This window comes from Cupressus sempervirens, chromosome 4 (genome assembly GCF_028749045.1).
Source record: "Cupressus sempervirens isolate cs-2001-9-10 chromosome 4, ASM2874904v1, whole genome shotgun sequence".
In the NCBI taxonomy this organism is placed as follows: domain Eukaryota; kingdom Viridiplantae; phylum Streptophyta; class Pinopsida; order Cupressales; family Cupressaceae; genus Cupressus; species Cupressus sempervirens.
The window spans coordinates 135,100,019-135,172,107 of NC_143121.1; the positions used below are offsets into that span (position 1 = coordinate 135,100,019).

The following is a 72,089-nucleotide window of genomic DNA, read 5'->3' on the forward strand; positions in this document are numbered from 1 at the left end:
CTCCTTGCTCATTCATCTTGTTTCTGAATACCCTTTTGGTTTCTATCACATTCTTATCTTTAGGTTTAGGAACTAACTCCCATGTTTCATTCTTCACAATCTGATCTAATTCATCCTTTATTGCTTGAATCCAATGATCATCCTTACATGCTTCATCTATACTCTTAGGTTCAACTTGAGAAATCAAATATATATCTTCATTAACTTTGTTTCTTGTCATCACACCTTTGTCTTTTCTTTCAATTATCTTCTCTAGAGAGTGATTCTTTATCAAATTCCTATTAGGGGTAGGAGCTGACATGTCAACTCTTATCTCATCTCTAGGTCAGCTCTTATTTCTCCTCTTTGCTCAATAGTTAGCACATCAATCCGCAAATCATTGTTAATCTCAATAAAAACTTTTGTATTTTGTCTAAAAACTCTAGAATTATCTTCCTCATCATCTAAATTATAATCTAGGATCTTTTCCTTAGTTCCAAACTTTTCATCAATCTTTACATTTGCACACTCAAATATTGACTTAGTCTATGATTAAAATATTTTTATGCCTTTCCTTTCAATGAATAGTCAAGAAAAATACCTTCATCAATTCTTGGATCAAACTTGACAACATCATCATATCTCTTAATATAACACTTGCTACCAAATATTCTAAAATACTTAACTGATGGTGAATGATCAAACCATAGTTCATAAGGTGTCTTTCTCATACCCTTTCTGATATGGTCTCTATTCATAGTTTACACTATTGTATTGGCTACTTCTCTCAAAAGTTTCTTGGATACATGATTCTCAAAACATCGCTCTTTTTGCCTCTACTACTAATCTATTTCTTTTTTCTATAATCTCATTCTGTTTAGTTGTCCTAGGTGAAGACAACTACATTTTGATTTTATTGTCTTCACAAAATATGTTAAACTCTTTAAAGGTGAATTCTCCTCCTTTATCAAATCTCAAACATTTTATGTTAACATGAAATTCATTCTCAACTCTATTCTTAAATATCTTAAACATCAGACTTCTCTTTAAGAAATGCTACACATTTCGTTCTAGTGAAATCATCACAAAAATCATGAAATACCTTTCACCACAGAATCCTCTTGTTCTTGAGGGATCACTCAAATCTATGTGAACAATTTCCAACTTCTTTGTGGTAGTGAACTTCTTCCTGGGAAAAGATACCTTCTTTTGGTTAGCCAAAACACATTCTTTGCAAACCACATTAGTAATCCTAATTATCTTATGTAGATCTCTAACTACAAACATGCTAGTAACCTTTATAATATTATCAAAGTCTATATGACAGAATCTCATATGCCATAAACAACTTTTATCCACTTTAGCAACCAAACAAGTCATTTTAGTTGGAATCAACTAAAATACGTTACCTCTGGACCTAGTACTAGTTCCAATCATCTTAAAAATCCATATCCTTGATAATCCAAGTCTTTTCTATGAATTGCAATTGGCACTCATTGTACACCAACTGTCCTGGAACACTCAACCAATTATGCTTCAATCCATCAAAAAAATAAACATCATCAATGTTAGTTCTTCTATCTAAAGTAATGGATCAAATCCTTGTAATATGATAGGTTGCATTATTACTAGCTCTAACAATACCTCCATCATAGTTCCTAAATTTAACAAAAAAAATTCATATCACTAGTCATGTGATGTGAACAACCACTATCTATTATTCAATCATATTTGTTTTCAACTTGGCAAACTAGAGTCATTTCTAATTTCTTTATCAAGATCTTCTTCTTTAATAGCTGAAAATCCTAACCCATAATCACTTTCACTTTGATTTCTTTCATCAGATTCCTCATCTTCATTAGCATTCAAACAATTTATATCTCTTCTAGGATTAAAATTTCCCTTATAATTTTTCTCTCTTTTAGGACATTTAGATGCATAATGACCAAACTCATTACATGTCCAACATCTAAAGATATTCTTACCATCTTTTTTTCTTCTCACAAGAAGTGATATGCCTTCCTCAATCTTCTTGTCTTCAATAGATCTAGTTTTTCTGCTACTAGAAAAATCTCCATTTGTGCTTGTGCTTCTAGAAAGGCTTAATTGAACATTCAAGGCACTAAAAGTTGTCTCAACTCTTGTTAGTTCTCTAGATTGTCTCAGATTTACTTCTTCTACTTCCAATATTGCAAGAAGTGTTTCCATGGTAAACTCCTTAGTGTAGGGTATTAGTATCTGAATCATTTGAGCAACTTGCTTGAATGGTAGTGTCAAAGTTTAAAAGATCTTCCACACAACCTCATCTTCTTCCTTGGTTGAACCATGTGACTTGATTCCTTCAATAATCTATGATATACTACTAATATAGTTTCTTACAAATTCATCTTCCATCATTTTAGCATCTTGAAATGCACATATCCAATTTTGCAATCTTACTCTCTTTGTATATCTATCACCTTCAAAAGTAGATTCTAATGCTTTCCAAATTTCATGAGATGTTTGAAGTCACTTTACTTGACTATATTCATTCTTTGGAAAAGCTGATAGTAGAGCCTCTCTATCTCTCATGTTGCACATAAAGAGATCTCTCTCTACTTCACTGCATTCTTCAAGTTTCCCTACTTCGACAATTGTCTCCTCACTCTTTGTCAAGATCCAATAAATTCGACCCATGCACAACATATGAGTCTTCATCTCCAACTATCATAGTTGGCCCCATCAAATCTAGGACTATCCCTTCTAAAATTATTTTCCATCAATCTTGCAAAGCTATTAAGCTTATCCTTCAAGTACTTGATGCTCTAATAGCAATTGTTAGAATATATAGTCCACCAATATAGCTGAGAGGGGGGCAGGGAGGGTGAATCAGTTATCTAACTAATATTACAATTATCAACTTTAAACAAACTTAACCATATGAATAATATAATTAGAAACCACAACAAGATAATCATACATAATAACACCAGATATATTAACTAGGGAAACCATTGATCAGAGCAAAAACCCCAGTGGGGATGGTACCCACAAAATGATGTACTAATATAAATATTCCTTGTTAGAAGATGGACCCTTTTAGGAGTCCATAACAACATTCAATACATATCAATCCTTGTTAGGAGACTTTGAATCTTTTTTAGGAGATTGCAACCCCTATTAGGAGTTATCGAAGACAACTGAACCCACTACCCAAAAAACTTCAAGGTTAAGATGAATGAACCCACTGTCCAAATGATATCTATATTACTTCTTACAGAATAATATAAATGAATAGTACTTCCTTCCTTTGCCATATCAAACAAACCTTTGCTCCTTCTGATCTTGTAGCCAAATCACAAATCTCTCATCCAATAATCCCTTGAATCACTTACTCACATTTACCAAACACTCTACTCCTTTTCACACTTCATATTTCATATGATACTTCATATTTCTTACAAACAAGGAAAACATCTTTCCTTTATACAATATCTTCAAAATAATTCCTTGAGTTGCCCTTGAGGATTTCCCAATTAATTATAATAAGGTGATTAATTAATTACAATTACAATAGAACTATCGACTCACATTCTATACAAAACTTCATGCATGTGATACTAGGTTTTGCACATCCAACTGTCCTCTATCACTATCTAACCATGCATCCCTTTATTACATCTCAGATGAAAGATATAATACAAGCATCAAAAACTTATTTCCAAGTACTTTGTCTATATATTGCTCTCAGTAAATTAGGTACAACTTTTGTACATCTTTGACTTACATGCTACACATTGAACCACATCATCATGACATTGTATTGAATATGTCCATGGCTGCACATCACCAAACAAGAAAAACTTTGTTCGTACAACTATGATATCTCTATGTTACTCTGCTAGTCTTCACAGACTTACTACTATGTTGACACTAATGACAAACATAATCATGAATGCAACATGTCAATACTCTTCAATTCTTATAATACTTCCCAAAGTAGTATCATCAACATTCATGCTAACATGAACACACCATAATATGTCAAAACTCTAAACACATATCAAGAGTATACCATGACATACTAATGAAACCATCTTAACACTAATGATAGCATATCAAATGAAAGCATAACCACACCTTTACCAATAACCTCATGAGTCCTCAAGATGAAACCATCTCCACACACCATGAAGAACCAAATGCATCATGTGAAAGTCAAACACGCTTCTACAAAAATGAGATCTAGGATAAATCTCCAAATTTTGCAAACACTCAATAAATATATCAATGCCAAAAACTCTCACTCAACTGTGGTACCAAGTTACCCATGGCATCACAAAATTCATCTCCTACATGAAGATTATCTAGGTCCACACAAACATAACTCAAGTGTCAATACCAAGTGAAACCAAGATCTCTAAACCAAGAAGATACAAACCAAACTAAGAACTAATCCTACACTGCCACCTCATCATTGTCAAAAGCTCTCACCAAATCATGTATCCAAGCTATTCATGACACCATGATGAAAAACTATGAGAACCAACCAAGACATTAAACCATCAAAGAAATCAAAGTGCACATCATGAGCTCCTCAAAAGAAATCAAATAATCATGATCATCAACTAAGAAGATATACCATCATACCCAAATCAGGAATCTAAACCAATGAAAAACAAGGATGTGCCTTTATACCCAATCATATGATGCCAACATCCATGACACCATGATCACATCCATGAATTGAGCAACTAACTCTCAATGTACCCAACATGTTAGTATAAAATAGTCAACCACAATCTTCTACCATGATTGTACCTAGTGACAAAATCTCATTCCTTCTACATGTAGAAAAAACAATAAACCATATGGTTCAAGGCATAGACAACCCAAATCCAAGCCACCAATCTAAATATGCATCAATAATGAAATATCAATGAGAAAACAAAACCCATAACCAAGCCATAAATGCAACCTTTAAGTATAGGTTGCTTACAACACTGCACAACTTGTAGACCCAACAAGTCATCATACATATCCAAACCAAACACTGATAATCATATCATCATGAGACCAATCTAGAATATGAATTGAGTATATAATGACATCAAATTCAAACCTCCAAAATATACAATATCATAAACTCACAATGTTACCATAGTCAATCTATATCATAAACCATTTAGATCAATATATCAAAAAATAAATCATAAGAAACTTGCACCAAATTTGAACTAGCATAAAGAGTTGTCCAAGATCTTTTTGTTGACTACTCGAAGCCTAAAATCTAACTCCATATGCCTAAGCTATTCCCAAATGTGTGCTCAAAATAAACATCTAATCTTTGGGCTCTTAAAACCTAACAAAATATCAAAATTCCAAAGACTATGAGAAGTCCAAAATATGATATCCTGAGTGAAAGTTATGGATGTTTTACCAAGAAAATCTTTTTACCATTTTCACTATGATTTTTCTTTTTAAAAAATCAATGACACAAATTCTGACAAGATTAAGTTTGATGGTTGTCACGGGATGAAATTAAAACCTCTTTCATTTTCTCTTAACATGGTCAAACTAGGGCATATTATATATCCAAATCTATGAAAAAACTAACTCATTTATGCAAGCTCCCCCCCTAAAACCTTATTTAAATGAACCATTAAAAAAAATCCATTTGTCCAACAATTTCACATGCCCAAAATCTACCAACTTCCTATTATAACAAAAAATTCAAAACCCTTAGATCTACAATAAACAACCTACAAAACTCATATATCTTTCCCTTTCTTTTATGCTCTCATGCATTCCCATTGATTCAATCTAGGGTTACAACAAAAAAACCATAGCTCTAATATCACTTGTAAGAAAACTTGCAATAAAGATTATAATTGTTTTAACATAACCCATAATAGATCTAAAATAAATATGCAATTTAAATCTGTATGCAAAAGAATAGACAACATACTCACAAAAATGTCACACAAGATATACCCTAGGAAACCCTCATTGAGGAAAAAACCCAACCTCCAAAAGAAATGCATTATTCAGCAAAAACACAATTATAATACAATCATGGAAGCCTTCAAATCAATATCCAAAACCAAGAAATCCATGAGAACAAGTATGAATCCACACATCCTATCCCATGCTTCCAACCTTCACAAATGCTACCTTGGCTAATCTATCAAGCCTTGTCTTGCTTGATTTTCCCTTTTTCACCTTTTGTCCTTCTATTTGGTCTCTACAACTACCCCTAGGGCTTCTTATATAATATCAAGTCTCACAAAACCACCAAGTGGGATTACATAAATCATTTTCTAAAGCCATGTGCTACCTAACCCATTCACCCCACATTTAATTATTTTCCCCAATATTAAATAATTACAACAAATATTATCACAATGTTACAATACAACTCATTAAGTACATCCCATGGGAATCTTTACATGTTGCACATTCATCTAGGTGCAAAATTACATAACAAAATAATATAATATAATATAATAATATTATGCAATGTGTGGAACACTCATTATCTCAAAATAATGGTGCAAGAAAACCAAAATGTGTTCTCAAAAATTCTTGAATGGTTGGATAGAAATACTTTGGACAAGGAAATAAGGGTTCTATAATTTTCATTCTAAGATGATTTTTTGTATTTTTTTCTCCAAAACCCCTAATAGCCAAAAGAAATTACTTAATCCCAAAGTTGTGGGACTCATTGGTACTATAGCTAGGATGGATGAATCAACTTTGATTCTTCCTTATATGGATGCAAACCTATTAATTTCCATTAACTTAGGTTGCAACATTATAAAAAATTAAATATTCAATTTGATAAGGAGGTCATAGAGTTAACCTATAATAGTGGGTTGCACATTTATGGAGGAAGAAATTCCTCCAAAAATTAAATAGTCAAAATTTTGTTCATGAGGCTTCAATAGAAACCCCTAAGGAATTTTGACAGAAGTCATTTACTTTCAATAGAAACTTCCCTTTTCAAGTACTTTTAATCGAAATTACTTTCTTTTGATAAGAGAAAATGTATGAAATAGTTCGATTAAAAGTAATTTTGATATAAAGAACTTTTAATAAAATTTAATTTTAGTACAAACCCCCTGATTAGGCGTGGTCCACAAAGGCCAAACAAATTATGAATTAATCATAGCTTGGGTACTTAACTAGAGAGCATAGATGGAAAATTGAAGACAAGCTCATTTGTACAACATAATTACTCCAAATGGGCTTTCTAATGATTATAGACTTGATTAATATTAAGTCAATTATGTACACATCTTTTGACATAAATCAAATGTAGGTTTACTACCTAAAATAAACCTTTGAATTGGATGTTCATGCAAAAATAGAAAACAAGAGAACATAAATTCTATAAAAAAAAAAATTAAAAAAACCAAAATCTCCATATCAAAGTTTACATTCAATCACAAAAATAAATTTTGAAATATGAGAAATATCCAAAATTTACATGTGTCAAAAATAAAAGATGTCAAAATTAGAGTTAGATCAAGTTCAGATGTTAATAAAGTATAAAATAATAAGGATAAAGACATGAAACCAATTCCATTATTTGGATATGGATTTTGAAATACTAAATTCAAAAGATTTGCATTGATATGTACTTAAGGAAAAAAAAAAAAAAGTGATACATTTCAAAACTAGTGTCACTATAAAAAACCTGGGTTTTCAACAACATACCATTTTCATAGGAGAAAAGATAATTGAATCAAATCATTTTAAAAGAATAAATAAAATATATATTTAGAATTCAAACATAAAATTTTACAAGACTCTACTTGACTTAATCTTTAAATTTGTAACTCTTTAGTGGTAGTATTCATCCAAACATGGATTTTTTTAAAAACAAATCACAATTTATTATCACCTTAGGTAAAAAAGTGTAACCCCATTAAGTTTCTAGGTGCACTAATTACATTTTTTCTATATAAAATAGAGGGTTGTGAAAGGAAAGTTCTCCCTTTTGAAAAATAAGAATAGTTCAACAAACCTTACTACTAGTTGTAAAACTCCTCCTAACCTAAACAAGAAGAACTAAGCTAACCCTTGATTAGTTGAACCTAGTACTACACCTTAGCATAACCCTAATATGTGTGAGTAATCTAGATATAATATGGATATTAAACCTCATAGGTATGTATTAATTAAAAATGTGGATGCCTTATAGGATTCCTTTAGAAATGATAGTCATCTCCATAGTGTGGATGACAACAAAGTCCCAACTTATTCTAGCCTTAATAGTCAATGTGCCCCTTACAAACATCTTGAACACACAATATGGAATGCCACAAATTTATTATTGAGAAACTTATAAATGATCCTAGGAACTAGAAACATGATTCAAAATCACTACTCTTTATTATTTTTGAGAAGATCAAAGTAGAATGAGCACACATGACACAATTGATACCTTGGTGATTTCACCATTTAAGATGATGGATAGGACTTTTTTGACTAAACTTACTCAGACCCTGATGATTTATCAACTAATTACTCTCTAGTACTTTTTCCTTCTAGAACCCCCATTTAGGCCCTATCAAGAGTCTACTACTTTAGGTCAATATTGTTACTCTTCACCCTTGTTTGAACCTTACATTGGTTCTTCTCTTGTCTTTTTGTCTTTGGATTTCCTTTCCTTAACAAAATGTGCACCATTTATTGCTCACTACCTTCCAAAATCTTCATCATACTCAACATCTATATTAGAACTCCATATACCCACATCATGGAAAAATTCACTTCTATCTTAATGTCCTCATATTCAATCCCCATCTTTGGATAATAGGAAAACTCTATGGTCTTCTCATGACCAAGAATCAACACTATTTATCCCTAGTCTCCAATGGTGAGACCATTTCTTCTAACAACATGTCCATTACCTTGTGTTTTTCCTCTTGGAATTCCAAACTTATCATTTAATGTCAATGGAACAACATTAACCTCCAAATTCATTATCATAGGGGTACCCTTTTGTATTGTACCCTTCTCCTCACTCAAGGGACATACTATTGTCCACATCTTAACAAACTCATCACAATCAAGCCCTCCGAGACTTTTTTCCTTGTTAGGTTCACCAACATCAATGTCTTCTATCTTTGTTTCAACATCTAGAACCACTTAATCATCTTATTCACCATCTACCACTATTTCAACATATTGAACATGTTCACTATTAGGTTCTTCATCCTATTTTTGTCTCTTTTTTAATCTTCTCTCAAGATCCAACCTCGCCTATCTTGCTCTATTCTTTCTACAAGCTTCCTCATTCTTTCCCCATTCTCCTCTAGCATTCTTTTCAAGCTCCTCATCTCCTCTTGCCTCTTCTTTTCTTCTTCTTTTAAGCTCCTTATTTCTTCCTTCCTTTTCTTCATAACATTCCTCAACAATCTCTTCAATTCTTTATATGCCTCAAGTGTTTCCTTTTGTGACTTTGTCAAACCCATCTTTGTCATTCCTAGACTCCTCTCAATACTCACCAGCATGGAAGGATCTATTGTCTTTCTCTTATACCTATATGATAAAAAGAATAGTGGTTCAACACCTTTATCCTATGTAATAAGACTAATTGTTAAATTGCAAGAATTTTCTACCATGGAAGGTTGAAACTCTATGATTTGCGAAATACTGAAGCTTTTTTTGTTTTGTAAGTCTACCGAATTGTAGTTAGAAAAAAAATGAAGCATAATATATATATTTTTAAATAGTGTTTTGTCAAAATTGTGACATCTGCCAGGGTTGTGGGGTCTGGCACACTTGGCCCAACTTTCGAGCTGGCCCAGATCGCATTTTAAAACGTCTTGATCGTGCCATGATCTCTGCACAATCTTTTTTCTCTTTTTCTAAGGATCGAGATTTGCCTGTCATTCCTCTGTCAGATGTCACATTATCTGACCACTATGCCATTTATTTTAGCATCACTTGGCATACATCTATCCCGAAGGTGGCCAAATCTTAGTTTTTTCTCAACACGTTTGTGTTGATGCATGCTTCCACTATCTCACATATCCTACATGTCTGGAACTTGGCGCCACGTCCGCATTCTCAGACGGGTTGGATCCATTGGTGGTCTGATGCCATTGCCAGAACTGTGCATTTAATGCGCATCTATGGGTGTCAAGTTGCCATTTTTAGGAAATGAGCGTATGAGGCTAATACTCTGGCCCTCAGAAAAGCTTCTGAGGTGCTCACCCTCAATCCCTTTGATGCGGATTTGCAAGTCTAGCTTGCCAAGCTTCGTCATGATAAGCAAGTTGCTAACAACTATGCTGCCCATGGAGCTCAACTCAAAGCCCATCTCCACTTGTTGGAGGTTAGCGACAAAGCCTCCAAGGAGTTTTTTCATGCTCTCCAAGATCGTCATACCAATGTTGGGATTAAAAAGCTCAAGCAGGGCACGAATGTTACTCAGGGAAAATCAGCTGCGCATGAAGAAGCTCTCAACCAGTGCATCGCTATTACTCCTAACTACCTTGCAGTGGACCAGTGTGCTTTCTGTGAGCAACTTCTCTCCCTCACTGATCTCAAAGAGGCTACCTTCTCCATGGTAGATGACAAATCCCCTGGGTGTGATGGATTTCCCTGTGAATTCTACAAACACCTTTGGGAGCAAATCGACCCTGACCTGAACAAAGTCTATCTTGAAGCATTTCATTCTAAAAGCTTAGGAGTCATTATCAATAAAGGAAATATCAAATTCATACCTAAAGCTGGTGATCTTGAGGATATTTGCAATTGGAGGCCCATCACCCTTCTAAATGTGTCTTATAAGATTATTGCCAAGGCTCTCTCCCTCAAAATCAAGCATATGTTGCCGCTCATTGTGCGGCCTAAGCAAACTGGTTTCATCAAATCCAGATACATTCTTGACAACATCATTCCTGTCTGGGAGGGGATGGAATGGGCTTGCAAGTCCAAGCAAAAAGCTATCTTTCTAAAGATAGATTTTGCCAAAGCCTATGATCGTATTGAATTGGCCTTCATCCTTGCTATGCTTCAGGCTCTGGGATTTGGTCCCAATTTCATTCAATCCGTGGAGATACTTTTTGGTGATGCCAATGCTTGTATCACCATTAATAATTCGCAGTCTGAGGCTTTCAGGCTCTTCTGCTCCATTAGGCAGGGCTGCCTTCTAGCTCTAGCTCTTTATATTCTGGTGGCTGAAGGGTTTGGTTACCTTCTCGCTCATTTTGTTTCCTCAGGTTTGGTTTGTGGTATTTCCTTGCCTGAATCTTCAACTCAGCTAGTTAATGGTCATTTTGCTGATGATTCCTTTCTTACTCTTCTTGAAGAGGAGGAAAACATCAAATCTGCCTTATCTTGTTTGGACACCTCTTTCCAGGCTTTTGGCTCTGCCATTTAGTGGCATAAGACGCTTTGTTATTGCTAGTCTTTTTCACCAGCTCCGCTCTGGCTCAGCCAGTATGAATGGAAATAGGTCACTCATGGTGAAACTTTCTGATTTCTTGGCATTCATTTTGCCTTCCAGGCATCGCCTCTGGAGCTTTGGAATGCTGTGCTGGCCAAGATCACCAAAAAGCTTGACTATTGGATTACCAAGCCACTTTCGCTTGCTGGTAAATTTTAGATTTATTCTAAGATTTTGGCAGCCACTCGTGTTTATTACTCTTCGTGCTGGGCTCCCTCCAAAGTGTCTTATCTTAAATTAGAACGTTTGCTCAGAGATTTTCTCTAGGCTTCTGGTTCTGATCATCAGGGGTTCCACCGTGTCACATGGGACTATTGTTGCCTCCCTAAGGAGTCTGGCAGCCTCAGCCTACTTTCCACTCACAAGCAGGGCACTGCTCTTTGTGCCAAGTGGATCATTCATGCTATTTTTGGAGATGAAGCTTGGAAGATCTTGGTTCATCACTGCATTTCCTCTGGCTTTCCTATTAACAAGCCTGCTTGGAAGAGGATTGGCTTTCATACCCTTCTCATCATGCGCAAGCCTATTGTCATCCAGGGATCTTTTGTTATCAAAAGCATCTGGAAGGCCTAGGAGGCAATTAAGCCTTGGCTTCATTGGGCTGGCGATGAGTTTCGTAATGGCCTCTCATTGAATCAACAGAATATTTGATGGTCCCCCCTGTTTGCCTCTCAGGGTACCCCTCTTGCCAAAACCTAGGGTGCCTGTGCTCTTCATTTTTTCAAACATGGCATCAGGACTACCAAAGATCTCTTCGCCAGAGTCACCATGAGTTTCAGGACTTGGGAAGACGTGCAATTTCAATACCGCCTTGTCCGATCAGATTGACAGACTTTTGACCTTCTGCTTTCCTCCATCCCTGTGTATTTGGTGCACAAGGTGGGGATACAGTCTGGTCGTTCTTGGTGGAAGGACTGGAAGTGGTATCCTGACACTCCCTTTGCCAACTACAAGCCCAATATGGGATACCGATGGCTTTCACCCCATCTTCCAATGGTTGATATGCTCAACAAACATTGACATTTATAGTCTTCACTTTCTCAGTGGCGCAAACCCTTTGACACCATCTGGAGTGCTATTACTGAACCCAAGATCACCCATTTTTCTTGGTGCCTTTCTTTCCAAGGTCTTCCCCTAGGGCATCGGCTCAAGCACATTGGGGTTCCTGATCCCAGGTGCCCTTTTTGTGGTCAACCTGAGTCTTTTCTCCACATATTATAGTTTTGTAAACATGCTCAAAACTACTGGTATTGGATTCATGATTTTTTCAAGCCCTTTCGGCCTGAACCATTTTCATGGCACATGATCCTGTTGGGTGATTCCCCCAGAATTCCCAGAAAGTTCTCTCAGATCTGGCATACTTTCAGAATGGAAATTTTTTTTTCTCTGTGGAAAGATAGAAATGTTGTTATATTCACACATATCTTTTTAGATGTTAATATTGCTATGTACACCAAAGCTTGTATTTTTAACAATGTTATTATGTAGATTCAGGTGCAAGCTAATAAAGTTGCGCTTGAGGTGGCTCACCTGCAGGAGCTTCCTAACCACTGGGGCAATGCCCCTTGCACTGTGGCTAGAGTTCCTCCTAATGCCTCGGTCGAGACCTCCACACCTCATGGCCGCCATCAGCGGTGCCACTCCGCAAGCCGTCACTCACATACTCTGCGCTCGCAGGCTTCCCGCCACCACTCTCCCAGTGGTGGTGCCCATGGCTGGAGACGTCGCTTTGCCTCACCACCCCGTGGTGGTTCTGGCTGCTCCCCGCCTCCTCCTCCTACTGCTTGCCGGCATGATGCTAGGAAATGGCCTCGCCTGGCGCTGGTGATTTCTCCTCCGCGGCTTGAGGTGGAGGCTACCACTGATCCCCCTGCTGCTGTTGTTACAGATGACAGTTGGACTGTGCCCAGCCCACCCCCCAATCCCACTAATGATTGGGGATTTAATGACAAAGATGATCCTGCTCCCTCGGCTGCCACTACTTTTGCAGCCTGAGGTTTCTTTATTAGTTTTTTTTTATGAATAGTTGTTATCTCTGGCTATTGCCGTGTTTTTAGCTCCGGCCTGTACCGTTTGGACTTTCGCGGGGTGATCTTGTATCCCCCGGCCCCTTTTTGTTGTAATCTGAATATATTTTATTAATAAAAAAGGCCACTATTCATCAAAAAAATTGTGACATCTTGTTCATCATAATTGCAATGTCATGTTCATAGCATCCGAACAGGATGATAAAATTGTGATAGTCTTAACCATCACAGATTTAGAAACCTCATTGTTTCTATGAAAATGGCTCTTCAGAATTCCAATGAACAATCATCGCTTTATCCATGAGTTTCCCAAACCTATGACAGTTTATTTTGTTGCAGGTTTGGCAACCTCATCATTGTTCAAATGGATCATTTTGTCAATTTTTTGATTATATATCAATGACGAAAACAATTCTTATTCTTAATAAATTTTGATGTGGCCATCATCAAAAGTACGATGTCTACGTGTTTGTTTGAACTTCTAACAAAAAAATAGGAATGAGATACTTTTCCCTTGTTCATTGGAAGTTCAGAAATTTTTTGTCTTAATTTTGATGAAATCTTAACATAAATTGGCCTCGAATGTATTAGTGTTTGTAGTCAAGCACTACGGAGTATTTCGTTAAGAATTTTATAGTCACAAAAGCTTATATAGTTGCATTGTTTATCATATTGCTAATATATGCCTCAATGTCATGTACATAAGTCCTTAAGAAAAGGTTGTTTTCCGAGTTTAAAGTGGCCAACTAGAGTTTATGGTGACTACCAAATAGATAATTACAATGCAAATAATAGTACACAGAATGATACAGATTTTAAACTATACATAGAATCAAGCAACTATCTTATCCTCATTACATAATAGTTTATTGTCCAGCCTATAATAGGGTTTGGATTGAATTAAATCTGATTATGAAATAAGAGTAAAATATTTAGTTTGTGTGAGTTTCTTTTAATTATCATATTGAAGCTAAAATGAGATAAAAATTTATATTTAAAAATGTGTTTAAATTAAGATTGATTATTAATATTTTTTTTTGTCTATAATTATCATATTATATGTTAAAATTTCTTAATATGTTGTTGAACTGAAAATTAGATTCTAAAAACTTACAAGTAATAAAAACTATTGATTAAAATATACTATTTGTACACTAAAATTAGGACCAAGATATATAAAACAATATTACCCGTAGTAAGATGAGTATACCCATATCTCATATGTGCATAAAACAGATCTGGGGTAACATTTTATCTACATTTAGGATATTAACAATTCATTAATTTTGTATTCTACTTGATGTAAAAACATTAAAGTCTTTGTTTATGTGATGGACTCTTTAGGGCATAGATCAAATTTTAATGGGCTTACTATAGTTCCCTTTTACTTTTGTGCTTGTTGAAAACTTATGATGTATTGTTTAGTCTATTAAAGATGGTTAGTAAAACATCAACCTAGGTAGGTTAGGATAGTTGACCCAAGATAAATAAGTATATAAGGATATCAGGATATAAATTGATCAATTGATGAGCTTAAGGGGCTTTCTAATGAATGGTTCATAAGGCACAACACTTGGTGAAGGTTTTGCAAATGGGGTTGCAAGCTTTGGGTTTAATTGTGGAGGAAACTCCGTAGTTAAGCGCGCTCAGGCTGGAGTAGTACTGGGATGGGTGACCTCCCGGGAAGTCCCGGTGCTTCACCCCTGTGAGCATCACCTAGATCCAATGAGTGCTAAGTGTTCCATTTATTCTCATGAGAGATGGATTCATGTTGAATCACTACTCATGAAACATGGGTCATCGAGTTTGACTCAAAATCACACAGTTAAATCCTGATATTCACATCACAATTTGACTAGCTGTGGAAATCATCTCCTACTTATCAATTAATGAGCTTAAGGGGCTTTCTAATGAATGGTTCATAAGGCACAACACTTGGTGAAGGTTTTGCAAATGGGGTTGCAAGCTTTGGGTTTAATTGTGGAGGAAACTCCGTAGTTAAGCGCGCTCAGGCTGGAGTAGTACTGGGATGGGTGACCTCCCGGGAAGTCCCGGTGCTTCACCCCTGTGAGCATCACCTAGATCCAATGAGTGCTAAGTGTTCCATTTATTCTCATGAGAGATGGATTCATGTTGAATCACTACTCATGAAACATGGGTCATCGAGTTTGACTCAAAATCACACAGTTAAATCCTGATATTCACATCACAATTTGACTAGCTGTGGAAATCATCTCCTACTTATCAAGCAAAAGATTGCTAACTATGTTGCTCTACTTTAACTTTATATACAATAGGAAGGAATTGATACTCCACACCATTTTTAGACTTTTGAACCATATATGATAGTTTGAAATTTTACTAAACTACATGCATTGACATGCTAAATTTTTATAAAACCATGAATCTGACATATTATTTTATTTATAGACTGTCAAAATTGTTATAAGTAATAAATTATTTTCTTTAATAATATAAATAATAAAAAATCTATTTATTTACAATATTTTCAAATGATAAATATTTATAAATTTTCACATATATAAATCAAAATTTAGAAACTTAGTAATAATGGTTAGGTTGTCTGTATATATTTCTATTTTGTTTACTATGTGTTCACATTAATTTAAAATTTTTTAAAATAAAATATAATGATTTGTGTATATAAAGTTAATTTATAATATTAATATACAACGTGTGTGTCTATACACACACACAAACATACAATTTTATATTTATATTTGTTTAGAATGTTTTAAAAATAAAATATAGAAATATAGAAATTTAATTAGTTTGAAGTTGTTGTATTCTTTTACAAATATATAATTATTTGTTAATTATATACATATACATACATGTGTGTGTGTACACACACGCACACACATGCACGTTCACACACACACACACACACACACACACACACATATATATATCATAGATTTAAAATATTTATATAATTCATTTATATCATTATTAGTTATTATGAATTTTGATAATTAATATTTTATTAAAATGTAAAATGAAAGGCATATAGATGACACTATCATAAAAAAAATATCATATGACAGGTAGGAGTGACCATCAAATTCGAGGACTGCACACAGCTCTTGTTAAATATCAAATCCATTGATCAATCATATGTAGTTAACACATATGAATGGAATAGGCATATGTAAATTCTTAAAATTTTGAATTCTCTGTTTGGGTGCACCAAATCAGATTTGTGAATAGGAATATAATAGGAATACATATTCCAATTTTAGCGGAAAATGAGCATTTATAATACGTATTCCTCTTCAATTTTATTTATTTTTGAAAACATGAATTTTTAGATCTGTGAATTCCCCATTCTTAGTGATCCAAAGACAGAATAGGAATATGTATCCTTATTTTCTATTCTAGAATAACAATTTTTATTCCCATATTTCTATTCTAAGAAATGAACTGGCTTCCTATTCCCATATTTCTTTTCAGGCAAATGGGCCAATACTTTGTAGTGTCATTTCTGAGTAATAGAATTTTAGCTTCTATCAAATGAAACAGATGCATTTAATATGCCGGAGTTGTGAGATTTATATCAAAACCCCAGTGCCGGAAGTTGTGAAACATGCATGAGAACGTGCTGATATTATAATACCTACGTTTGAAGTCGCCAAGCATGCAAAAACGTAAACCCACACCAAAAGTCTGCGTATTGCATGCCCTTAATTATGTTTGTTTATAAAACTAGCTTATATATACCTCTATATATATTATGCCAAGAGTAATCGTTCTTGAGGCACCTATTTTCATTTAATCCCAAGGTTATTTTAATCACAGTTGGGATTTATGAAAATGAAAATAGGCGCCTCCGAGAACGATTACTTTTGGCGTAATATATATAGAGGTATATATAAGCTAGTGGCAATCACAGTGCAATAGGAAAAGTATTTTTAAATTTTTTCTATTTTTTCAAGTTTAGTGTTGAATTATTTATTTCTTTTTAAATACAATTTTATAAACTTACTATAAAAATGTAATAGTGTAAATTTACTATAAAATTATTCTTGAATATTTTTTTTTTAAATTCTATATATGGTGTTTATTTGCATCACTTTAAATCAATTTTATTTTAAGCATATTGTTACGTAAAATGTTATATTGAAGAGTAGAGTTATAGTTAGGGTTAGGGTTAGTGTTAGGGTTGGGGCTATTGTTAGGGTCTGAGTTATGGATAGGGTTGGAGTTACGGTTAGGAATAGAGTTACAATTAGAGTCAAGATTAGCATTAGGGTTAGGGCTAGGGTTATTTTTAGGATTATGAATCTTGTTAGGGTTATAGTTATGGTTAGGTTTAGAAATAGAGTTAGAGTTAATGTTAGGATTATGGTTAGAATTTGGATTACAAATATAGTTAGGGTTAGAATTAGAGTTAGGGTTAGGGTTAAGGAAAGGGCGAGGGCAAGAATAAGGGTTTAGGTTAAGCATATAGTTAGGGTTAGGATTAGAATTAGAGTTAGAGTTTGAGTTAGAGGTAGAGTTAGAATTGGAGCTCGAATAAGGGCTAGAGTTAGAGTTTAAATTAGGGTTATAATTAGGGTTAAAATTAGGCTTAGGGTTAGGGTTAAAATTAGATTTACAGTTAGAGTTGGAGAAAGGGGTAGAGAAAGGGTTAGTTTTAGGGTGATGGTTAAGGTCAAGTTTATATTTAGAGTTAGGGTTGTCTATAGAGTTACATCAGGGTTAAGGTTAGGATAAGGGTTTGAGTTGGGGTTAAGGTTAGGGTTAGGGCTATGGTTTTCATCTAGTTTAAAGTAAGGGTTAAGGTTAGAGTTAGAGTTTTGAGTCAGGGTTAAGGTTAGAGTTAGGGTTAGGTTACGATTTTAGTGAAGGTTAAACTAAGGATTAGGGTTAGGATTAGAGGCTAATTATGGTAGAGTTAGATTTACAATTAGGGTTATATTTAGGGTTAGAGTTAGGGGTAGGATTATGGTTTAAAAAAAGTAATTTTCTTTTTGGCATATTGTAATGTAAAATGTTATAGTCAAACATAGATATATGGTTAGGGACAAAGTTACCATTACAGTTAATGTTAACCTTAGGGATAGAATAAGTGTTAGGGTTAGCATTAGGGTTAGGGTTGGAGTTAGGGTTAGGGTTTGAGTTATGGTTAAGGTTAGGGTTAGAGTTATGGTTATGGTTATTGTTAGAGTTATGGTTAAGGTTTGGGTTAGAGTTATGTTTATGGTTAAGGTTAGGGTTAGAGTTATGGTTATGGTTAAGGTTTGGATTAGAGTTATGTTTATGGTTAAGGTTAGGGTTAGAGTTATGGTCAAAGTTAAGGTTAGGGTTAGAGTTATGGTTATGGTTAGGGTTAGTGTTATAGTAAGGCTAGGGTTAGGGTTTGAGTCAAGGTTAAGGTTAGAGTGAAGGTTAGGGTTTGAGTCAAGATTAAAGTAAGGGTTAGGGTTAGGGTTAGAGTCCAATTATGGTAGTGTTAGATTTAGGGTTAGAGTTATGCTCATGGTTAAGGTTAGGGTTAGGGTTAGGGTTATTATAGAGCTCGAGTTAGGGTTATTGTAGGGATAGGGTTAGGGTTTGAGTCAGGGTTAAGGTTAGGTTTAGGATTAGGGTTAGGGTTTTAGTTAGGATTAAAGTTAGGGTTAGGGTTAGGGTTAGGGTTAGAGTCTAGTTATGGTAGAGTTAGATTTAGGGTTAGAGTTAGGGATAGATTTATGTTTATGGTTAAGTTTAGGGTTAGAGTTATGCTCATGGTTAAGGTTAGGGTTAGACTTATGGTTATGGTTAGGGTTAGGGTTAGTGTTACAGCTTGAGTAAGGGTTAAGGTTCTAGAGTTATGGTTAGGGAAAAGCTTTGAGCCAAGATTAAAGTTAGGGTTAGGGTTATGGTTAGAGTCCAATTATGGTAGAGTTAGATTTAGGGTTAGAGTTAGGGACAAATAAATGTTTATGGTTAAGGTTAGTGTTAAAGTTAGGGTTAGGTTTAGTGTTAGAGTTAAGGTTAGGGTTAAGGTTAGAATTAAGGTTAGGGCTAGTGTTAAGGTTAGGGTTAGGGTTAGAGTTAAAGTTAGGGTTAGCATTAGGATGAAAATTAGGGTAAGGGATAGGGTTTGAATTAGAATTAGGGTTCTTGTTAGGGTTAGAGTTACAGTTAGGGTTAGAGTTAGAGTTAGGGTTAGGGTTAGGTTTAAAATTAGAGTTAGAGTTGCGATTAGGGTTAGGGTTAGAATTAGGGTTAGAAATATAGTTAGGATTAGAGATAGAGTTAGGGTTAGGGTAAGGGTAAGAATTAGGGTGAGGGTTAGAATTAGGGTTACAAATATAGTTAGGGTTAGTGTTAGGGTTAGAATAAGAGTTAGGGTTAGGGTTAGAGATAGAATTAGAATTAGAGTTCGAATAAGGGTTGGAGTTAGAGTTAGAGTTAGAGTTAGAGTTAGGTTTATATTTAGGGTTAGAATTAAGGTTAGGATTAGAATTAGTGTTAGAGTTAAGGTTACAATTAGTGTTAGGGTTATGGTTAGGGTTAGCATTAGGGTTAGGGTTAGCATTAGTGTTAGGGTTATGGTTAGGATTAGCATTAGGGTTAGGGTTACAATTAGAGTTAGAGTTAAAATTAGAGGTAGTGTTAGTGTTAGTGTTCATATAAGAGTTAGAGTTAGAATTAGAGTTAGAGTTAGGGTTCAAGTTAGAGTTAGAGTTAAAGTTAGAGATAGAGTCATGATCAGGGTTAGATTAGGGTTAAGGTTAAAGTTACTTGTTTAGATTTAGGGTTAGGGTAAGAGTTAGGGCTAGGATTAGGATTAGAATTAGGGTTAGGGTTAGAATTAGCATTAGATTCAGGATTATAAATGTTTAAGGTTAGGGTTAGGGGGAGAATTAAAGTTAGATATAGAGTTAGAGTTAGAGTTAGGGTTAGGGTTAGGGTTAGGGTTAAAATTAGAATTATCTAGTTAGAGTTAGAGTTAGAGTTAGAGTTAGTGTTATTATTGTTATTAAGATAATTTTTGGGTTACTAATCATATTATAGCTAATAAAATTATAATTAATAAATATTATTACTCTAAATTATAATTATAATTTAGAGTTAGAGTTAGGGTTAGGATTAATTGTAATCACACTCTCTCTCACATGTCCCATTCTATAATTACCCCCCCTCCCCCCCCCCCCCTCCCCCAATAATGTATACCCTCCCCACTCCCCCTACGTTGTTCTCTTTGTCCATCTCTTTCTCTACAAATATACATCTCTCCCTCCATAATTATCTCCCCATCATTGTCTACATCTCTTTTGGGCCTTATATATTCTTTTTATTATTTAGCTTATCTCTCCCTACTCCCCTTCTATTTATCTACATCTCCTGGCCCCTCTAATCATCTCTCTCTCTCTCTCTCTCTCTCTCTCTCTCTCTCTCTCTCTCTCTCTCTCTCTCCACCTTGCTCTTTCTCCCTCCTTATTTTTCACTACATCTATCTATGTCTACCTCATGTTTCTCACTCTCTCCCCCTTGTCTCACTCTTTCTCTCTACCACATCACCTCATGTGATCTCTCTCTCTCTCTCTCTCTCTCTCTCTCTCTCTCTCCATCTCCATCTATTTTGGACCATTCTTATGCTTTTTCTCTCCATGGCTCATCTCTCCCCCTCTCCCATTTTCCTTCTACCCCCTCTAAGATTATCCTCTCTCTCTCTCTCTCTCTCTCTCTCTCTCTCTCTCTCTCTCTCTCTCTATCTCTCTCTCTCTCTCTCTCTCTCTCACACACACACACATTGCATCATGTTATTTATCTCACTCTTTCTCTGTATCACGTCGCCTCATGGTAATTCTCCCTCTCTCTCTCTCTCTCTCTCTCTCTCTCTCTCTCTCTCTCTCTCTCTCTCTCTCACACACACACACACACACACACACACACACACACATCACCTCATGTTATTTGTCTCTCTTTAAAATTGACATCATTTCTAAAGTTTATCCCAATTTATAATTTTTCTTTGTATTTCTATAATTTAAAATCAAGTACATTTAATATAACTTAATTATCTTTAATAGTTTTTTATACAATTAATAAATTTAGGTAAAATTTTATAATTTTTATATTTGATTTAATTAACAATTTTATTATCTTTTCTTTCTTTAATATAAATATTATGTTAAAATTCATTTGTAAAATCTAAAATAATTTCTAAACTTCAATATTTTACAACCTCCAAAATCTTATTATTTTAATAATAAAATAAAATTACATATATAAAAATCTTTATTTTTAAGATTTGAAAAAATAATAAACTTTCATATAAAATGAAAATTGCAAGTGAAACAATAACCAAAAAAGATTTACAGAAAGTTATTCCTTTCTACTTTACAATTCATTACCAAAATAATAGCAGATTTTCAAAAGAAAGAGAATATTTGTGAAAATAAAAACTTTCTACAGTTATCTCAAACTATTATTACTAAGTTTTTCTAGATTTAGTACTATTCTTTGGATGAACTCAGAGATATTAATAATCAATATTTGTAATAATAAAATTAAAAACAACATCAAGACTAACAATAATTATAAAAATTAAAATTAAAAATAGCAGCAACAAGAATAATAAGAAAAGAGAAATTTCTTTCAATGTTTTGTCTCTTCTATGCACCGTTTAATCTAATAGTCATGCACCAATTCACCGAATAAGGAAGAGAATGTAACATGTAGTTTGAACTTTGAGTTTTTAGAATCATGAATTTACGCATGAAATATGAAGAATCAAGCAGTTATACATTATTAATCACAAGTTCTACAGCTGTCTATGTTTGTTATAAAAACAGTTATATAGGAATCTTGGGCCAGTCTCATTCGATAAAATTAGATTAAGTACAAAGTTAGTCTTGATTGTAGTGTAGTTAAATAAGCATGTGAAAGTCCATATGAGGCATTTCTCAATATAAAATATGGCAATTGTAATCTATTTTAAGCAAACGAATTAATTCAAAAATTGAAGTTTTTTCTCCATTCTCGTTTTGCTGTAGCAATTGTGTTTTTGATATTTTTGATAAGTGTTGTAGCATGTTATATTTAACATTAAATTAATCTTTATTATTATATTTAACAATACTTTCAAACATTACTAAAGACTCTAAATACAACCAAATCACATAATCTAAGAACTAAAACATAAGTACCCATCACAGGAACAGTTAGAATGCCCAAAATTGCTAAAATAATTGCACCTGCAACTGCCGTTACAGAAGCAATTTGTTCCTCCAATTTGTTACCTTTCTTAGACTAAAGGAGCACAAGAAAAAGTGAGATTGATATTATGAGTTACAAAATAAATTTGAATGTACTTATAAGCATTTCTGCTCAGAGATTTCCTTTAACATTGTGTTAATATGAGATTTCCCTTTTTTTTCAATTGTATTGCTAAGAAAATCACCATGGTCGCATCTATATCCAGACCAATTATCACATTGGACAAGTCATTTAGCATTGACATAATTATCCGTACTACTTTCCAATGAAGAATCCCATCAGAATGCCACATGCTAGACATTGTGACAAAATTACAAACCGGTGGGAATGAGCCAGAACCTCTCAATCCGCACTTAACTAGATTAAACCATCGAAAGAATAGGTAGCAAGAAGGAACCTATAAATTGGAGCCACAACATAGCCAATTCCAAATGCATATCCAGATCTAGAGTCAGTCATTTACCTTTAATCCATTCCCATTCAGTCCTAGCAACGCACTAATAGCGTCAGGAAGCTCCATGCATGAATCAGAAGAAAATGGATAGATTTGGTTAGGAAAGTACATATTGGACCAAAATATTTTAGAAATAGAAAAGAAGACACCCCTAAAACACTCCCATCAAGCACCATTAACAATGAAAAGTATTATAAAATATATGAATCAAATAGATTTTGAATACAAATCTAAACCTAAATCAAACATGCAAGACTAAACTATTAAATGCAAGCCTAAATAGTTATGAACATAATTCTAAATCTAAATGAAATTAATTAAAATTGAAATCTAAATCAAAGTAAAATATTATAACTAATTTTGAATTTCAATTTACATCTACATCTAAATCTAAATGAAAATGTAAATAAAAAATAGAAATCTCACCTGCAAAAATGTTACTCCAAAACTTCAATCTGCTCCTATTCAAAAACTCCAATCTAATCCTCCAATAACCTCCACCTCTTCCTTCCTGCAAAAACATAAAATGAAAATGAATTGAGGAGCCTTGGTTTTATAACTTTTGAGAGGCTCCTCATATCCCCCAACAGGCATCTCTTCACATTCCACGAATTTGTTTCAAATTCCCCCACTCCCTGCAAAAAATAACCATGAATGTGCATGCAAAATTATTTTGCCCCTATTTTTCGAGCCCTGCTTTTTCGGGCCCTATTATTTTGGGCCTATTATTTCGGCCAGCTATTATTTTGGGAATTCTTTTTTAATATTTAATTTGAAATTTTATAACTGCTCCCAATTTTTTTTTATTGACAAAGAATCTTGGCATATTCCCGTGCTGGGCATTTGTGCTGTGATTGAATAGAATGCCTCTCGGCATAACTAGATCAAACCATCGAAAGAATAGGCAGTAGGAAGGAACCTATAAATTGGAGCCACAGCAAAGCCAATTCCAAATGCATATCCACATCCAGAGTCAGTTGTTTACCTTTAATCCATTCCCATTCAGTCCCAGCAACACGCTAATAGCGTCAGGAAGCTCCATGCATGAATCAGAAGAAAATGGATAGATCTAGTTAGGAAAGTACATATTGGACCAAAATATTTTAGAAATAGAAAAGAAGACACCCCTAAAACACTCCCATCAAGCACCATTAACAATGAAAAGTATTATAAAATATATAAATCATATACATTTTGAATACAAATCTAAACCTAAATCAAACATGCAAGACTAAACTATTAAATGCAAGCCTAAATAGTTATGAATAGAATTCTAAATCTAAATGAAATTAATTAAAATTGAAATCTAAATCAAAGTAAAATATTATAACTAATTTTGAATTTCAATTTACATCTAAATCTAAATGAAAATGTAAATAAAAAATAGAAATCTCACCTGCAAAAATGTTACTCCAAAACTTCAATCTACTCCTATTCAAAAACTCCAATCTAATCCTCCAATAACCTCCACCTCTTCCTTCCTGCAAAAACATAAAATGAAAATGAAATGAGGAGCCTTGGTTTTATAACTTCTGAGAGGCTCCTCATATCCCCCAACGGACGTCTCTTCACATTCCGCGAATTTGTTTCAAATTCCCCCACTCCCCGCAAAAAATAAGCATGAATGTGCATGCAAAATTATTTCACCCCTATTTTTTCGGGCCCTATTTTTTTTGGGTCCTACTTTTTCGGGCCCTACTTTTTCGGGCCCTATTATTTCGGGCCTATTATTTCAGCCTCCATTTGGATTCCTATTATTTCAGCCAGCTATTATTTTGGGAATTCTTTTTTAATATTTAATTTGGAAGTTTGTAACTGCTCCCAATTCTTTTTTATTGACAAAGAATCTTGGCATATTCCCGTGCTGGGCATTTGTGCTGTGATTGTATAGAACACCTCTCAGCATAAAAATATCTTCATTGACTGTAAACCAAGACTAAGATGAATCAATGCTCGTATTTCATGGCATGAAGTTGGGCAGTACAGCTCAACACAACTAGATAGGAAACATGGCACAACCCTTGAATCGAAATAAAATAGATCGAATTGACTTCATTATTATATTGGGATAGAGTCCTCCTTTTCTTATAAATTTAGAGAGTTGTAAGAGTTTATACCACATTAATCTCCCTTCTTATGAATTTAGAGAGTTGTATGGGTTTATACTCATATTCAATCATATTTGAATTGCATTGCTATTCAATTATAAGAGTTTTTGTATCAAATCAAAGATGGCTAAAGGACTTGTTCTGTATGTTGCCAAAGCCGTTGTCAAAAAGCTCGGCGAGATTGTAATGAATGAAGCAATGCTGGTGCTTAACTTCAGAGAAGACTTTGAATGGTTGCAGATGAGGGTCACAGATATATCTGATTATCTACGATCTGTAGATGACCAGAGTGAGCTCAATGCTTCTACAAAGAGATGGCTGTCAGAAGTGAGCAATATTGCTCTTGATGCTAAGGATATTATCGATGAGTGCACTGTTGAGCACTTGTATGCAATGCCCATTCAATTGTGTTTCTGCTGCTGCAATCAATCAATCTTCTGTTGGCAGTATTAGTTTCTCCCACCATCCATGGCCACATAGCTATCCATCATAGACAAACGGTTGTCCACAGCCGCAGAGAAATAGACCACACATTTTCCATGTGCAGTCATCCAAGCACCGGCCAACACACCAGCCTCACCATCTAGCATTAATTATATTATCAACTGTTTCCTGTAGCATTAAATATGCATTTGCTTATAAATAGAATAAGTTGGGCTTGTAATCAGTAGAGCCCATTTTGCATTTCTCATTGTGGATCATGAGTGGATAGAATGCTTTAGCATTCTAAGGACTTGTAATAGATTTTAGTTATGTATGAAGTGTTGTAGCACATTGTGACAAGTCTTTGTATTTTACATACTGAACTGAATGCTTATCTTTTAGTTGATGTTTGTCTTTGATCCACTCTATCCACCTCCTTCAAGGCTCTCTACAATCTCTAGAATCATATGATACCAATTTGAAGGCAAAGAGAGACAAATACATAGAAATAAAACTAGTTTTATTGCCTTTGTTGCCTTGCAAAATGCATTACATAAGGCCTCTATTTATAGAGGTTTCAGAACTTTCTTGAATACAAAATACATTATAGTCTGTCATCCTAGCTGCCCATGTTTTAACATATGTAATATTATAATAAATTATAGCATGTGCAATATGTTTGGCTGTAGTCTAGAGAGTTCTCATATCCTCTATAAATAGAGGCCTTATGTAATGCATTTTGGCAAGGCGGTAAGGCAATGAAATTAGTTTTATTTCTGTTTATTTGTCTCTCTTTGCAATTCAATATGTAAAATACAAAAACTTGTCACAATGTGCTACAACACTTCATACTCATTAACATAACTGAAATCCATTACAAGTCCTTAGAATGCTACAACATTCTATCCACTCATGATCCATGAATGCAATTGATCATGAGTGGATCAAAGACAAACATGAATGCAATGATAAACAAGAGGAGCACCAATGCAAGACATCAAGTTGTGCTACAGCACTTCATACTCATTAACATAACTGAAATCTATTACAAATCCTTAGAATGCTATAGCATTCCATCCACTCATGATCCACAATGAGAAACCCAAAATAGGCTTTGCTAATCACAAGCCCAACTTATTCTATTTATAAGAAAATGTATATTTAATGCTATAGGAAAGAGTTGGTAATATAATTAAAACTGGACGGTGAGGCTAGTGTGTTGGTCGGTGCTTGGACGGCTGCACATGGAAATGTGTGGTCTATTTCTCTGCGGTTGTGGATGGTTGTTTGTCTATGATAGACGGCTGGTAGGTGGGTAATCAGCAAAGCCCATTTTGGGTTTCTCATTGTGAATCATGAGTGAATGGAATGTTGTAGCATTCTAAGGACTTGTAATAGATTTTATTTATGTATTAAATGTTGTAGCACAGTTTGATGGATTTGTATTTTTCTTATTGATACCACTTGAAGGAGATGGATAAATATTCAAATCAATATGTAAAATACAGATTCATAAGACCACACATGTGTGGATAAGATAGCATTCTAAGGATTTAATGGATTAAACATTACATAGTAAATGTTATCTTGACTATGATTATGTTAATGACTTATTTGTTTTATGCATTAAGTCATGAAAATATTTGTCTTTGTATGAAGTGTTGTAGCACAGCTTGATGTCTTTGTGTTTTACTTATTGATTTAAATGTTTATCATTGCATTCATGTTTGTCTTTGATCCACAGCTTGATGTCTTTGTGTTTTACTTATTGATTTGAATGTTTATCATTCCATTCGTGTTTGTCTTTGATCCACAGCTTGATGACTTTGTGTTTTACTTATTGATTTGAATGTTTATCATTGCAGTCATGTTTGTCTTTGATCCACTCTATCCACCTCATGTTTCCTATAGCATTAAATATGCAATTGTTATAAATAGAATAAGTTGGGCTTGTAATCAGTAGAGCTCATTTTGGGTTTCTCATGGTGGATCATGAGTAGATAGAATGTTGTAGAATTCTAAGGATTTGTAATAGATTTTGGTTATGTATGAAGTGTCATAGCACATTGTGACAAGTCTTTTTATTTTACATATTGAATTGAATGCTTATCTTTTAATTTGTGTTTGTCTTTGATCCACCCTATCCACCTCCTTCAAGTGGTATCAAAGCTAATGGGAGATGATCCTAGAGATCAAGAGCTTGAGAAGTTTAGAATTGGTGAAGAGTGTTGTGGCAACATAGCCCAACAAGTAATGACATTTGAAGTTATCTTTTGCAAAAATAGAGAGAAGAACAAATCAAAAGACTACTATGAGAAACAGAGCAGAGCCCATTTTGGGTTTCTCATTGTGGATCATGAGTGAATGGAATGCTATAGTATTCTAAGGAGTTGTAATGGATTTTATTTATGTATTAAGTGTTGTAGCATAGTTTGATGAATCTCTATTTTTCTTATTTTATTGGTATAAATCATCAAGTTGTGCTACAACACTTAATACATAAATAAAATCTATTACAAGTCCTTAGAATGCTACAACATTCCATTCACTCATGATCCACAATGAGAAACCCAAAATGGGCTCTACTGATTACCCACCTACCGGCCATCCATCATAGACAAACAACCATTCACAGTTGCAGAGAAATAGATCACACATTTTCCATGTGCAACCATCCAAGCACCAGCCAACACACCAACCTCACCATCTAGCATTAATTATATTATCAACATTAAATATGCATTTTCTTATAAATATCATGGATTGGGCATGTGATCAGTAGAGCCCATTTTGAATTTCTCATGGTGGATCATGAGTGGATAGAATGATGTAGCATTTTAAGGATTTGTAATAGATTTTATTTATGTATTAAGTGTTGTAGCACAGTTTGATGAATCTGTATTTTGCTTATTAATTTGAATGTTTATCATTGCATTCATGTTTGTCTTTGATCCACTCTATCCACCTCTTTCAAGTGGTATCAGAGCTAATGGGATATGATCCTAGAGATCATGGAGAGCTCAAGAAGTTTAGAATTGGTGAAGAGTGTTGTGGCATCGTAGCCCAACAGGCAATGGCATTTGAAGTTATCCTCTACAAGAATAAAGAGAAGAACAAATCAAGAGATTGAAGGCTTGCTATAAAAATTAGAGAAGCTAAGAAAATAAGGAAGTCAAAGTTGGTGTGTTTGAGTTAGCATTGTGTGACGCTATCATTCATAGATTCAAAGCATATGGAGCATCTTTGTGTAAGCAAGAGTGCCAGAGAATGCATACACATGGCATGGGAGATATTGATCATGGAAATTTTTATTATGTTTGTGTTTGAAATATGTGTGCAAGTTGTTATGCATTAGTTGTTAAAGTTAAGTTGGTTATCTTAGGCGTAACATATTGAATAAAAGGTGAGATGGTGTGCTAAAGCTCATTGTCATAGTGCAAAGGTCTCTGTGTGTGTTGATTTGGAGTTTAAGTGTTGGAATCTGGATGAGAAAATGTTTAAGGCTTTGTCATATCAAATGTAGTCATGCAATAGTAGATTGCTGAATTGATATCCCCCAATCAAGTGATGGAGATTGAATGAGAATTGTTTGTTAATAAGCTATTGTAAGGGGTGCATTATCAATTGTGCCTGACACCCTAAAGATTTTTGGTTTGACATATTGATGAACCATGTATGCAAAAAGGATTCCTATAGAATTGGCGAGTATAGCGGCTGGGCACCCATGTGTCTCGGTAGATGGATTTCTTTTTATATGGACTCAATAATTAGTTTGATACAGGTACAAAAGAGAAAGGCCTAGAGTGATGATAGTTTTCCCCGTAGTGATGATTCGTGGTCATTAGAACCAATGAATGCTTGGTTTGTAAACAATTTGATTTCAAAGTTTATGGTTATCTTGAAACTATTTGTAGGATGTTTGAGAAGTTTGTGGTGAACTTAAAACCACTTTGATATTGCATCAGTTAGGGGTAAGCCATAAAACCAGAAGTAATTATGACAAGGGAAAACAATATAAATGCAGTAGCATTAGTGGAAGAAATTAGGGGGGAGTGTTAGCAGTATTAATTTCTCCCACCGTCCATAGCCACACAGCCGTTCATCACAGACAAATAGCCGTCCACAGCCGCAGAGAAATAGACCACACATTTTTCATGTGCATCTGTCCAAGCACTGGCCAACACACCAGCCTCACCGTCCAGCATTAATTAGATTGACTACTCCTTTCTACAGCATTAAATATGCATTTGCTTATAAATATCATGGATTGGGCCTGTGATCAGCAGAGCCCATTTTGGGTTTCTCATGGTGGATCATGAGTGGATAGAATGCTGTAGCATTCTAAAGATTTGTAATAGATTTTATTTATGTATTAAGTGTTGTAGCACAGTTTGATGAATCTATATTTTGTTTATTAATTTGAATATTTATCATTGCATTCATGTTTATCTTTGATCCACTCTATCCACCTCTTTCATCTTCCGGCGCAAGATGGGGAAGAGGATTAAAGATGTCAAAGAGAGGATGAGCTCTGCTATGCAAAAGGCAGGGGAGCTCAATCTTGTTCGTCAGTTATTGAATTCAAATCAGCCATCAACCAGCATTTCCGAAAGAGGGGCGCAGTTCAGAAGAGGGAGCAAGCCCGATTCAGTACAAGCAGTTGCGGTGGAGGAGAAAGTGGAGGACATAGAGGGATTGTTAGATGATCCTGCAATTGGAGTTGTTGTCGTGGTTGGTATGGGCGGCGTGGGGAAAACATTCCTTGTGCAGCATGTCTACAACAGAACAAAATATGGGTATGACATTTCTGCCTGGATTTCTGTTTCACAGACCTGTTCTCTTAGAATATTGCAGTGTGACTTGGCCTCGAACATTAATTTGCAGTTAGATAGTGGTACAAGTGATGTAAGAGCAGCTGAGCTGATTTACGAGCATCTGCAAGGCAGGAGATGCCTGATTGTTCTAGATGACCTGTGAAGAGTAGTGTACAAGGTGACTTGATACAAAGGCTTGGTCTTCCCACCGGCGGTAATAGCCAGTGTAAAATTGTGGTTAGCACCAGAGAATGAGATGTTGGTGCGAAGATGAAAGCTCGTTTTTATGAGATGCAATTACTCTCAAAGGAAGAGAGTTGGGATCTGTTTTGCCTGTTCGCTTTCCCTGATTGTGAGGGAAATATGCCACCGAAGCACTTGGAGACGTTGGCTTATCAGATCGTAGAAGAATGTGGCAGGTTGCCACTGGCAGTTAAAGCGATTGCAGCATCCATGGCTGGCTGTACGGACATAAGGGAGTGGCAGTCAAAACTGAGGCAGTTAAGGGATGTAGTCAGGGGCAGAGGACGCCACAATGCAAATACCCAAGCTGAGTTACCATTTTCTTCCTCTCTATCTCAAAGCTTGCTTTGCTTATTTTGATTTCTTTCCAGAGGACACGCGGATATCTTTTTCTGCAGTAAAACAGGACAAATACATACACCAGGAATATTTAATATATCTGTGGAACGCCGAAGGGTTTCTCCCAGAAGAAGTTGAGATAGAACAGTTTGATATTGGGTTCAATTACTTACAGCAACTTCAAAATCTCTATCTGTTGGAAACAGACAGAATTGACTTTTGTTACACGGTTCATGACTTGTTTCTTGATTAATTATTCACATCAGTAAATAACAAGTCTGAATTTGATCTTCCAGTGAAAAAAACAAGCTGCCGCCGGTTACTGTTGTCTAAAAGGGGTTTAACCAACGATGCAATTTCAGAAAGCTATCTTCATGATCAGCGTTTTCCCCGCACTCTCTCATTCTCTCAGAATCCAGGAATTACAAGTATTCCGGAACATCTGTTTGATCGTCTCAGAGTACTCCGTGTTCTCGACTTGAGCGGCACTGCCATCTCTACACTACCAAAAAGTGTTGGGAAATTGAAGCTTCTCAAGGTTTTGAATTTGTCTCGAACAGAGATCAGGGAAGTGCCTGATTGTGTTAGAAGACTTAAGAGTCTTGAATATCTTGATGTTTCTGTATGCACTTATTTACAACGTGTACCTGACTGGATAGGTGACCTCAGATCTCTTTCCTATCTTGATGTACACCGAACGGCTTAAACATCACACTAATGCTTCATTCCTAGAGTAAAAGTTGATTACAGTTATATACCCCAAAGGATATCGAATCTTGTATGTCTGAAGACACTGAGATCACACATCTTCCTGCTCTCTAGTAAAGAGAATGAGTACTTAAATGTTAAAGACGTCAGCAACTTAATCAATCTGCTAGAAATATGGTTCAGTTTAGAAGATGAACTTGCCTTGAGAAGTGTAGAAGATGGTATCCTTGAGCGTCTGGTGAATATGAGAATTCTTTATTGTCTAAATAAGATTCCTACAGGGGAGGGTACAGATATAGAAGAATTCAGTCTTCCGGTATTTCCAGACAGTATGAAAGTTATGAAAGATCTCCAACAACTTTTGCTCTGTCATTTCTCTTTGCCAAGTTGGATACGTGGTCTGGTAAATCTCACAGAGCTTTCATTGTTTGACTGCAATGGTTACCTGCCGCATCAAAGCATGCCCAACCTCCAATCCTTGATTTTGACCGGGGATTCAAGATGCAGAGAATTGCGAGAGAAGTTTGGCGGGTGTGGGGGATTTCCTAAGCTGGTTACACTCATTATTCAAAGCTTCCCTCTCTTCGAGGAGTTGCCAGTAGTAGAGGAGGGATCAATGCAATGTCTTCAGGTAGTGGGAATCTATGATTGTCCGAAGGTAAAGGAAGTTGCAGAAGGATGGGAGCAGTCGAGGAGTCTAAAGACGATAGGGGTTTCTGAAGCAAGTGGTGAGTTAGAGGAGAGTTTAATGGAAGGTGGAGAAGATTGGGATAAATCTAAAGCTTATAATTCCAACATCAAGATAGAAGTGTTTTGAAGCATTAGGAATAAATCGATGTCTACATGCCAAGAAATTTTTAGAGAGAGTGCGGAGTAGTAATGGAGAATAAAGAGGGAGTGGTTTCTTAGTTAGGAGGTGAGCTAGAGGAAAGGTCAAAGAAGTTAGGGAAGGTTGGTTCAAATTTTGATATTGAAATTTTACTATTATAAGTAGCATATTAATTTTTTCCTCTACAATGTTAAGATATAGAATAAATATATTTCTTTTCAAAATAAATAATATTTATGATCTTCCAATTTTTTAATAAATATTTTTTATTTCTACGTTTGTTTTGTTTGTGATGCAAAAGATCATTATTTTTTCAAAAGTTTTTCACCTATTATTTTTTATTCTTTATATATCTATTTTTTGTTGAATAAATAGTATTATAGAAAGAAATTGTGTAAATTTTTATTATTATTTAAATTGTACTTTTATAAAAATATAATATAAATGTATTTTACTAAACACATAATTTTCAATTTTTTTGTTAATTTAGAAATAATATCTAAATTGAATATAAACAAGGGACACAGGCATCAAAGTTCCTTCCTATTATACTATGACTTTTAGGGTAAGATATGGTGATATGTAATGTGTGCTTCATAAGTAGGCACACAAACTTCTAGAGAAGTTACAAATCCTTGAATAATTTAATAGAAAAATAATGTAGAACACAAAATTAACTTGGAAAATCATGTTGTTCTAAAGAATATGTTTAAACACTAGCGCTATTCAGATTGTGATGCATTTTTTGGTAGGAAATTGTGAAATGGGAATACAACTAAGCAATGTAGATTTATTCATCCAAGAATACTAATTATGATATATATTGAGCCAAATCTAAATCATGAAATTTTTTCTTTTAATACTATTAGAATTTTATTTTGATTCTCTTATGACATCGTCACAAGCATCAATAATGATGTTGCATATAAAATTAAAAATATTGCGAAAAAATTTACACTCAATAGAATTGTTGTTTTTGGAATGTTTTGGTATCTTGTCAAATTGGCAGTAAATGTAATTCCAAGTAATTGAAAATAATGTGAAACATAAGTTAGAAGCATGGGATTAGTAGTATCAAATCTCATCTATGATTTCAATGTGCTTAGAATAGAAGATAGTTTTAATGTGCACTTATAATGAATACCACCAATTTTAACTTAGAAAAACAATTTGGGAAAAATGATTAAAAATACTATTACTATATTAATAGTGTACATGTATTTTAGGATAATTATTTAGGGATATCTATGGGGTTCTACAAGTGAAAATCTTGAAAGAAACATTACATAAGGATGGTTAAGAAGACAATAAGTACAATGAAATAAAAAGTGCTAGTGTGTTGAGGGAAAGACCAACTCCCATGAACAAGTAAGAGGTTGCTTCAAAGTTATTGTGCACATTATTAGCAACATCTTTCCAATGACTATCTACATCACCAAATTTGTTAATCAAAGAGATTATAAGATCAAGTGTTTCCTAGATCAAGAAAAATGATTAAAGGCATAATTACTAAAAGATTGATATTTTGCAAAGAAGAAATTAAAAAAAGGCATATGAATTGCATGATTCAAGTAATTATAACCATGCGCAATGAAGATAAAGATATCTTGAAGTACAATTTGATAGTTTTTAAGTTCGAAATATAGAACATTTAAGAATTGCTAATGCCTTTCCTCTCATTAACATAAAATGAGAAAGGGGCACAAATAGTTATTTAATCTACACATTAAAGAAAATTAAGAAATATTGACATGTTGATGTTGGTTGAAATGTATTATGCCAATTACTTTTTAGGATACTAAATATAATCATATAATTCTACCAATAAAATATTTAGGGTGCAAAAGCTAAGCATTTGATGATATTCAACATTTATCAAATGTTGCCAACAAAATAGTAAAACTATCACACATATTTGCAACTTTGAGGCGTAAGATGTACCATAAGGAATGTGTAACCTACCTCTAATGGGAAATGATCATAAATATTTTATGAAGTTTACTGAACTCTATTGTTGTTTGGGGGATTTGATGATAACCAATCGACAGATCTAGTAAAACACCTACATACAAGAACCTGTCACATAGAAGAAAACGATAAGAGAATGCAAAAGTTTGGCTCTAAAAATATGCAAGAATATATTATTAGACTAAAAGAAAATGAGTAAAAATATACAATGGATCAATCCTTATTAAAAGATATCATAAAACCTAAAAGAGAAACCCTAAAAGGTAAATGTCAATTAATAATTAATATTTAATTATTAAATGGGAATGCATGTGCATAAAGTGAAATCTTAAGTAGGGAGTAAAGATAATTTAATAAATGAAATGAAATTAATCCTTTACTTTAATTCACCACCTTAAGGAGAGCAAAAATGAAGATACAAACAATGTATGAAAAAGAAAACTTGGGTCATGAAAACAAGGTTTGATGAGGTACCCAATCACAACCAAAATCTTTATGAAATGGAGAAATATAGAAAATCAAGTGGGAAGAAAACCTACCCCAAGAAGAGATAGAAAGGAAAGTACAAATGATATGTCTTAAGAGACTCTCTCAAAACCAAAAATACAATGAAACCCCCCATGAGAGAGGCTAGAGACTCAATAGCCCCGCAGAATGGTAGATCTCCTGTGTCAATGATCATGCCAATGTGGTTCCAATATGGGAGAAGCAATGACAGTGGACAAGGAAGATAAAAGCCCTAAATGTAAGGTGAAGCTAAAAGTCCTACCTAATGCTCAAAAGAGAATGCATGAGAATCTTGTAATGAAATTTCCAATGGAGGTGCGATAACAAGTGTGCTAAATCTATCATCTGAGAGATGGGTTTCCTTTGATATATCCTCAACAAATAATCTAAGTGGCTTGATAAATGGAGCTAAAATGTTAGGAAATGTGGAAGAGGAATCCTATGCAATAAATGGAATCTGAATAGGAGATGAAGGTGGATAAGTAACAACACTAGTCTTAGGAACAACACATAAGTTCAAGTGACCTGAGTTCACCTCAACTAGCTCTCATGGAGAGGAAGAGTGGTTCTCCAATGGTGGACCAAAATTAGAGAAAGAGTACAGGTATGAAGAATGATAAAAATTCCTTGTAGGAAAAATATTGCATGTATCTCAATCTCTTATGTGCATTGAATCATGTGTAAACTCAACTATCTTTCCCGTCCCACTATGAGTAATCTAATTGATAGTGAGAAGGTTAGAGGACAAGGATAGAAAAAAATACATCATGGAATGCACCATCATCAATGCCAATAGAATATTTCCTACATATAGTCATAATAGTGTTATTCCCCATCAAAATGTATAGAGTAGGAGAAGCTTTAAAAGAAGAGAAAATATTCTAACATGGTTCCATATGGTTTGAAGACCCTGAATCCAATGACCATCTAGAAGAATGTGAAGTAGTAGTTGCACATAATGCATGAACCTTTCCTATGTCTTTACCATTTCACTAAAATGGTGATGAAGAAGAAGATCTATGAGAAGGAGAAGGAATATGGATGTTTCTCTTTTTGAAGGAGTGCTTTCAAACCTAAATACTATTTGGCATAGCGATTTAACTTCTTCTCATAACATTGTGACTCATCATGATTGGGCTTATTACAATCAGTACACTTTGTTCTATCTTGTTTTGGTTTATCTGGCTTGTAAGGAGGTAGGCTCAAAGAGAGGGTAGGACTAAATTAATCTAAGACTCTGTAGGATGTGACTTTTGTTTATTATCCTTCTATCCACAAAATATTTGAGCTACCAATGCATGATTCTATGAGCCTGTGAGAGAATCCAATTGAGAGATCTTAGCTTTCTCTTGAGTCAAACAATCACAAAAAACCTCAAAAGATGGCATCATAAATATAGTACTTAAAGCATCCATGGTGAAGTACAAGGTAGAAGCAAAAATTTGAAAGTTCCAACAAAGCTTTGAAAGAATAAGGCAATGCACTTAGTGTCAATCTTGATCTTTTGACAACCTTGCAATAAAGATTGCTACTATTTGAACAACATCAAGAAGTCCTCAACGAAAGGAAAATAATCTAATAAAAGAGAGGTAAGCTCTATCTCTACCAAAAGTTCTCTCAACTCATTCATTGTACCAAGCAAGCTATTAAACTTGGTCCACATAGCTAGAGGGTTATTGTACCCATCGAGATGAAACTATAGTCTCTCAAATACCTATAAAGAAATCAACCCTATTCCCTCATCCATCTTTTTCATGTGCTACATGACCTAAAAAGGCCTTTGTAAAACTGGCTACATTGTGTCTAATTAAGACCACACCCCTTTTGACCAAAAAAGTCATGTCATCAGAGATATCCATCTATGATAGTTATGAGAGGTCAGAAGTTCTAAACAAGAAGAAGTCTCGACTATATTTTTTTTAGATGGTGATTATTTTGATATACTTCTAGTTTACTAATGTAAATGATAGAAACAACAATATAGAACAGCCTTCATAATGCCAAAAACTAGACATCAATAGCTAGAAAGAAAGCTTATACAATGAGAAGAGTAAAAAAGATTCAAATGAGGATCAAGTGTACCTTTAAAAAAATTTGACAAAAATAATAGAGGATCTAGAAAGAGATCATGGATACCTTTTCGAAGCCTCTTTGAGATTTAAAACTAGAGCAAAATTGAGCAAGTTATGCTCTCTAGAATGCAAAAAGATCATTTGAATTCAACTATAAAAATAAGTACCATTTTTGAAAATTCACAAGTAAAAATTGCACCAATGTGTCTATCTCAGAATTAAATTTCCAACAGTATCTTGTTTGCCAAAATACACTATAGTATGCTCTAGATAGAGCCAAAAAATTGACAGGTACCCTGTAATGTCAAAAAATGGCCTAAAAAAAGGCTAGGAGCTTAAAATTAGCCCCCTAGGGCATCCATTAGGCTCCTGATTGGGCAAGCTAGCCTAGTGGCCCACTAGTGATATGCGAGTGATGTATCCCAATGGTAGCATCAGTTGATCAGAGCAGTAGTAATAGTGGCTAGGCATGAGTGCAGCATGAGCTGGGCATGGGTTGCATGTGAGTGGTGCAATAGTGGTTTTTTGGCGGGTCGCTAGTTGCACTTTTTGATACAAAGGGTAGCAGTATTTTTAAAATTAAAATTTTAAATTTTTTTAAATAAAAAAAAAACATGTTTTTTCCTCAAGATGTGTGTAGAGTTTGTACAGGCCTAGGAAGCAAAAAAATTGTCTCTCCTGTCAATGACGTTCGAAATTGAAGTGTCTTATATGGAAATAGGGGTTTTGACATGCTCTAATTCCAATGTTATGTGTGTTTGGACTCAAAAGGATCTAACTTGGGGAAAACTCCTTTTTCCCACAAGAAATACTCAAAAATTACTAAATCTGATTCAACAAACCCTTCTTCCTAGTTTCTTCAATCAACCTGAACCAGCTATAGTAGATCTGGCTTTGATACCATGAAGGATTTTATGAGAAAAAATCCACAGATCCAGTAAAATGTCTGCATGAAAGAACCTATCAAAAAGAAGAAAAAGACAAGAGAAGGCAAGACTTTGGCTCTCAAAATATGCAAGAATATATTATTAGACTAAAAGACAATGAGAAAAAATATACAATGAATTAATCCTTATAAAAGGAGATTGTAAAATCTAAAAGGGAAACCCTATGAGGTAACTGACATTTAATAATTAATATTTAATTATTTAATGTAAATGCATGTGCATAAAGTGAAATCTTAATAAATGAAATGAAATTATTCCTTTACTCTAACATTGTCACTCTCCCACTATATATATATATATATATATATATATATATATATATATATATATATATATATATATATGGAAAATATAGAATTAAATGCTCATTGAAATCAAAACCAAAAACCATACAAAATATAAGGTAAAATGCTAGAAAAGTGATATATGATAGATAATAAGATACCCAATCTACTATATTCTTTGGTACTTAAAGGTATTGTTTATGCAACATGAGGATACACATAATGTTGGAGAAAATAAATTATGTACGATAAAATAGTAAAAGTCAATTTTCCACATCTACTATGTACAAATATGACAAGATGACCTGAGTCTTCAAATATATAATTAAGAAAAGAAATATTGACATTTATGTTGATGTCAAGTTTAAGTGATCTAAAACTAGACCTTGTTTTTGTATGCCTTCACATTTTTGGGATAGAGAACAACCTGCATAATATTAAATGATCCTGGTGATATGAGTACTCATCTTCATTAGCACCATATTCTTACCATCTCAATGGATGGTCGAAAAATCAAATAATAGCCCATCAAGGCTTAAGAAAATTTGAGTGAAATATTCTCAATGACTAGGTTTGGCAATTAGCTCTTAGGTCATCTTTTCCATGAGATATCCTAGGCACCTCTTTCAAACAAATAGCACCCTTGTGACCAAGTAGTGCATTTTTTGACCCCAATTTGGGGATCTCCACCATCCTTTTTGTCTCCTTGTGATCCAAAACACCAAGGAAAGCCAATGGGAACACAAGGGATCCCAGAAGAGGACACTTAAGCCCTAGAGCATGGATGGGTTTCAACAATAGCAGATTGAGAAAAAGTGAAAATGCATAGATCTGGGCATACCTACACCAAGTCTGGAGGGGGGCGACCCTCAGAAGTAGCGTTACCATAGACAGGAGTTACAAAGCTAACATAGTTTAACAATATTCATTTGAAGTATCCAAGGAGGTGTTACCATTGATCTTTCTACATTTTTTTCCCTAGACATGCTAAATGCTTTCTGGATGGATGCTTTTGTTCCATTATCCATTCATCATTTTGGGATTTTGGTTTTTAACTCTGAAAAACAAGTGCTTAGCACTGAGATGGGGATGGTAAGTTCCTTTTGTTTAGAGATATAGGGTTTGAGATCGTCTTGCCATAAGACCCTATTGACCTACATGAGTGTTAGGGTTTTTTCTGTGAGAGGGGGAGGTTTTTGAACACTAGAGTATTATTATTACTTTACTTCATTTCCTTTGAAAAAACCTGTATATTGTTTAAGGTTTCTACAAGATTGAGAGAACTAAAACTTAGGTGTGAACATTCCTTCACATATTTTATTTTATTGAAAAAGTCAATCTTCTTTTTAAGTTTGCTATCCTACAATGTCCTATTATTTCTCGTCATAAATAGGTTATTAATTTAAATATCAGCCTGTGACATATTTTATAATGATGTTAATATAAATATAATTCATTGTACAAATAAATACAAGCCTTACCTCAAATACTATTGTAATGAAGAGAAATATACCATTGCGATGTTATAATTTATATATAAAGACTATTATAGAAACATTTATTTACTTACAAATGTTTTAAAAAAAATACACAATATCAAATTGATCCTAATTTAAAATATTGGATAGAGTTTTATCACCCGCGTAAGCACTCATCATTCTTCTCCACAAATATTATTTTCTTTAATTTTTTGTCACTTTTTGTTCCGTCCTATCAGGACATCATGATTGTTACTGTTTTTATCTTCACAATATGTAGTGTCCGGAACTTTGCCTACGTTAAAGAATGTCAAATCTGAAGCGGCCTTTCCACCATGACAAAATATGCAAATTTTTTTGATGAATAGTAATATGCAATTATTTAACTTCAGATTAAGGAATGGAGAAAGGACGTCAAATCTCAACCGGCGGTACCTCGTCCTCAACGACCAAGACACCGAGACAGGTATCGTAAAACTCATTAAATATGAAGGTCCATATCGATCACGTCATTGAAGAGATCAACTAAGATGCCATCGCTTTTCCAAACTGTTAGAGAAGGCTCCTTTTCTTATAAATTTAGACTGGAAAGAGTTACACTCACATTCAATGAAGTTTGACTATCACAAACAAGATACTGCTGTCATATAAGGTCCATCATCAAGACCGGCCTCTGGTGTTTTGGTGTTTGGATAAACTTTACTACTGGTAAGTCTCAAGCTACCCAAAGATAAATCATGAATATTTATATACTTATAGATAGCGGAAGGGTTTATTCCACAAGAAAAATACATAGACCAGAGACCAGTATGATAATGGGTTGATTTACTTATGACAGCTTCAAAATCTATGTTTGTCGGATGTAGATAGAGTTGGAACATGTTACAGCCTTCATGACTTGTTTCTTGATTTGATTATTAATATAAGTACAGAGCACAAGTGTGATTTTGATTTTCCAGTGAAAAAAACAAAGTCTCAGAGGTTATTAATGCCTAAAAAAGGTATTACTAGTAATTTGATTTCAGTTAGCTCTCTTCGTCACGACCGGATTCTTCGCACTCTTTCATTCTCTCAGAATCCAGGAATTACAAGCATTTTGGAACATCTATTTGAACGTACAAATGTACTATATGTTCTTGACTTGAGCAACACTGCAATATCTACATTGCCAAAATGTGTTGGAAATTGAAGCTTCTTAAGACTGTGATCAATTTGTGGAGTACAAAGATCAAGGAGGTGCTAGATTGTCTTAGAAGACTAAAGAGTCTTTAGTATCTTTATTATTCTTATTGCACTAGCATACAATGCAAACATGTACCTGTTTGGATAGGTGAATTCAAATCTCTTTGCCATCTTGATGTAATAGATCGCTCAAAAGAACTTACCAACTATCATATGTCTAAGGGAATCTCAAGTCTCATGAGACTAAGGACACTCAGATCAGAGATTTTCACATTATCTACTCAAGATAATGAATTGATAAATGTTAAACATGCCAGCAATTTGATCAATCTCTAGGAGATAGATTTTTGTTTTGAAGATCCTGGTGTGTCGAGAAGTTTAGAAGATAGCATCCTTGAACCTCTAGTGAAAATGAGAAATCTGGCAGTACAGAATAAGATTCCTGCAAGGAAGGGCGATATAGAACAATCCACTCTTCCAGCATTTCCACAGAAAATGAGCGCTATGAAAGACCTTCGACTACTTGGGCTCGTTTGTTTCTCTGTACTAAGTTGGACTTGTAGTATGGCAAATCTGATAGAACTAACATTGACATGCTCCAAAACATGTCGAACTTATAGACGTTGGTATTCATTAGGGATTTGAGAAGCAAAGAATTACGAAAGAGCTTTGGCAGGAGTGGAGGATTTCCTAAGCTGGTTAGGCTACTTAGTGCTTACTTCCCTATTTTGAAGGAGTTACAGGCATTGGAGGAGGGAGCAATGCAACGTCTTGAAATACTGAGGATAATAAATTATCCGCGGGTGAAAAAAGTTCCATTGGAGCGACTGGGGGGACTAAAGAGAATAGTTGTTCACAAGCCAAGTGGTGAGCTAGAGGAAGGGTTAAAGGAAGGTGGGGAAGATTGGAAGAAAATGAAAGCAGAAAATCTCGATTTAAGAAAAAAAGTTTGATGATTTACATGATGGGTGGAATATTTAATATCTTTGGCTCAGCTATTTTAATTTTTGAAAACCGTGAAAAACAATGTGCATTATTTATTTAAAATAATTGTTTAGTTTAGTTTATTATTATTTTTTAAGGTAAGAGACTAATACTTTTGAATTCTTTTTGATGTATTAAATAGCAGCGAAAAAGGGGGGATTGACCCCGTAATACAAAAGGTTGGAGACCAGCTGATAGTTACTAATCCCTTTTCTAGACATCAAAAACACCTTAACAGTTAACACCATAATAATATACTTTAAAATATTAGTATCAACCATACTTCCCTTAACATAGATACTATGCCAAAAAATAATCCAACAGCGTAAATTACAAGTGATGTTAAAATGATTAATATCCATATTAACCAAAAGTGCCACCAAGGGCATAGAGTTCACAGTTAACCATAACATTATAAAAAGAAAAACAAAAACAAGAATGGGGGCTAGTTCCCCTCCTCCTCTAGGTCCTCCCCCTCCTTTTCATCAAGATCCTCCATGGTTGGTTTCTCCACCTCCTCCTTGACGGATTTCTCTAGGAGAGACTTGAGCCAATCATCTACTAGGAAGCTGTAGAGGGAGTAGGTGGTCTCATTGTCTTTTTCCAAGTCCTTCTCCTCCTTGTTCACCTATAGAAAGTACAGTGTGTTGGTTGTCAAATGCATGAATTTTGTAGAGAACTTGGCAAGGGTTTCAACCTTTCAACATAGGGCTTCCTGATTGTTGTCCAGGTCATGGATTAATTTCTCCAACCTATCCAAACAGGTTTACTTTGATCCTTCCCACGGCTATGACGTCCCTTCTTCCCCCCACCCTTTGCAACATCCTTCATAGGAGAGGTGATATATTCCCCCAAACTTTTATTCAGGGATAGGTTGGCTTCCATGGTGTCCAAAATGTGGGAAAGGCTTAGAACATCCTTATTTTTGGAGCCAGGTTGTATAACCTTCCTCTTCCTCTTGGTGGATCTCCTTTCACTCTCCATGGACTTAGAACTCACCTCCTATATGAGGAGTGTCTTAAATTTTTCCATTTTCAGCCTTTTGTTGGACCTCCTTAGAACTTTATTACTCCACCCAGTATCAATATCAGAGTCAATAATGCTGATTTTTTTCCTATTACTCAGTGGATTTTTGTCCACCTTCTTGAAGGTAGAATCAGCGCTAGGGTCCATGGAGACTTGGGGAGTAATAATGGCAAGAGGATTAACAAGAAGAGGCGAGTTGAGGGTGAGTTGGAACTTATAGAGTTTAAACATGAAGGCATGGTGTAGGATATAAAATAGTCTTCCTTCCTCCCTCTTTCTCCTAACATTAAGCCCATTATCCTCCATCGAATGAAACATAAGGTGTGGAAAGGAAATCAGGTCATGGTTCTTAAAATGGTTTAAAATAGGAAAGTGGTAATAATACAACACCTAAGATCGATCTTTGAGCATGATGTAGCACATAATGGCATAGCATGCTATGTCTTAAGGTTTGGGTAGATCCTTTCTTGAAAATCCACCCCACGTATGAATAGGATCCTACTTAGGGTGGAAGAATTTTGTCAATCTCGTTTCATTGGCAATTCTATCCTTCTTATGCCAACTCTTGCCCTCGAGAGATAACCCACCAACCATCATGACAAGCTCATCCATCATTTTGAAAACCACCACATTAATGTTCACCTTACTATTATTCTAGGTGTTGAAAAATTGTAGGGACACATGCTCATCATACCCTTCAATGGCTTCGTAGATAGACCCATGCCACCTTAATATCCCTAATATAGTCCTCAATCTTATCTAGTTCAATGTAGTTATTGGCACCCAAATCTTCATCATGTTTAATCATCAAATCCTTAGTTTGCATCGGCATCCCCTTGTTGCAAGATAGAACTTGGAAGCTATGATAGTTTAAATATATAATGCTAAAAATGAACCTAAGAAAGCAATTGATTGTCATCATAAAATCACAAGGCTTCATGATTTCCAATCCCCCTCTAGCTTGAGCACATGTGAAAGGTACCTTTCCCATCAAAATTAAAAGTTGTCAACTATGTGTTGAGTAAAGCACAAGCGAATTTTCATTATGATTATTCATAATGACCATCCTTGGTGGTTTTATCATACTGAGAAAATTCGTGCAGATTGTACTCTTGCCATAGTATTAATGCTCGTGGTGAGAGAACCCCAAATGTAAATAATCACAAAATATTTCCAAATATTCTAGACTTTATAGTTTTCAATTCTTGGGTTCTCCCACCCACCTGGATCCACACCAATATGCCACCTGTTGTACTTCATCATATTGCACTACAAAGAGTACATTCACTTTTCACTATCATTTATGTGGATGGTGGGGTTTGGCTGACATCATCCCATTCCTTTATTCCTTCCACGTTATGAAAATTTTTAGCTAGGTCATTAACAACTCTATTGCCTTCTCAATAGATGTGATCCATGTGGACTTCAAGAAGCCCATTCAAAAAGTTGTAGATTTCCTCTATTGTCACTTTTATCTTCCAGCTACACTGGCCTTCACCCTTCACATATTTGATAATTAACATAGAATCTCCCTTAATAATGAGTCTATAAACTCTTCTAGCTCTCACTATCCTCAGTCCCCATAGTAGGGCCAAAGATTCTACTTCATTATTTGATCCCCCTCTATAGCTCCTAGTATAGGAAAATACCAACTTACTAGTATTATCTCAGACAACATCGGAAGCCGCATCCTTTCCAGCAATGGTAGAGCCATCAAAATTGAGTTTCATCTAAGCTTCCATAGAGGGGGGGGGGGAGGTGCTAAACTGTTTCACATCTAGCAACAACTTTTGAGTTGTTGAATCTTCCCACTTGTAAACCTAAGTCCCAAGAAGTAGCCAATCTCATATCTTGGTCACTTGGAGGTTCCAATGCAAAATTCCACTACATTCTTTCATGATCCTGGTCACTTACTAAGCCACCACCGCACTAGGAGAAGCTTTGTCCTCAAATATGTGGTTTTTTTATTCCTTCCAAATTTTTCATGACTGGTATGGGGGGATGACTTTCCAGAAGGTTTTGAGGTATGGGTGATTAGAGGGACCATCCTAGTTAACAAACTAATGGAGGTTCTCATTGAAACACCACTAAATCTCCCACATAGAGAAAATCTCCCTCCAAACCTCCATAGAAAAGGGACAATATATGAGGAGGTGTTGAATGGATTCTGCTATGTTGTAACATAACACACAACAATTGGCCAACTAGAATCATATCCTTTTGTAGATTATTGATGGTGAGGACTTCCCCATGTAAAGTAATCCACCAAAATAAATTTATCCTTAGTATGATCTAGGGGTGCCAAACATGTGTCCATTCCCTCAGGGCTTCACCACCCTAAAGATAGGAAGTATAAGAAGATTTCAACATGAAATCCTCGAAGGGGTTAAGTGTCCATATTAAAGAATCATGCAATGGAATGGAGGGGATACGTCAATTCTGCAACATCTCCTAAAGTTCCATAAGTAGCCTCATCTTAGGATTTTCCTTAGTTTAAAGTCTTTTCCATTTTCTATCAAGGGTAATGTAGTTATGAACCAACGTACCATATTTTCTGGTACATGAACCTCTTAGAGGTTGGAACCCTGTATTCATGAGCGGGCCATCTTGGAGCCATTGATCCTACTAGAATTCTATGTTGTTCCTATTCCCCAAAACCTAGTGAATACCCTTCTTCAGAATTCTATCAGTGTGCACAACATTGTTCCAATTCTTTTATCCTAGGGGGAGTGCATTGGTCCAAAGATGTCGATGTAGTGTGTCACCCCTCAGATACTTAGCCCTAATAATTCTACACCAATTTCTCAAGGAGTTCATCAATCTCCATTCAACCTTAGCCAAGAGGGCCTTATTCAAATGCCCAATTCTTCTAATGTTCATTCACCCCAACGACATAGGTTGAGAGACCTTCTCTCAGCTTACTAAACTTATTATGGTCTTCTCCTCTATTCCATACCATAAAAATTTATTTAAGTTTTCTCAATAATATCTTTACATCTACCTGGGAGTTGTGTGTGTGTGTGAGAGAGAGAGAGAGGTTGAGAGAAGCTAAAATTTCTCTATACTCCTAAGGATTTTACCTTTTCAGCTAGTAAGCATCCTTTGTATGCATTCCACTAGCCCATTCTAGTACTCTAAGGAAACTTCTTTTATTGAGAAAGGGAGGAAAAGATAGGTATTAGGTAAGCTTTCCTCGTGGCATTCCATAATTTTGATAACTTTCCTCGTCAGATCATTGTCTGTATTAAAAAAAACACACTTTATTTTTTTAATAATTTATACATTGTCCTAAAACCTTCTCATAATGGTTAATAAGGGTCTTCCAAGATCAAGATTTGTGGATAGAAGATAGTCCAAATAGGAATGTGTCATTGACAAATTGTTGGATCACCTGCAAAGGCCTCGAGGATGCAAGTCTTATCCCTTTTATCTTATCATTACTTGCAATGGGCTTTAAGTTTGTTCCCAACACCTCTGCCACAATGATGAATAAGTAATGAGAGAGGGGGTCCCCTTGTCTAAGATCTTGAGAGGAGGTAAAAAATCTTCCCTGGCCCCATTCAATAGGACTGAGAACTAGATAGTGTTGACTGCAACCATGGCTGCAACCATGATAATTCTAACAAACTTATGTTTGAATCCTAACTTGGTCAGAATATCAATAAAAATTTCCATCCTTATCTTAGCATAGGCCTTAGAAATGTCAAGTTTTAGAGTCATACCTAGCTTCCCACAGTTCTCCATGGAATATATCACCTCATGGGTTGTAATGACCGCATCCAGAATTGGTCTACCAAGGACAAAAATATTTTGGTATGGACATATAAAATTATTGAATAGGGGCTTAATGCAATTCACCATGACCTTAGAGGAGATCTTATAAAAAAAATTCTAGAGGCTTATAGATCTGAATTCCTTGAGACATCTCGATCACTCTGTCTTTGGTATTAACAAAATGAAGTTTTGGTTAAGTTCCTTCAGCAACTTGCCTATTCTCACAAAGTCACTAGCAGCATGAGAAATATCATACTTGACAATATCCCAAAATTCTTGAAAAAATATAGGAGGAAACCCATTTGGGCCAGGGCTTTAAAATAGTCCATACTAAATATCATTTTTCTCACTTCCTTATCCATAACCTTGTCAATTAGGACATTGTTCATCTGGTCATCAACAACTAGGTTCATGATCCTTAAAATATCATCCTAAGTGTTAATACAAATTTTATTTACTGGGGAGTTGAAGATCTCCTGAAAGTATCTAGAGACCCATTTCTCTATCCCATCCCCCTATGATATTTCCTTACCATTATTGATCACCAATAGGCTAATGGTGTTTTTTGGAATTACAATAGGAAAGATAAACTTCTAGGGGGGGAGAGGGGGGTGGGTTGCAAGGTGAATCAGTAGTTTAAACTTGGACCCTTAAAAGCATTCACCACACATCCATCTCATACATTCACTGAGTAAACTAAAATACCATGTAAACCATATACATCTAAATCATGAAAACAAGTAAACATTCACACATGTATGACACTAGATATGATTACCCAGAAATCTTACAATGAGAAGGTAAAACTAGGGTGGGGATGACACCCACAAATCTTCACTACTACAATAATAGAGTGTATCCAATTAAGGCTACAATGTTTTGATCATGAGATATTATCTACCCTATGGAATGCCTACCTTGTTAAAAGCTTACAAAGACTATTAGGTCTCACCTTGTTAAAGGATTTCAAAACCCTGTTAGAAGTGTGTCTTGCTAAAGGACTTTAACTCACAATTATGTAAGCACCCTATTAAAGGGTTTCAATACAGCCTCTTAGGACTACTCTGTTAGGAGATTTAACTAATTTACCTATTAGAATGTTTCAACACTGATCTTGTGGTTAGCACTTGGTTTCTTTATGACAAATCACCTCTTACTGATGTACTCTTGATCTTCCTTGATCAGATGTCTCTCTACTATATGCTCTTCCATTCTTCTATTCTCCTTTAACTGATTCTGTAATGCAATCTTATATCGTAACTCCTTATTCACCATGAATGTTTTTTTTGTGCATGCAAACTTCTCTATTTGCTCCTTCATACACCTTTGAAAGTTTAGGGTTTTTCCTCCTTAAGAAGACATAGGTGACTTAGGATTAGGTATGAATAAATGGTTGTGATTCATCTATTTTTCCACTTATACCTTCTCTTTACCTGATTAGCTGCATGCAATTCATAGGGATTCTAGCTTAAGACTCATCCTTATCTCCAAAATATAGTAAATTAATATTTAAGTTGGCTCAAAATGTTTTACATAGTTATTTGTGTAATTACAAACTATGACAAAACTATCTTACTCAACATCTAAAGTCGTTGATACTCAGCATATACTATATTCTATATTGTGACTTGGCATCAATTTTATTTAGCATGCACTACTTACTTGACTCCTAAATCACTCAGCATACACTATCTACTTGGCACTTGAGTGACTTAGCACATGAGTGGCTCAACACTCACTATGGACTTGCCATGCTCTAACATATATATGTTCTGCTTGGCATGTATTACTTATATGGCATGAACTAAGTAAATGACTTAAGTGTGTAGACACTTATTAGTCAAAACCAATATGAGATCAACAATCTCTCCCTTTGACATGAGTGTCAAAAACACTTGGTCATGCATTAATATCCTTATTCTTATGAGCATAACATATCTCTTATTCAGCTTGCATACAAAACTTCAAAGTTTCAAAATTTTGTAACAACACTTATACCTTAGAATTTGATAACTCCCTCCAAGTTGATAGGTCTTATTTGTATTCAAAATTCTATACTCCTACTAAGTAATTGTGTCTCAATTGATACTCTTTCATCTTGAAGCTTGCTCCCAATTTGTTTATCCTTTATACTCTCCTCAATCTCCCTCTTTGTTTTACTCTGTCCCCTTTTATTTTATTCTCTCCCTCTTTTTGACACTTATGTCAATGGGCTATATACTTATAGTGTGTTTTTCCAAAAAATATTTATGGACATATAGTATAATCTTGAGAGCTGGATCCCAATTTTCATACGCTACATCCAAAGACTTAATTTGGTTGACCAGCTTATCAGCAAGGTGAATTAAACCATCTAATGTTGAAAGATTAGGATTTTTCTTCATAAGAGTTATAGCATATGCAAAATCTCCATATGTGGATTCAATGTTGCTTGGATGCTAATCAGTTTGGCCCTTATATTGGCTTCTTTGACAAACAATGCTACTAATTGACTCTGGGTTTGTAACAATGTATTGAAGTGCTTTTCACTTTGAGCTGGATTCATAGGGAATTATGCACCTTATGAATTAATTTGACTCTCCAAGCTCAAAATGTGACTTTTGGTTTCTTGGGTGAAGACTGTTGGATTGCCAAGTTTTGTGTATAGTGAGAAAATGTTCCCAAGTACCTTCTTCACATCTTCAACCTTAGTTGCCAATGCAACTTGTGTGAGTGCTATGTCACCTGATATTTTCTCATTTACTTTTCTTTAGAATTTCTTTTCTATCCATTCTAATAATTTAGCATTTGTGTCAAGGTTTGCATCACTAACCTTTTCCACTATATTTGTTAGTTGTTCAATGAGTCGCTTGGTCCAATCTAGAGTTGGCAGACTAAATGCATTTAAAAAGATGTCCTTGATATCTAGCAATGCTTGCTTCTACCTATGCTCCCTTCTAAGTAGTTCATGATGCTTCTTTCTTGCGAGGACTTCTTGGAGTATGCCCATCTACTCAATTATCATTATGTCAAAATCATACTTTGGTAACACAATCTCTTCATCAAGGCTCACATCTCCATATTGTATCACTTCTTCAACCTTTGATGAGCTTAGACTCAACACTAAGATCTACAATGGTGTTGCATCTATGCTTTTCTTTCAAAGAGTGTGACTTGAAGGAGTGTTCGATTCTAGTAAACTTACCAAGGCTTGAATTGCTACTTGCTCCTTCACCTTTGGTGTCAACTCTATTTCTTTAGGCTTGTCCTTATTATCAATAATGTTTTTACTTACACCTTGTACTTTTGCTAGAGGTGCAAATAAGATTATCTAACCTTTTTGACTTTGTGCATTAGTAGCGGCTTGGGTTTCCATTGTATTCTTCTCAATTGTATCAACCTTTTTTGATGTGGCTTTTGGGGGTTTTATCCAAAGGTTGTACATTAGTGACTTGGGGGGTGATAGTAGGTGGTTCTTGTGTATTCACCTCTTCCCTTGGAGTTCTAATCACTAATTTCTTTAGCTCATCTACACTCACCAAAATAGGATTTTCACACAGTTTTTCTGTAGTGTAGACTGATCAAGTATCTTTTTCAGATCTTCCTCTATAAGGGGATTGATGTTCTAAGCTATGAGATCAGAAACATCCTTCACTATAATTGTTTCAATATTTATAGTTGGTGTTTATTTAGGGCTAACATCTGGCAGTTGTGTATCTTGTACACCCCGTTCTTCTTGCTACTCTGCCTCAATTGTTGCCTAGTCATCTTCTTGCTACTTTGCCTCAATTGTTGCTTGGTCATCTTCTTTCATTTCTATATCTTCCTCAATAGTGTCTTTATTTTTATCATCTTCTTCATGATCTTTAACATATATAGGTTCATTTTCTCCTTTCTTTATTGTAGCCAATCCATATGTTACTTTCCACATCTGTGTGGACTTCTTCACATCTTCAATTTTATTTTGCAATATGTCGAAGGCTCTATATTTAGGTACAAACCTAACTACATATTTCTTCACAACCTTAGCAATATGTGCCTTACTGAGTTGAGGCATGACTTGTGCAAGGGATGTCTTCCTCATTTGCTTTTCTAAATCCAAACAATAGTGTCATTTCTTCTCAACTCTCTCATATAAACTTGTAGGCATAGAGTTAGCAATTTCTAGTGGGGCTTTCTTAAAATTTTCCATCATGGCATATAGGGCATCCTCCTCTTGCATCTTTTCAACTTTACCAAGATTGTCAAAATCAACATGAGAAAATCCTGACAAATCTACACTATTCTTAATATTTTCACATAGGTTTTCTAGATCTAAGAGTAGATTGTGATTTACCACTTTGAATTGGGTATTGTCATCTGATTGTGTTCTCTCCTCATTAGATTCAGCTTGTGTAACATATTTCCTCCAGGGCCTTTTCTAATCTCATCCTTCCTACGCAGCTGGTTTGGCCTTCTCCTTAACCTTTTGTGCAGTGACACATGCACTAGCCCTTGTAGTAGGTACTGTAGGTTTGGGCTGACTTGGTTTAGTAGTTTTATTAGCCCTTGTCACAAGTTGTGCCTTGGCCTTTCTCTTCTTTTGATCAGTGGGAGTAGGTGCTTCCTTGGCTTCTTCTTCCTCAACACCTTCAATAACTCTTGTCTCCTCCTCTAGCCGATCTTCTTTGATTCCTTGTGTAAGTGAAAGTGGTGCTTGTGTCTAGATGTCTTCTTCCTCTTCATCCCCTTCTTTCTCTTCCTCTTCTTGCTCGACACCTTCACCAAATTTTTCTTTCAACTTCTTGACCAATTTATCTTTCTTCTTGATAAATGAGGCAATCTTCAATTCCATAGTGATTTTGGATTTTTCCATTTCATAGTTTCCAAATGCCTTGGCATTTTTGTCTATCTCTTCTACTAGTAAAGTTGTAATAGTTGTAGAGGCCTCATCCAAATTTATTTCATATCCTAATGGCCTCAGCCATCTAACCCTTTGTGTTGCTACTTGAACAAAAGTATAATCAACATCAACTAGGAAATAGACATCATTATAATGTTGTTCCATTAATGATATTGGAATTCTTAATCTTTCCTTCATTGATTGCTTAAAGTCCTCAAAGTAGCTAGTCATAACTGACTCAAAGTTGTCACCCAATTGTTCAATGAACTCACCAATCTATACTACCACTGACTTATTTGTTTTCCATGCAACTATGCCAAATGTAGTAAAAGTGTTTTGAACATAAAAGAATATACATATCAGGATAGAACCAAATTTTTATTAAGAACTCTTTATCTTTCTTATTGCTCCTAGGTTCTCCATCAATTGTTGTAATTGTAGATCTGCAAGATCATATGTGTGATCTTTCTTCACAATCTTATAACCAACATCTACTGCAATACAGGGCACATTGTTTAATTTTCTTGATTCGTAGAACTTGTGTGAAATAACCTTTACTGCAATGTCAAAAAATGGATCTATAATGGTGTCAATTTTCATTCCCCTCTTGTTCCATTTAGCTCATGTGTTTTTCTCAAAAACCTCTTTTGAATCACTTCTCAATGTCTTAGGCTGATCTAGGGTTGGATACCCTATTACTCTATGGATTATCCTTTTGGTTATTCTGATAGGTCCACTATCTAGCCATAGTGAACTATCATGTATCCTGCTCAATACTATTCTTGTCCATTCAGTTTTGAACACATTCAAGAAATTTAGGGCTCATGTTAACCCTTTCTTTTCTACAATTTTAAATTCTTCCCTAAATACACCATTCTCATAAAGTTTTTCATATGCTTGCCTAATCTGCATATCACTAACACTTATAATCTTATAGTTATAACATTTTGTAACATCTTGAATCATTAAAACATTTAGTGGTATCATGGACAATGCACCAGAAGGGTCTTGTTTATATGCAATATTAGGTACGGCTTTGAAAATTGATTTCTTAACCTCATTACTAACCAGTTGAACTTTTAGAACCTCCTTACCCTCTACATTCTTTGAACTAGATGCCATTGTGTGAAACTATGGTTTACATAAAATAAATAACATAACTTAGCACTTTATAAATACCTTGCAAGATCTAATGAAATGGTGTTGAATCATTGCTCAAATCTTTTGCAATTTCTTTGAATAGATTTCTAAATTACCTCTTACTCTTCTTTCTCTTTCTCAATTTTGAAATGATGAAGAATGAGTTGAAATCAATCAAATGCCTATTCAAAGTATTACAATTAATGTTGAGTGCTTACACAGCTGTAAGCTCAACATCAACCAATTTCAAGCTCACTCAGTATCCACTAGTATTTTCATTTGCTCGACAACCATTATGAGCTTAGCATCAACTAGCCAATCTGTTAGTTTGACATCCACTAGTATTTCACTCAGCACATATAGTAAACTTTTCATGCTTAGCAACAACATGAAAAACTCAAAGATTTTACTTTGATTCCTAATAACATCTTGCATCTTTTTTCACGCTAATGTAATCTTTTCAATACTAAATCCTTTGGAAATAATGTATAATATATCTTTTGAATATCAATCCCACATACCTCTTGATTACTTAGTTTGATGAGGTGTGATCACCTGACTCATTAGGTGAAGTGATCCCTTTTCTCTTTGATGTGATGCAATCATCTTTCTTCTTCCATGTCTTGTTCATTTCATTTCTAGAATTTTCAACATCTGCCTTGCCTTTGCCTTCATCAAACTCACAACTTGGTGCCTTTGACCTTGTTGGATAATATCAACTATTGTGACCAATTTTCAAATAGCTAAAACATGTGGTTTGACTCAACCACCTTTTCTAGTCACCTCTAAAGTGTGTTCTAATACAATTCTCAATAACATGTCCATATTCTTGACAATAATGACAACTATATCTTGTATTATAATCCTAGTTATAAGAGTTGTCATTGTTTCTTACCTTTTCTTTCCTATTTGATGACCACATAAGTTTGGATCTACACTCAAAAGCTCTATGTCCATACTTCTAACAATTATAGCAATATCCTTTAAATCTTTAAGTGTGCATGGGCTTGGTTTTGCATTCATGTTCTTGATGACCTTTTTTGTTCCACTTATGGCAGTGAACCATGTTCTTATGTTTGACATTGTGATCTATAGTCTTGCTTCTGCACACATTAGCAGTATGTCCTTTCTTACCATAATTATGACAATTAGGTTTTGAATGCTTACCTTTATTACTCCTTTCTTCAGCACTTTTGGATGATTCTCCTTCTTCAGTACTTGTGTATCCCTATCTGGTTGTATCATTATTGGTTTCAGGGGATCTCAATAATTGCTCAAAGTATTTGATGATTTCACTTGGTTTATTGAAACTTTGAGCAAATTCCTTTTCCCTTCTTAGGTCATTCTACAATTGATCATTCCGCAACTTCAATTTTGTTATCTCAATGTCCTTAACATTCAGCTCATAGTTGGCATTCATCATTTGACTCAAAGTGTCCAATTTCATGTTAGGAATCTTGGTTAGCTTTGATGATTTCTCCTCTAGCCTATTGTTCAAAACTCTTTTGTCATCTTCAATATTTTTTTTGTCTTCCATAGCTTTCTTCTTTTGTTCAGTCACCTCACATAGTAGTATGGCTTGTGATTATTTTTCTAACTTGAGATTTCTGATTTCCTCAACTTGGGCTTTGTTCTTTTCCATTAGATCTACGATTGCTGCATCAAATTCATTGAAGTCCCCATTACCAAATAGCTTATTAGTGTCCATCTCTTTGTATTGTGTGTCATTCTCCTCAATAGAAATTTCCTCCCTTCTCTTTAAATATTTATTTAACTCTTCTCTTGCTTCATTTTGTTGATGTAGAATGAGATGCATTTCAATCCCTTAATTCTCAATAATCTTTTTGAACTTGTAAACTTCCGTTTTCAAGATCATTCCTCAAAGTTACAAAGCATCTCTTTCAAAGAAAAGATCTCTGATACCAATTGTTGGAATTACAATAGGAAAGGTAAACTTCTGAGAGTGGGATGGAGGGGTGAACTAGTAGTTTAAACTTTGACCCCATAAAAATATTCACCACACATCCATCTCATACATTCACCGAGTAAACTAAAATACCATGTAAAGCATATACATCTAAATCATGAAAATAGGTAAACATTCACACATGTATGACACCAAATATGATTATCCAAAAAGCCTCCAATAAGAAGGTAAAGCTGAGATGGGGATGACACCCACAAATCTTCACTACTATAGTAATATAGTGTATCTAATTAAATTTACAATGTTTTGATCATGAGACATGATCTACCCTGTGAAAGGTCTACCTTGTTAAAGGCTTACAAAGACTATTAGGTCTCACCCTGTTAAACAATTTCAACACCTTGTTAGAAGTGTGTCTTGATAAAGGACTTCAACTCACAGTTAAGTAAGCACCCTATTAAAGGATTTCAATATAGCCTGTTAGGACTACTCTGTTAGGAGATTTAACTAATTCACCTATCAGTATGTTTCAGCATTGATCATACAGTTAGCACTTGGTTGCTTGATGAAAAATCACCTCTAAACTAATGTACTCTTGATCCTTCTTGACCAGATGTCTCCCTATTATATGTTATTCCCTTCCTATGTTCTCCTTTAATTGATTTTACAATTCAATCTCATATTATAACTCCTTAGTCACCATGAATGCTTTGTTTGTGCATGCAAACTTCTCCATTCAATCCTTCATAAACCTCCTTAAGAAAACATAGGTGAGTTAGGATTAGGTATGAATCAACATTTGTGATTCATCTATTTTTCTACTTAAACCTTCCCTTTACCTAATTTGGTTGCATACAATTCATAGGGATTCCAACCTAAGATTCATCCTTATCTCCAAAATATTGTAAATTAATCTTTAAGTTGGCTCAAAAATAGTTTACATAGTTGTTTTTGCTAGTACAAACAACTATGACAAAATTGTCTTACTCAACATCTGAAGTCTCTAATGCTCAACATATACTATATTCTATACTATGACTCAGCATCAATATTACTCGGCATGCACTACTTAGTGAGCTCCTGAATCTCTTGGTATACACCATCTGCTTGGCACTTGAGTGACTCGACACATGAGTGGCTTGGCACTCACTATGGACTCAGCATGCTCTAAAATATACATGTTCTTCTTGGCATGTATTACATGTTTGGCATGAACTAAGTAAACGACTTAAGTGTGTAGACACTCATTAGTCAAAACTAATTTGAGATCAATAGTGTTCCTATTTTTTCTCTTTGATATTGATCTATGGAAGAAGGTCATGTTATTATTATGCTCCTCTAGCCACTGCACTCTAGATCATTGCTTCTCGAATATTTCCTCCCATTCTAACAAAACTTCCACTTAGCCTAACATTCCTTCTCCTCTTTTTGATGTTTCAAAGAAGAATTACCTCAACCCAGATTAGCTTGGATGGACTCTAACTTCTTTTTAGTCATCTCCTTTTCCTTAAAGATGTTTCCAAATGATAACTTACTCCATCCTCTGACCTCTTTATGAATCCTTTTAATTTTCTTGTTAATGTGGAACATTACAGAACATTGGATAGGCATGTTCCACCATTAAGCAATCTGCTCTCTAAACTTTGGGTGTGAGTGCCACATTATCTCATACCTAAAGGGTCTTTGCCTATTTTTTTGGTTCTTCTTCCATGCAAATAGAAACATAGAGTGTTTAGAGATGATCCTTAGGTAAGTAGTTAATGAGGTATGTAGGAGAATTTCCTAGCCTACTGAGATAAGAACATGATCATGCATAGCCTAAATTAGGTTATTCCCTAGTCTATTATTTGACCAAGTAAAAGGGGTTCCTTGAATATCAATATCAATAAAATCATTCCTCTCTAGGAAGCCCACTAAGTCATACATACACTCAAAGAAGTCCTCCAACCCACCCATTTACTCCGTAGGATACAAGGGGGAGTTAAATTCCCCCATACACAAAATTTTCTCCTACCTCATGTGGTTAGAAATTTTTTTCCCTCTTTTGAGACAAAAAGCTACCCATTACGAGTATTGGGGGCATAGAAGTTAAACATGTTCTAGTTACAAGTTTTGGAGGTGAATCCCACCACCATAAAATGGGGGCTTACAAAAATCTCTCTATCCAAAGCCTTTTCTAGACTCCAAAGAGTTGCAGTGCCTCTTGAAGCACCCATTGTGACACTATAAGAGAACTTAGCTCCTAGCAATAGATATGTTGGAATATATATAGTCCACCAATGTAATTGAGAGGGGGGGTGGGGGGTGAATCAATTATTTAACTAATATCACAATTATCAACCTTATTAAACTTTAACCGTATGAGAAATATAATTAGAAACCACAACAAGATACTCATGCACAATAATACTAGATATGTTAACTAGGGAAACCCTTGATCAAAGGGGAAACCTCGGTGGGGATGGTACCCACAGGATGATGTACTAATATAAATATTCCTTGCTAGAGTATGGACCCTTCTAGGAATCTATAACAACATTTAGTACATATTAGTCCATGTTAGGAGACTTTGAATCCATGTTAGGAGATTCCAACCCTGATAGGAGTTGTGCCAACCCTATTAGGAGTTGTGGAAGACAACTAGACCCACTGCCCAAACAACTTCAAGGCAAAGATCAATGAACCCACTATCCAAATGATTTATGTACTATTCCTTGCAAAATAATAGAAATATAACACTTCCTTCCTCTTTCTCTATCCTATCAACCAAAATTCTACTCCTTTTGATCTTGTAACCAAATCAAAAAAATTGCATCCAATAATCCATTGGATCACTTAGTCGCATTCAGTAAACACTATGTTCCTTTTCACACTCCACACTCAATCCAATACTTGAACTCAACACTACACATTTACAAACAAGGAAAACATCTTTTCCTTTATACCATATCTTCAAAATAATTCCTTTGGTTAGCCTTGAGGCTTTCCCAATTAATTATAACAATATAATTAATTAATTATAATTACAATAGCATTGTGAACTCATAGTATATACAAAACTTCACATGTTCGGCTTCAGGACCTACACACTTCTTGGTGTCAGCAGTTGAGTGTCCTATATCACAAGCTGACCACACATCACTAGATTATATCACAGTCAAAGGATATAATACAAACATCAAAAATGTTTTCTCAACTACTTTGTCTCTATGTTGATCTCTGTAAATCACATACAAATTGCATATTTCATTGACTTACATGCTATGCATTGAACCTTCACATCAATTAATTATACTAAACATGTTCATGAATGCACATCACCAAACAATCAAAATATTTTTTTGTACAACTAAGATCTTTGTTTGCTACTCTATTAGTCTTTACTAACTTACTACTATGTTGACATCAATGAAAAACATAGTCATAAATGCAACATGTCAAGAATCTCCAATCCTTAGGCTACTCCCCCAAATTAGTATCATCAAAATTCATGTTAACAATCTCCCCCTTTAGCATTGATGGCAACATAGATGAAAAACATCTAAGTTCCAAGAATACCAAATAGTACTCTTTTGTTGTTGTTGTTCTTCTCATCTCTCTAAATCCTCTTCATCAACCAAATCTAAAATATTTTGGAATATTTCTATGTTCTGCATCTTCTTTAGGATCGACAATAGTTGTTCACACTAAACAACTCACCATACATCAAAATTCCTCATGTTGCATACCTTCCCCATAGTGATATTCCTCCTTCTTCTTTACATGAATCTTTCTAAATCTCCCTAATAAAGTAGAGACTTGCATGCACTCTTCTCCCCATACATACTTTGGAGATGTTTTCATGTATATTCTCCCCCATTGACATCAATGACAAAGACCTCATTATGTCAATTTACTACTACAAGTCTTCAACTAGCTCAAGTGTCCAAAGACATTATTCAAGAAAAAATACCAAAAGTCCTCAATGACTTAACTCATCACAGATACTCCCTCATGCAAGAAGCATCATCATCCATTCTAGTCTAACATTAGTGCTTTATAGCATTGGATTGATGCAATCTCTATATTATCTACTTAGAAGTAGGCAGGGGCATAACCCCAAGCATACCTCTCAAGTACTCAAATATATCTTTAGGTAAGGGCTTCATAAAGATATCTATAATCTAATCTTTAGTACTCACATATTACAATCTAACCTCTTTCCCTATTGCCTTCTCTCTCAAGACATGATACTTAATAGGTATATGCTTAGTCTTAGAAAGAAATACAATATTCTTATACATAATCACTATACTTGTGTTAACATAGTATATGATAATAGGTTAAGTAAATTCAATCCTGATATCCTTTAGCATCTATTTCATCCACATCACTTGATTATAATTGTTTGTTGTTGTAACATACTCTGCCTCAACCATACTTTGTGAAATACAATCATGTTTCTTTCTCATCCAAGAAACCAATATTCCTCTAAGGAAAATTGCTCCAACTAGTGCTCTTTCTATCATCCATACTACCTGCCCATTCTGCATATGTATATACATATAGAACAAAATCACATGATCTATCATACCAAATTCTATAGTTAGATGTTTCTTTCAAATATTTGAATATCCTTTTTACTATTGCATAATGGTACTCCTTAGGATTAGCTTGAAATCTAGCTGCAATCCCAACTACATTTTCTATATCTAGTCTAGTGTGAGTCGAATATTGTAAACCTTCAATCATAGATCTGTACTTCTTTTGCTCAACTGTAGGTGTCTCATATTTGCTATATAACTTGTGATCAGTTATCATAGGTGTACCAATAGGTTTACAACTTTCCAATCCAAACCTTTTCAAAAAAAAAATCAAGTACTTAGCTTGTAAAATAAAAATACCATAATTGTTTTGCACAACTTGTAATCCTAGGAAAAACTTCATTTCTCCTATCATGCTCACCTCAAATTCATTCTTCATCTCTTCAGAAAAATTATAACTTTCTTCATCATTACCTCAAAATATGATGTCGTCAACAAATATTACTATTATCAGCAAACCAATTTCAATTTCTTTCAAATACAAGTTACTATATACCTTACCTTTAGTAAATCCAAGTTTTGCCAAATAGTTGTCCAACCATGCATACCAAGTTCTAGGTGCTTGCTTGACACCATATAAATAATTTTTTAGTCTACATACCATATATTTGTCTTTTGTTAGAGGAAAACCTTCATGCTACTCGATATATACCTCTTCTTCAAGTTCTCCATTCAAGAAAGATGATTTAACATCCATCTGATAGACCTTGTGTTGGCAATATGGTCACTAAGATGGCTTGAGTGTTTTCATTTATGACAACATACATCCAACTTTCATTTATGCATTTAGAGTTAGAAGATTCTTTAAGTGTTAGATAGTTTGCAAGAGCACAGAGACATATATGATGTACACAGATGACACACTTTGAATTTTCTTATGCGTAGTTGAGGATATCTTTATGAAAATGTAATGATAATGTGGTTGAGTGTGCAGATGTGTATGAACAATATGACACAAATTATAGTCAAAATACCAGTGTGGGTAATTAATAGAGAAGAACAAAGCATAGCAAAGAATTGAGTTGTATGACTTAAGGAATTATTTTGGTAAAAAAATAATTACTAAGTCATGATGATCTGACTTTCTGGATATTAATCCATAAATTACTTTATATTATATCAAGCATGTGAAGACATGTAGGCTTATTGAGCAGAGAATTATTAATTTGCAAGGTATAAATATAGATCTTATCTTGCACAAATAATGTGGAAGTTGATGTGATGACATATGATATGAAAACTATTGTGCAGACAAATTGAAAGATATATGAGCCTTATGTGATGCAAGATCTGATGTATGATTAGAGAAAGTGCAAATTACAGTAGTGAGAAAGTATTGTATGTATACCTATTCTTGTGAATAACTTTATTGTATAATTGCATGTTAGGCTAGTGGGCTCTTGTTGCATACATTATATTTCATCTACCAACTTGTAACAGGGTTGAGTTTTCTAACAAGGCCTAGTCCTCTAACAAAGACTTGAGACACTATATTTACTTGCTAGACTCCTAATAGGATCAATATCCTTAACATCATCCTTTTGTCTAGTGAATCATCTTGTGGGTATCATCCCCACCAGGGTTTTCCCTTGGCCAAGGTTTCCCTAGTTAACAAATCATGGTGTTATAAGTTCTCTATGTGTATGGTTATATTTACTATTCAAAATTGTTGGTTTACTTTCATATGCAATTTATAAAGTAATTAATAATATTTAGTTGTGAGAAAAAGTTTGTAGAATACTGATTCACTACCCCCCCCCCCCCCTAGTATTATCTATTTCTAACAATTTGCATCAGAGCACAATTACTCTAAAGAAGTTTAACAACTTAAGTAAGATCCCTATGGATATGAAATAGTTAAAGAAAAATCTTGAAGAAGCTCTTGAACAAATTGATCTTCTTACAAAGGAAAGAGATAACCTAAAAGATAGGTATGAAGATGCAAAAGTTTACATTGGAAAACTGAAAGACAAGATTGATGATCTAAAATTTGGTAAGGAATCAAATGTGTTTACTAATGAAAATAATGAATTAAGAAATATCAAGAAAGAAAATGAGATCTTGAAACATGAGTTGAAAATTGTGGAACTTAAGTCGAGTCTTAACAAAGATGGTAGTAAGAATGAACCTAATCTGGAATCTGAGAATGCAGACCTTAGATCCTAGTTAGGTCAAGTAACATTTGAATTAGATTCTATTAAGATTGAGCATGTAGAATTAGAAATGTACAATACCATTGTGAAAGGAGAATTGACATAAGCTAAGCAACAACTAGAGAAACTTTATACAAGTAGTGACAAGATTGATGAATAGATATTTCATCAGAGACCTTCTTATGATAAGACAAGACTTGGATATCATATTGTTGAGAAATAAAACAAGAAAGTTGAAATTGGGAATTGACCATATCTAGTTGTTGAATCCCCTAAAGAATCTTATCTAAATAAAGGAAAATCAAGCACAACTACTGAAGTGTCAAAAGACATTGAATTAGTTAATTTTTTAGTGAAACATGATGAACCTAAGATAACTAAGAAAGTTGATAAACCTAAGAAAGATGAACCACCCAAGGAATTGAGACATGAGTTCAAAGTTAGATGTTTCATATGTAATGAAGTTGGTCATATGAAGAGAGATTGCATAGGTAAGTCTTTCAAACATATTACTAATTTCTATTGTTATAATTATCATGGTTATGGACATAAAGAAGTAGATTGTAAGAAACCTACGTTTGATGGTAATAATGAAAATAGTAGAATGTTTAGAAACACTAACCTTGCAGGTAATAAAAGCAGAAGATTACAGAGCATATCTAGTGATGGAGAAAGATCTTATGGAAAAGAGAAACAATTTTTATGTTACAAGTGTAACAATTATGGACACATTGTAAGGAATTTCATACCACTTGATAGTTAGAATGGAACTAATCAGAGAAGGAATGCACCTGTTGTCAGTTATGTAATAACTTTGGACACACAATGAGATATTGCAGAATGGATAGAAGAACTTCAACAAGAATCACAATCATAGAAGAAACAATAAAAAAAATGATAGGAAGAATGATAACAACAATGATACTAGTTAGAAGGAAGCAATCAAGAAACATGTTGATGAATTCAAGGAAGAATTTTTGAAAGCTAAGGATCAAGAAAGTTCTTATACAGTTTTGGAGGAACAATATTTCAATAAATTTGATAAGAAATTGAAGTCGGCAATTTTTTGTGACTCATCCTATCTAAATTGAGCAATTGTAGTAGAGATAGAGCATTAGTTGGTCAGAATTGATGTTAGAGAGTGAATGAGAAGTTTCACAGTGAATAGAAGGTAGAAGTAATAGAAAGGAAGCTATGGTCGAGTGTGCAAGAAAACAAATGATCTCAGGAAGCTATGAGACAAAAAACAAGGTTACTAGTAGACAAAGATAGTTTTTAAATTTGCGGTGGATACACATTCAATGTGGAGTCCAAATTGAAGTGATTTAAGGATGGAAAACAAGATTGTGAGTACCATTTGATCATGCGAAGTATCTAGAGTGAATTAAAGAGTGATTTGATAGAGACTTGAAGTGTGAAAAGAAGTTCTTGAAGCATGAAGTTGTGGAAGCCCTAAATGTGACTTTTAAGGTATTTTACAGAGTTTGAATTAAGATTTTAGAGTATACAGTTAGAGATACAATGGCTAGATAGTCAATTTATGATGTTAATAAAAGGCTAAGATGTGTATTCAAGAAACATCCATTTATTTCTCTTGTGGATGATCTATTAGGCACATTTTTGCAAGTCCTGCAAAATGTGCTTCAAGTAGAAGATATTAGAAGTTATATCCACTGCAAGATTGAGAGTATAGGAGATGAGGATATACACAAGGACTTAGGAGTCATGTGTAATAAAGACATAACTTTGAAGTCTATGTATGCACACCTAAATGAGTTGAATCTAGTAAACTATATATTCTATATTGAGTTTGACAACCATGATTGGACTTGAATCATTCTAAGTAGAGTTCATGATGAAATGTTCTAGCTAGGTAATGTGCATGTCATATTTGATAAGGACCTAATTCATAAGGTCATAGGACTAAGAAATGAGGGATGCAACCCTTGAAATGAAAAGAATGCAAGGAAGATGGTTGAAACAAACCTAAATACTAGCTTTGATGGAAGACACATGAAGGTTCATATAATTTAGGACCAAGGAGTAAAGTTATTAAGTAAGATTTTAGGATACAAGTTCAACCATGTCTCAAGGATTAACTCAGTACTAGCAGAATTCTTGCATGCCACATATGTAATAGAAGTTAAGGGAAGGAAAGTGAATTTATGTGAGATAATCAAATCAACGTTACTGGAAAAAAATTCAAAACTAAAGAAGACCAAGAATGTAGTCTTCATATTTGAGTCCTTATTAACACATTTGTTTTTCTATGCATCAAGGAAGTTCCCAATGATAAAAAATTTGGAAGGGAATGAGTGCACAATGAAGATGGTAACTCAGTGTTATAGGGCTAAATTGGATAATATCAAAGATAGTGATAGTGATAGAACGATGAAGAATTTCTAGACTGAGATGAAATAGAGGTACAAAATACCTCCTTCCATGGTAGAGAAGTACAAAGATAATTTATTTTTCATGGTGGAAACAAATAACACATGCATGGAGGCAGTTGAACCAAGGGTAAAATTTATTGAGCTGATTGGTTATGAGATGAGTATAGAATTCATTGGAGGGTATGCATAGATCATACTCCGGTTAGAGAAAGACAATGAGTTCCCTAGATGGAGTGCCTATGGTGAGAAAGTGAGAGAAGTTTATTCTAAACTTCACATCAAAGAAAGCAAGAAGAAAGTGGAGAAAGTGATAAACTCCATCTTTAAGGAGTCAGATATGACTCAAGAAGAATCCAATGAAGTCAAAGGAATTGCACTTGAAATGAAGGCAAGTGGGAAATCTAAGGTAATAGAAGCAACACCTATTGTTGTTGCAACACCTTTTGTAGGTGTAACTATTGCTAAACCAAGTGCGCAAGTACCATATGTAGCAGTTGCACAAGTGCAACTCATAAGAACATGAAGTAATTGGCCTAGGAGGCAACTAGAGGTTGAATAACCTATTACACAAAGAAAGTCAGAGAGATTGGTAAAGATGAAGCAAGAACATACACCATCACCAAGAAAAGGGTTAAGTAGACCTCAAGTGGACCAGGAAAAAGAAGGATGACTCTACAAGTTAGTGATTCTAAGGATGAAGCCAAGGATAGACTAGTGGAGCAAGTAACACAAGAAGGCTGGACACCAATAGGGAGGAAAGCATAGAAGCCAAAGGTAGAAATCCTTAACATGCAAATCATTAATGAAGATAATTTTGTATAGCTAAATAAGTAATATACTTTGTATAATAATATGGAAAGAAGGCAACTAGAAAATTCCCTATTAAGGGATATGATTTTGCAGAATAAGATATTTGATAACATTTAGAATAAGATTCTAGAGGACCTATATAATAGGTTATTGAATTGAAAGAAAAGAGTGACAGAGGAGGATACCAAGAAGTTGAGGGAGATAATCTTTAGTAAATTATGTGAAGTAAACTCTAAAGAGCACTTGGACAGAATTTTAAAGGGCATTGAACCCTTGCTAAGGAACAAAAGAAGAGAAATTCTTTTGATGGGAGGAAATTATAAAGATGTAACGAAGAAAAAAGAGGAGGCCATTGTAAAATACATGACCTTAGTACCTACAATAGCAAAGGAGATTGTGTAGTCTAAACTTGAGAGCCTAGTATATGTGCAAGTGAGTACACCTTCCAATTATGAGAAAGAAGTTGGGGAGACACAATAGGTACCCTCATCACTGCACATAGTTATGGGTGTTGAATCCATGCAAGTGGACATTACACATATAATAGTGGATACAAAAGAGAACCCTTTTGTAGAGTATGTGACATCCATTGTTTGCATTTTCATGACCTACTCAAGCTTTGAGGTGAAGAAGAAGAAAAGGAAAAGAAGAAATAGGCTGAGGAGAGGAAGAAACAAGAAGAAAAGAGAAAAGAAGACAAAAAAAAAAAAAAAAAAAAACAGAAAGAGAGGACAATAAATAAGAAAACAAAAGAAGTTTTTGACCTTAAGTATAAGTGTAATATTGTAATGCAAGAATCAACATTCTTGCCTAATCTGAAACATATGGAATGATACCTTGGGAAGGTAGTGTTTTAGCATGAGACTGACATACCTTATGCAACCCCAATAATCATAGTTGTTGTAGTGTCAACAGTTATCCCATCATTAAGAGTTAATGTATTGTCACCATTATCTAACAATGATGATGATTAGAAGGAATTGATGAGCTCATTGAGAATTTTTTTTGAGAAGAATAAATATGTGAAATCTTTGGAGAAGACTTTGACTAAAGCCTTGGAGCAGATGTAGAAAATAGTTACTACAATTGTAGTTAATCCAGACTTGCAGTAAAAAGCTAAGGAATTGGTGAAGACCTTTATTGAGGAATTTACAACATTATCTAAGGTAACTTTAATGCAAGCACAAGCAAAGCATGATGCAACACTTTTCAATAGAGTGTGCAGAAATGTAAGGAATGGTTTAAAGGCACTTGATGTATGCATCAAAGAGTTAAGAAAACACATTGACGAAGTTAAGATTTTGTATGGATAGTGCATGTTTTCATACAAGTACCTAGCATATTTTGAGAATTAGATAAGAGTCAGATGAGTGATCTTGACACACTCAATGTAAAGATACACCTCCCTAAGGAAAATATTGAAGATTGTGGAACATAAGTGGAGAAGATCCATAATGTGATTAGAGGTTTGGAGTCTAATAAAGAAAAGGTAGTAAAGAGGTTCTCTACTCTTAAAGAAATTTTGTCACCTATGATCAACATTTTGCAGAGGCAACAGGAGGAATGTCATGCAACAAAGACTTCCTATGATAAGTTTTCTTATACTGACTTGAGAATAGTTGAAGTGGAATCCTATGCATTATGTGCAATAGTTAGTATTTCTGATACAATGAAGGAAAAATGGAAGAAGGAAGTGGAAAGACTATAACTTATATATGTAGATTTATTTTCTAGAATATCAAGTTGATTAGCAGTAAGCCACACAGTTTTTATATCTAGTTTATGACACTTTTTCCATTGATGTCAAAGGGGGGTATTTATATGTAAGGAAAATTGTATGATTGTATTTTATATGTAAGGGGGAGTATACTTATGTATCATTGTAAGGAGTGATGAGGAATGTATTAATCCATTAAAACATGAATAAAATTGTTATTTTTTGAAGGTAATTTTGTATAGTTACTTTTATTTGTTTTGTTATGTATGACATCATTTTGGGACTTAGCCAATTTTCCCCAAATGTTTCCATCGATTCCAAGTGAGGAGATTGTTGGAAATACAATCATTAATATGTCTTGATTTTTTTCATTTGTGGCAAGATATATTTAGCATTTCATTTATGCATTTAGAGTTACAAAATTGTCTAAGTATTAGACAGTTTGCAATAGCACAAAGATAGATATGATGTGTACAAATGACACAATTTGAATTTTCTTATGTGTAGTTGAGGATAGCTTTATGAAAATGTCATGATGATGTGGTTGAGTGAAAAAATGTGTACAGATAGTACGACACAAGTTATAGTCAAAATACTAGTGTAGGTATTTATCAAAGAACATAACATAGCAAAGAATTGAGTTGTATGACTTAAGGAATTATTTTGGTAACAAAATAATTACTAAGTCATGATGAGCCAACTTTTCGAATATTAATCCATAATTTATTTTATATTATATCAAGTGTGTGAAGACATGAAGGTCGACTAAGTAGAGAATTATTAATCTGCGAGGTATAAGTATAAATCTTATCTTGTGAAAAGATGTGGAAGTTGATGTGATGAGATATGATATGAAAACTATTGTACAGATAGCTTGAAAGATATATGACCCTTATGTGATGCAAGATCTGATGTATGATTAGAGAAAGTGTGAATTATAGTCATGAGAAAGAATTCTATGTACACCTATTCTTGTGAAGAACTTTATTGTATAATTGCATGTTAGGGTAGTGAGCTCTTCTTGTATACATTGTATTTGATCTACCAACTTCTAATAGGGTTGAAGCTTCTAAAAAGGCCTAGTCCCCTAACAAGGAATCAAGACATTATATGTAGTTAATAGACTCCTAATAGGGTCAATATCCTTAACAAGATCCTTTTGTTTAGTGAATCATCTTATGGTATATTCCCCAGTGGGTTTTTCCCTTGTCCAGGGTTTCCCTAGTTAGAAAATAATGGTGTTATGAGTTCTCTATGTGTATGCTTATATTCAATATTCAACATTATTGGTTTACTTTCATATGCAAGTTATAAAAAAATTAACAATGTTCAATTATTGGAAAAAAATTTTAAAATATTGATTCACCCCTGCCACCCCCCCCCCCCCCCCCCCCCCTCAATATTAGCTATTCCTAACACTTTGAACTTCTTATTCACTACATAAGCCAATAATATTCTTACTACTTCCATTTTGGCTACAGGGGCATATGGATCCTCATAGTCTATGCCTTCTTTCTATGAGTAACCTTTGCACACAATTGTAGCCTTGTTTCTTACAACTTCACCTTGCTCATTCATGTTCTTTTTGAACACCCATTTGGTTCCTATAGCATTCTTTTCATTAGGTCTAGGAACTAACTCCCATGTTTCATTCTTCACAATCTAATCTAATTCTTCCTTCATTTCTTGAACCCTATGATCATCTTTACATGCTTCATCTACACTTTTAGGTTCAACTTTAGCAACCAAACATGTCATTTCAGTGGGATTCAACTAAAATACATTACCTCTAGACCTAGTTCCATTTCCAATCATCTTACCATCCTTATCCGTCATAGTGTGAGTCTTTTCTATGAATTGCAATTGATACCCTTTGTCCACCAACTATCTAACACTCAACAAATTATTCTTTAATCCATCAACAAAATAAACATCATCAGTGTTAGTTCTTTCATCTAAAGTAATGGATCCACCTTTTAATATGATCGGTTGCATTGCTACCAACTCTAACAATACTTCCATCATATTTTTTTGAATTTAACAAACTTATTCATATCATCAGTCATATAATCTGAGCAACCAATATCTATTATCCAATCATATTTCTTTTCAACTTGGCACACTAGAGCCTTTTCTTCTCTAATTTCTCCATCAACATCATCTTCCTTAATCCCTACAAATCTTAACTCATCATCACTTTCGCTCTGACCTTTTTCATCAGATTCCTATTCTTCATTAGCATACAAGTAAATCTTAGGTCTCCTAGGATTGAACTTTCCCTTATACATTTTCTCTCTTTTAGGACATTTAGATGCATAATGACCAAACTCATAACATGTCCAACATTTAAAGATATCCTTACCATCTTTTTCTCTTCTCACAAGAAGTGTTATACCTTCTTCAATCTTCTTGTCTTCATCAGATCTAGTTCTACTACTACTAGCCAAATCTCCATGTCTACTTTTGCTTCTAGGTAGATTTGGTCGAACATTCAAGGCACCGAAAGTTGTCTCCACTCTTGTCAATCCTCTTAACTGTCTCAAACCTATGTCCACTACTGCCAATCTTCCAAACAATTTTTCCCTCAAACTCTTTATTATAGGGTATAAGTAGTTGAATCATCTCAGCTACTTGCCTGAATGGTGGTGTCAAAGTTTTCAAGATCTTCCACACAACCTCATCTTCTTCCTTGTTTCCACCATATGTCTTGATTTTTACAAAAATCTCTGATATCCTACCAATATAGCTCATTAAAAATTCATCTTCCATCATGTTAGCATCTTGAAATTCACATATCCAATTCTAAAATCTTACTCTTTTTGTATGTGTATTACCTTCAAAAATAGATTCTAATATTTTCCAAATCTTATGAGATGTTTCTAGTTACTTTTTTTGACAGTATTTATTCTCTAGAAGAGCTTATAGTAAATCTTCTCTAGCTCTCATGTTGTACATGAAGAAATATCTCTTTTCATCACTACATTCTTCAATATTCTCATCTTTGACAATCGTATTTTTGTTTTTATTCAAAAGCCAATAACATGGACCCATACAGAGTAGCCGAGTCTTCATCTTCTCCTTCCAGCTATCATAGTTGACCCCTTCAAATCTAGGACTATCCTTTCTATAAAAAATTTCCATAGATCTCCCAAGGTTGTTAATCTTTTCCTTCAAGGACCTGATGCTCTAATACCAATTGTTAGAATATATATAGTCCACCAATATAAGTAAGATGAGGGGGTAAATTAGCTAATATCACAATTATCAACCTTATTGAACTTTAACCATATGAGAAATATAATGAGAAACCAAAACAAGATATTCATGCACAATAACACTAGATATGTTAACTAGGGAAGCACTTGATCAGAGGGAAAACCCTAGTGGGGATGGTACCCACTAGATGGTGTACTAATATAAATACTCGTTGTTTTAGGATGGACCATGTTAGTAGTCTATAACAACATTTAGTACATATAAGTCCTTTTTAGGAGACTTTGAATCCCTATTAGGAGATTCCAACCCTATTAGGAGTTGTGGAAGATAGCTAGACCCACTGCCCAAAAAGCTTCAAGGTCAAGATCAATGAACCCACTATCCAAATGATCCCTATACTATTCCTTGTAGAATAATAGAAATGAATTGTACTTCTTCCTCTTTCTATGTCCTATAAACAAGACTTCTTCTCCTTCTTGTCTTGTAACTAGATCACAAAACTCGTATCCAATAATCCCTTGGATATCTTACTTGCATTTAGTAAACACTCTGCTCCTTTTCACACTTTGCACTCAATCCAATACTTGAACTCAACACCACACATTTACAAACAAGGAAAACATATTTTCTTTATATCATATCTTCAAAATAATTCCTTGATTTGGCCTTGATGCTTTCCCAATTAATTATAATAAGATAATTAATTAATTATAATTACAATAGTACTATCAACTCAAAGTATACATGAAACTTCACACGTGTGAATTCAAGACCTACACACTTGCTGGCATCACCATCAAACTATCCTTTATCACTGGCTAACCATGCATCACCAGATTATATCGATGTCAAAGAATATAATGCAAACATCAGAAATGGTTTCTTGAAGGTACTATGTCTCTATACTGCTTTCTATAAATTAGGTAAAAATTGAATACGTCTTTGACTTACATGTTGTGCATTGAACCTTCACATTAGGACACTGTATGAAATGTATCCATGAACAGACATCACCAGACAATCAAGACCTTGTTCATACAACTAAGATCTCGATCTACTACTCTGCTAGTGTTTTCTAACTTATTTTTTCTATGTCAACATCAATGACAAACACAGTCATGAATGCAACATGTCAATACTCTCAATTCTTAGAATACTACCCCAAAGTAATATCATCAACATTCATGCTAACAAGATAGTCAACCACTCTAGAGAATGCCTACTTTTCATTTTTACTTCTTGCAAAATAATTATATCAACATTTGGTTCCATTATATTGTTTAACTTCATACTACTTTTGGGGGCTATTCAGCCCTCTCACATTCCATGATATTATCTTTGTCTTCTGTATATTTGGATCTCAAGCAGGGAATTCATATCTTTTGTTATTCCTTTTGTTAGAGGTTCTTAGTTAGGGGTCTCCCCACTTTCACCGCCATCCCAACATCATCTTTGTCTCACCTTATTAACTTCCTCTTGGGAACATTCCATCCAAAATCATTGTCTAGGATGCCATTATTAGCTCCAATTTGGGTGGGGGAATGTATTTCAATAATTTTCAGGAGTGAAAACACTAGAGCTCCATCGATAAAAGGTGAGCAAGTCCCCTTTACGAGGGATATTTTGCATGGTTCTATGGCCTTAGAACTCACTTCCTCATTGAGGAGGTTTAGAAAGAAATTCTCTTTCCACCAAACAAGATGAGTGACCTTCTTGATTTGCAATGCATCAATCTCCCCTTCTTCGAGTTCAACATTTGCATCACTCTCTTTCATAGAGGTACTATCAACCATCTCCCTCTCCTTTAAGTTAGTAGTATCCCACATCTCCAAGGTCCTCTCCATCCCCTTTTCCTTTGTTCAGTCTTCATCCTTCTCCAAGAGTCCCTCATTCTTGGATGAAGAATGAGTCATTGCCAACTTTGGGAACTCCAGGGGTTCCAATTGGCCTAGTCATTTGCATCTGTAGTCTTCAAGCATTTCATCACAACCACTCTAGGTGAGGAGTCTTTCTCTTTAATTTTCTCACTTCACCTATAGTTCACAACTAGGTGGCAAAACATATTGTAGTTTTGGCAGAAGGGTGCAACATTCTCATATAAAATCGATTGTGACCAAGCACCCCATTCCAATTTCAGAGCCACTATAGTTAGAAATGGTTTATTCATCCCCAAATTCACACATAACCTTGCAAAACCTAGTCTAGCCTTGGAACTAGTGGTTAGGTCAACCTTAATGAAGTTTCCAAAAGAGTCTCCAATCCATCTGAATACTCTCTTATCCCAATATTCAAGAGGAATCCTAGGTAATCTTACCCAAATATGGACCAAACTAAATAGTTCTTGGTTAGGGAAAAAACCCAATTTCCATCTAGTGAGCATCAACATATTCTTTCCAAAGGGCCAAGAGTTTTCCAATATGGTGTTATTGTCTATTTTGGTTGTAAATTTGAATAGGAAGAGGGAGC

At 34.6% G+C, this 72,089-nt stretch overlaps 1 pseudogene; it reads left to right on the plus strand.

Moving 5' to 3' along the window:
• The first annotated feature begins 25,368 nt into the window (after positions 1-25,368).
• LOC149560327 (putative disease resistance protein RGA4) lies at positions 25,369-32,589 on the plus strand (annotated as a pseudogene).
• The last annotated feature ends 39,500 nt before the right edge of the window (positions 32,590-72,089 follow it).